At 36.7% G+C, this 62,525-nt stretch overlaps 1 protein-coding gene and 1 long non-coding RNA gene across 2 annotated transcripts in view; one reads left to right on the plus strand and one right to left on the minus strand.

Annotated features, from left to right (window-relative positions):
- Window positions 1–12,104: 12,104 nt before the first annotated feature.
- On the plus strand, window positions 12,105–34,959 carry HCC2 (Thioredoxin superfamily protein). Its single transcript, XM_082889204.1, has 7 exons — window positions 12,105–12,403; window positions 31,116–31,224; window positions 31,346–31,427; window positions 33,697–33,897; window positions 34,010–34,099; window positions 34,193–34,325; window positions 34,414–34,959. Exons 1-7 carry the CDS (start codon window positions 12,333–12,335, stop codon window positions 34,562–34,564), a joined length of 837 nt encoding a protein of 278 aa, XP_082745330.1. The 5' UTR covers window positions 12,105–12,332; the 3' UTR covers window positions 34,565–34,959.
- A 27,043-nt stretch (window positions 34,960–62,002) lies between these two features.
- LOC145790323 (uncharacterized) overlaps window positions 62,003–62,525 on the minus strand; it is a 722-nt gene continuing 199 nt past the window's right edge. Inside the window, exons 1-3 of the long non-coding RNA XR_014329007.1 lie at window positions 62,512–62,525; window positions 62,281–62,408; window positions 62,003–62,195 (exon numbers count right to left, since the gene is read on the minus strand). The exon at window positions 62,512–62,525 is cut by the window's right edge and continues 199 nt beyond it. This is a non-coding gene — a long non-coding RNA (uncharacterized LOC145790323). The remainder of the gene's footprint in view (window positions 62,196–62,280; window positions 62,409–62,511) is intronic.

The raw sequence follows: 62,525 nt of genomic DNA on the forward strand, positions 1-62,525 counted from the left end.
TAAAATACTACACAAAATAAGGCCAAAAAGAGAGATATAACACAAAGTGTATGAATGGTGCCTCAAACAGTGAAAGACCCTTAATGAAACATGAAGATGGGGTCAAAATAAGGTCATTTTCAGTTCAGACCACAGCCCAAAAACAGAAGAAAAATAGGCTAACAAATCATGCAAAAATATGGCCAAAAGAGAGATATAAAGGCAACTGATAAATGGAGGTCACAAACAGTAATGAGCCCTTCAACAATGTTGAAGAAGGGCTCAAAATAAGCAACTTTTCAGTTTAGGACAGAGCTCAAAACAGTTTATACACAGGCCAAAAATATTACACAAGAAAATGGCATACAAGAGGGATAATGAAGTAAGTGCACCAAGGAGGCCTCAAACAGTGAGAGGCCCTTAATGAAACATGAAAAATGGCTCAAAATAAGCCTAGTTCCAGTTAGGGTCCGAGCCCAAAACAGCAATCAAGAATGACTTATGTATTGAACAAAATATGGACCAAAAATGGGGAAATGGAGCTTACCCTTGAAGACTTGACTTTGGCACTCTTTTGGCTTGAGTTGCAGCACTCCTGGGCCTTGAAGAACAACCTCCAACTGCTGGAATGAAGGATGGAAGGGTGAGGCTATGGGTTGGTGAAGAAAAGGGGGTAGGACTTGAGAGGTTGGAGGGTTAAAGTGTATAGAGGGAGAGAGATACAACAAGAGGCTTAGGGGGGGAATTTTTTAACCCTAATATCAGAGCTGGAGCCTCTGATATATAGGCAAAAAGAGGGGGGGAAAGGGGGAAAAAATGGAGGGAAAACATGCTAAGTTTCCCTCCAAAATGCAGCCCCCCGGATACAGAATCTGGAGGGAAAATGAATGCACTTCTGCACTGTAGATGATGTAAGGATCCTGGCCGGCCAGTTATCCAGGTTGCAGGTGGCCGGCCGGCTACTTCCCATGGCCGGCCGGCTAAGGGTCAAAAGGGTCAATGAGAATTAATGGCCGGCCACCACAGAAAGAGAGCCTCTGATGTGTGCACAGCACAACCCTGTGGTAAAACACTGGAAAAAGTGAACAAGGAGAGAGAACAACCCACTTTTCAAAGGGGTTCAAAAGGGTCAACAACAATTACTGGCCGGCCACCAAATATTGGTGGCCTCCCAGATGTGTACATCACAAATATGTGGTTTAGGGTTCAAGAAAATGGCCCAAGGGTGTTCAACATTGGCTTTGAAGTGAGGAAAAACGGGCGACGGAGGGCGATGAAGGGATAAAGTTGGCTGACAGAACAATTACTGGCCTTCCACCCTTTTACGGCCTTCTTACCAATAAAACAGAGGTCCCTGCCAAAAATGAACCCAAACCGATGCAAAACGAAGGTTCGGGGGCCGAAACGCGCAGTCCGGGGCCCCAAAAACGGGCTGTTAGGCATCGGGAGTGGTGTTCGACCACGAAGTCGGTCTCTCAGACCACAGTGTCCCTCAAAAGGGAGCAAATAAGAAGTATACCAAAAACCGAAGCAAATGGAGGTGGTTAAGCGGTCCCGAACCGAGGCACACGGCCAACGGCTCCGAAAAATCGGAAACCAGACTCCAAATGGACAAAATGGCCTATGACCACAAAACGTAGCCTACGACCACTGAGAGATGATCTACGAGACCTCTCCCTCCCTTTGCGAAGAGAAAACAGAGAAAATCGAGCCTGGTTCACAAACCGAGGCAAAGCACAAAAGAGTCCGGAAGCCCGGAGGCAAGGCTCACGGCCAAGACTCTGAAACTTCTGAACGAGCACATTATGCAATATCACCAAGCGCTCAACTGGTGATGTCTGAGTCTCAAGGTCGGTCAAAAATGGGGTGTCTACAGCATCGTTCCTCAACCCTGCGTCAAAACGGTGTATCTAAGAGGCGAAATCGGACCCCAAAAGATATGGTTAGAAGTATGATGAATCATTCTTCTTTGACAAAGTCTCTTTTGGAGAAAAGCCTTAAAGACTGCAGTTTACATTCTTATACGAGCATATAGTATGGCAGTAGCTAAAACCTATATGGATTATGGACTAGAAAGACATCTAATATTAGGTGTTTAGGTGTCTTTTTGGTCTAGGATTGTCCAACTAAAGTTTGGCTTTATGAGCCAAATGAAAGAAAATTGGACTCAAGAACTATAGTTGCTACTTTATTGGATACTAGAAAAAAGGTTAAGGGTTTTTTAAGTTTTATTGCCTATTCAGTAATACCATTATTGAGATGAATAATGTCTAAATTATAGAGAATGCTAAAAGTAGTGGGAGTTTACAACCCAATAATATTTTGTTTGAAGAGGAAAGTATTGACATTCCTATAGTAAATATTGAAAATAATAAGGCTGTGACACTTGTTATTGTACAGGATGTGGATGCATGTCACCAAAATATTCCTAGGCTACCTTATACTAATACGGAAGAATTTTAATAACTTTAATTGAAAGTGCATATAAGGAAATTAAATAGGGAGAAGAGATCAGCATTTTGGTTGATTATGTCATTTATCTCTAAGAGCATGAGTTTGATAAAGGATTGAAAGATGTTCTAATTTCTTTCAGTCAAGCCAAACAAAGTGCTCACTCCTTAAAAAGATAGATGCTATAGTTGATGAGTTAAAGCATATGAGAGACAATGGCATTTGAAATCTTATTGAATTGCCTAAAAGAGAAAAACCAATTGGTTATAAATGGGTTAAGACCAAATGAGACTCTAAAGGCAGTGTCGAAGGATATAAAGTATGTCTTGTCAATAAAGGCTTCACTTAAAAGGAAGGCATTGATTATAAAGAGACTTTCTCTCTGATTTTATTGAAAGACTCGTTATAATTATTGTGGCACGTGTGGCTCATTATTATTTAGAGTTTCACCAAATAGATGTAAAGATTGTATTTCTGAACAATAACGTTGAAGAAACCATAATGGTGCAATCGTAAGGTTTTGAGACTAACGGATCAGAACATTTGGTTTGCAAACTAAAGAAATGCATCTATTGTTTAAAGCAGGCATATAGTCAATGGTATCTTATGTTTTCCCAAATGATTTCCTCTTTGGAATTTAAGGAAAACACTATGGATCAATATGTCTATCATAAGATCTATGGGAGTAAATTTATTTTTCTAGTGCAATATGTTGATTACATCTTACTGTTTGGCAGTGACATAAGTCTATTGCATGACACTAAGAGATTTCTTTTACAGAATTTTGAGATGAAAGATCTTGGTGATGCATCTTTTGTGATAGGCATTCAGATTTACCATGATAGATCACGTGGTATAATTGGCTTATCACATAAAGCATATGTCAAAAGGGTGCTCAGTAAATTTGGTATGCAAAATTTTGTGCACTAGGTGATAAATTGAGTTTGCTCTAATACCCAAATAACAATGTAAAGGAGAAATAAATAAAGGGCATTCCTTATGCTTCAGCAATATGAAGCCTCATGTATTCTCAAGTTTGTATGCATTAGGATATTGCGTATGCAGTTGGAATATCTTGTAGATATTTATGCATTTCTGGACTTCAAGTTGTAAATTACATTGACAAGTCACTAAGGATCTATTGTGATAATAAAGTTACTGAACTTTATTCCAAGAATGACAAGAGTTCGTTATAATCAAAATATATTGACATAAAATTTCTTGTCGTAAAGAAAATAGTTTGGAATCATCATGTGTCAATTGAGTATATTATGACAGACTTCATGATTGTGGATCCGCTTACTAAGGGATTACTACATAAAGCGTTGAAGGAGCATGTAGCTTATATGAGAGTGGTTAGTTCTAGTGATGTGCCTTGTTATTGGGAGTCTATATTACTCTTTCTTTAGTTAATTGACACTTGTAGTGATCACTTTTAGTTTTGGATGATTCTGAAGTAAAGATGTATTTTTACTACTATGGTTAAACATAAAGATTGAAAAGATAATATAAGAACTCTTTTGAGTTATAAAGTTGGACTAGTTGGAAATAGACATGATAAGGGATCATTTTACATGAAATTTCCATGCTACACATCCATACTTGATCTATGTCCCTGATGACGTTGGTATTTGTGACCATGGATGGGTCTTGCCGCGACAAATGTGACTGTAACAACCCCAACCCATAGTTAACGTTAATCCATGTTTAATTATACCTAAAAAGAATTTAAAGTGGAAGTTTGCATCGTACATTGCATTATATGTGTTTATATCTGTTTAACGTAGAAAGATCTGTTTATGTTTTCGTTTCGGATTACGAATTAAAGGCCTTATTGGCATCCGATTCAGAAATTGACTTGATTTATGTGTTAACTAGAATTTTTAGAATTTTATGGTAGGTTTAATTGAAATTCGGTTTGGAACTATTAAATTAAAATAATTTAATGTCTACTCAATTAACTTGATCAATAAATAATTACACTTTTGCCCAAGCCTATATGAGGCAAATTGTTGATTCAAGACTATGAAGAATACAATTTCAATCCCTTATCTTGTGACTCAAACATGAGAGAGAAGTGAGAGACTAAGGAACGGTTTGGGATCAAGTAAGAAAGGGGAAACTTGCAAGAATTATTGAGAGATTGAAGAGAATTTGAAAGTTACAATTTCAACACTTGTGAACTCAAGTCTCTAGCTAAGAATTTTATCCTTAAACCTTAAAATCTAGACTATAATGCATGATCATAAGAGAATCATTTTGATTAAAGTAAGAATTAAGTTAGAAATGAAGAGTATTGAGCCATACCATGCATGAATGCATATTTTCTCACATTTTGAGTTTAATTTCCAAGAATTCTCTCATGCATGTCTTGAATTCACCTTAATTTTGGGAAATCATCAAGTTTCATGTTGTTTTGTAGCATTTGATCATGTTTTGAGAAGCTTAAGTTCAAAGAAATTCATGCATGTCATATTCATGGAACATTCATAAATTTTAAGTTGAAATTTTGCTCCATTGGCAAGCTAATGAGCTATGATTTCTTGAAATGATCCTTAATTCATGATGTTTTATGAGTTTTTAAGTGGTTCCTTAGGTTTTGGTCTAGAAAAATCGAGTTTTGACACTTTAAGATTGAGTTTTGAACTTTGGGAGCAAATCTGGAAATTTCAGAATTTGCACCCTCCGCTCGAGCTAAGTATTATATACTCGAGCGACCACCTTTGTTTTTGCACATCCGCTCGAGCGACCAGAAGTCCGCTCGAGCGTGAAATGCATGCTCACAAAAGTTCATGTGTTTTTGTAGATCGCTCGAGCGACAAAAGTCACGCTCGAGCGAATGTCTAAGCCTCACGCTTGAGTGAGAATCGAACGACCGTCGAGCGGGAATTTCACGCAACCAGTACTTTTTCAAAAGTTTGCAGACCGCTAGAGTGAAGGAAGTTGCTCTCGAGCAGACCCTCAAATCTTGCATGTCCGCTCGAGCAAGGAAAGCCACGCTTGAGCCTAGACCCTGTTTTCAGCAAGTTTTGAAAAATGTTTTCAAGTACTTTTTTGCATCCTCATTCCATCCTAAGCATTCCTAGGCAAGATCAAGACACTATGATGAGGATAAGGCTAGAAACACATTAAGAACAAATGAAATAAGTTATATACAATCCGAGCTTGTGTTCCAATGTATGTATATGTCATGTTATGTAGGTCACGTACCTCAGGTTAAGCGAATTGCCTACTCTACTTGTCTATTTGGAGCCACCGGTTATCTGTGAAGAATAACTTAGTAAAGCTATGCTCAAGTTAAATTATTTTCTGTATATGAAATAAGATCTGTTTTATGAAATGTTATGTTCTGTACTATGAATGATTGTCTAACTCTGACAAATGTTGTGATCTTTATGCTATAATTCAAGTGTGCTATCTGTACCAGGACCGGAGGTTCCTTAATGGAATGGCAAGTTATCTGTACCCGGCTGGAGGTTCCTTTATGGAACTGACAAGTTATCCGTACCAAATCCGGAGGTTTCTTTATGGAACTGGCAAGTTATCTGTACCCGGCCGGAGGTTCTTCTATGGAACTAACAAGTATGTTCTATGATGTTCTGTATATGATCTGTTAGCGCTAGCGGATGAACTATAAATGATCAAACATGATTCCTGAATTCTGTATACGCATTGAATGAGAACATGAATATGAATTGGTTCTATGTACGGATTCAATTATGGGACATCATTCATTTAACCCTTTACTCTGATGTTATTCACTGGGCTTTCGCTCACTATTTATATTATGTATGTAGGTGATCAAGCACGTGACCAGGCTATGAGTTGAGGACCTGGTGCCTTAGTTGTTTGTCAGCCAGCCCTTGTACCTCCTGAGAAGGTTCCGATTTAAGTCAAGCCTCGTGGCTGTGTTTTGTGGATGTATAAGTTTTTGTTCCTTCTGATTTGCGAACCAGTTTTCTGTTGAATTTACATGTAGTGACATAATTGATGTATTTTGTTTTGATCACCTGTATGATTATGAAAGTTTAAGATTATTTGTTCCATGTATGTCTTCAATGTTCGATGGACTAAGTATATTTCATGTATTTGCTTCCGCAACCCCTATTTATATGTTATTATGTTAAGATGCCTTTGGTAATCCAAGAATTACTAGCCGGTTACGACACTAAACTTATTGGGGCGGGTTTGGATCATGGCAGTGACAAAGGCTGCTATGATCATATATTGATGTTTTTAGTAGACCAGATTGTTTTAGAGATGACGCTCATAAATTTTAACAGTAAAAGTTTGAGCTCAATATCAAATTGACTTATGTGGCCCAAGTGGGAGATTGTAAGAATTTTCTGTAGGTGGGCCCACATAGATCAAATAATTATACATTGTATGCTGTTAAATGAAGTATGAGTGGTGTCAGTTAGACCCATTAAATTATGATCCATACAAAAACATGACCGGGTCATGAACACATCTCTAATAGCACATATTTTTGATCATGCTATATGCACTAAAAGAGTATGGGCTAAACCATATGTGTAGAGAAAAATTTAGGCCCACTCCTAATTCCATTATTTATGATGAGCTAATATGAAATTGGGAATTTATAAGTATGTGGTTAAGGTCCCTACTCCAACCCTAGTCTCCATCTCATATTTTCCTATTTGTGTCTGAGAGAAACAAGAGTAGGGTTTTGGAATGGAAGACAATAATCACCAAGAAGTCTACTGCTTAGATTATCTTCATTAATGTGTTACGTATGATACTATTATTGTTTTCTTCTATTGATTTGACTTGAGATCTTAGGTTTAGATTTTTATTAAGAAATCCTACAATTTCCTCAATCCCACTATACTCCTAATCCCCTCCATCATATGGAATCAAACAAACGAGGCCTAGAAGTGTTTTAAGGGTTGCACACCTTATGGAAGGATATGCAAATTTGCACAAGTTCTCATAAAAATACATAAATTATCTTATAAAACCGCATAACTTAAACACAAATGGGTGTAAATTAATCCATAAAAATTTGAGAAATAATAACTTGGCTTAAGTTTTCACAAACATACTTAAGTCACCTCACAAAATCACATAACCTAACACAAATTCGCGTAAATTAATTTATAAAATGTGTTGTATGTTCTCACAAAAATGTATAACTTAATTTACACAAATATATAAGTAAATGGCATACCATATACCTTGCACACTAAAAAATTATCCAAAAATCAGGTACCTAAAGCATTCTAGTAGTTTTCTTAGTAGTGGTGTTGTGTAAAATCCAATTTTTTTGCCAAACAAAATATACCCTGTTAACCCTCCCACAATATTATTGATTCATAGAGAATCAAAATAGATTTACCAAAGAATCATGCTTGTGAAATGTGATGGATATTTGCATGTTAAACACCAATATGCTTTGTTTGTTGGTTTGTTTTTTTGAAAAGATTAATGTGTTTTTGGTATTGGCTAATAATTTTTGATTCATAGAGAATCAAAATAGATTTACCAAAGAATCATGCTTGTGAAATGTGAAGGATATTTGCATGTTAAACACCAATATGCTTTGTTGCTTTGTTTGTGTGTTTGTTTTTTTTTTTGAAAAGATTGAATGTGTTTTTGTTATTGGCTAATAATATACAAATAAAAAAAATTATATAAAATTTTGTACAAAATAATATAGTTTAATGTAAAATTTTTCACTTTAAGGAAAAATGCTAAAAGATGCTTTTGGGACATTTTTTTAATGTTATCATGTCATTTTTATAGTATTTTTTTTATAATTATTTTGTATGAATAGCTTATTCTTCTTTCTTTTTTTCTTTTTTTTCCATACATACATACATATATATATATATATATATATTTTGTGTGTGTGTGTGTGTGTGACAATTGTTAAAGAGTACACATGAATATTGCGATTGAGGAAAAACGCGTCTTGAAAATAAGTGAAATAATTAAAAACATATTGATTTCAATAAATAAAAAGTAGATTGAATTTTGTAAAAAATTAGTGATAATCCGTGCTATACACGAGATTTTAAAAATTAAAAAAAATCATTATAATTATTTGAAGTAATTTAATATTTTTTCTTTTGATATATATGAAATTCATAAGTTAACTTTTATGGTTATAACTTTTTAAATTATTAGTTTAAAAAAAATAATATATATATATATATATATATAAATCTATTTAGTGCAATTTTAATAATTTGTATTAAAAAAAAAGTTAAACCTGATTAAATGAGATTAAATGAGTTATGACATACCTCTTCTTAATATGAAAATATACAAATTTAAAAGTTGTAATTAAAACAAATATACAATTTTATTATTAAATGTGAAGTGAAGTGATATTTAAGAATAATTAATATGATATTTCTATTATTAATCCAATAATTTAAGCTACATTTCTTTTGATTTCAATTTCGTAACTAAAAATACAATATGAATATAATACACACATGTATTTCTAGTCTTTAAGAATAAGACGATATCAAAATATTTTCAAATTTTCATCATTTTAAAAAATTTTTTTTATCTAATTTGATTTTAAATTTGAATAAATTTTTTGATTTGATAGGAATTATTTTAACTTTTTCATTAAATTTTTATCAATTTTTTAAAAAAATTTCATTCTTATCCCAATTTTTCTTTTCTTTTCACCAATTTTGATGGAAAAAAATAATAATTTTTAACGTTTCATCTTTTAAATTTTTATCAAATTATAATTTGATTAAAAAAAATATATTAAGGATTGAAAATTCTCTTAATTGGAATTCTAGTGAAATAATATTTTGAAATAATCAAAGTTTGAGTATGTGGTTGATTGAAATGTATAATTTAATTAATTCTTTTCTCATATTTGTATAAAAATTGGCACTTATGACTATATCTATAAGTTGGATTATGAAAAAAAAAATAAATTTGGGTGTCAAACATTTTCCATTTGTAAATATCCTACATATTAAAAAAAGAAAAAAAAAATGTGTCGCTTTTGTATATGTGTTTATCAGTTTTGTTTTATGGACATAAACAATTGGTTTTTCAATTTAAAAAATTAAAAAGCAAAAAAAAAATTTTTTGATTTGGTTTTTTAGAGATAAAAGAAACCAGTTAACCCTTCTAAATACTATTTAAGATAAATTATTTTAATCACATAAAAAAATAGAAATTATATGTAGAGATTTTTATTTTATATTAGACTATTATATACAACTATAATTGTAACAAATTAACTATAATATATTTGAAAAGTTATATTAAGCTTTCATTTTTAATTAATTAAATTATAATTAACAAACTAACAAATAGCAGTAATGGTCTAATGGGGGTAGAAAGAAGATACAAATAAAGAACACAATGATATTTCAAAGTTTTAAATTTACCTAGTTATACAAAAATCTAATGTTATAGTAAAATCTTGAATTCTCAATAAATTTTCACATTTTTTATAAAATAAAATGACAATTAAAAATAAAAAAAATTGATACCCATTTTTTTACTTCAATTTTATGGTCTTCATAAGAGACAACAAAATCCGATCAAAATCCTTGGTACAAAACGGACATAGATACTTCGATTGCAACCATATTCTTCTCCACCATACAAACATGTAAACAAACACATAAGCCTCACTAAAACCGAAACCAAAACCAAATCATCAGTAGAGAAAGAGAATTAGAATTACACAGGGAAAAAAATAAAATTAAAAAACAAATAAATTTATGGAGTGGGAAAATGTTACCTCCAATAACTTAGACTTCACCTAACCCAATCCGTTAGCTCCTCTGCTAGTGCTCGAGAAGTCTAAGAGTTGGGATGACTAATCATATTATTCTTTAAATAAGACTTGAAAATTGATTAATTTGTCTTATTAAGTGATTTAAAATTTTGATAGATATACATCAGAAAATAAATAATTATAGTACTAAATCATAATTCAAATTTAGATATTGTCATACCTAAATTCTTATCTTTTTTATTTTTGCGTAGTTTCTATTTGTTTTCCAATTTTTTTAAGATGGAGTTGTAGATTTCTATTTTTTTTTAAATTTAATTATTTGTGGTTTCTATTTGTTTTTAATTATTATTATTATTTAGGTAAGTTATGATGTGAGTTAAATATGTGATAGACATATGAGTTTTATTGATTTAAAGTATGATGGTGTGAGATACTTTCAAATTAGATTTGTTTAGATAAATTTTAAAGATTTTTAAAATTTAAAATTGGATATTGAGATGTAAAAGAAAGATTTTAACTAAATAAATAAAAATTATATTTATTAATTTTATCTGTTTGTATATCTAATTTTTAGTTTTTTTTTTTGTTATGTTATAATATAATATATAAGATATAGATAGATATCTACAACTTTAATGAAAAATATTATCTCATTTTTTAGGAAAGAGAGAAGGAAGACAAGTTTTAATATATATATATTTTTTTGGAAATCGGTGAGAGAGATTCGGATGGAGAGATTATGAAATATTTTTATTATTTTTTCATTTGAAATTCATAAATTAAGGGATACTTATTATTTCTAAAATAAATAAATAAATAAATTAGTCAATAGGTTTTTTTATTTATGTCAGTTATGATGTGAGCTAAATATGTGATAGATATGTGAGTCTTATGAATTTGAAGTATGATAGTGGAAGACATTTTTAAATCGGATTTGTTTAGATAGACTTTATAAATTTTTTAAATGTAAAATTGGATATTGAGAGGCAAAAGAAATATTTTAACTGAATAAATAAAAATCAAAGTTATTAATTTTATCTGTTTATATATTCAATTTTTAATTTTTTTTGTTATATTATAATATAATGTATAAGATATAGATAGATACTCACAACTTTCATGAAAAATATTATCTCATTTTTTGGAGGAGAGAAAAGGAATGCAAATTTTAATATATATATTTTTTGAAAATTGATCAGAGATTATGAAATATTTTTGTTATTTTCCCATTTGAAATTCATAAATTAAGGGATAATTATTATTTCTAAATAATTAAATAAATAAATTAGTCAATAGGTTTTGTTAATCTATTTTATAATGCTTGGTTACCACTTTTCAAAAACACTTTTCAGAAAATTCTATTTTCTTATTTTTCGTATTTTTTTTTTTACTGAATTTTTTTAATATTTTGAGCATTTTTTTTAATTTTTAGACATATCTAACATAAATATATCTAAAAAGTAAAAAAAATTGAAAAAAACCTTTTAAAAATTCACTAAGTACCAAAAATATAAAAAAAATACGAAAATTTAGTATATTTTTTGTATTTTTATGTATTTATTAATTTTTAAAAATATTTTTTCACAAACTTTTGACTTTTTAGATATATTTAAGTAAGGTACATCTAAAAAAGTAAAAAAAATGTTTAAAATTTTAAAAATATTCACTGAAAACAAAAAAATATGAAAATTAAAAAATTTAACTTTTAAAAAACTTAATTCAAAAAACTCAAACTAAACACACATTTAAAATGAGAGTTTTAAACTCTTAAGAGATTTCTTATTAGAGATCTCATTTCTTTTATATAATTTATAGATAGATAAATAGATGTCAGCCATATTTGGTTTAATTTTTTTTGTCGGATTAGTTAATATTTTATATTGTTACCCGGAAAAAAATATATATTGAACCGGAAGACGGCGTCTAAATCAAGGAGGGTTGCCGTCAAACTCTTGTATTGTACAATACGAAACCACAACGACGCCGTCTCATGAAACCTCCATCCATCCACCTCTCCAAAAATGTCAATAAAATAAAACCAAACCCCAGTGAGGTAAAGCCTCTATCTGTGGTTTTAGAAAGAAAGAAAGGCTTAGCTTGGAAAATGGTTGCTGTGATTCCTCTTGTCACCAATTTCTGAGATTTCATTCAAAAATCCATGGCACTCTCGAGGTTACTCTTCTCCTCCTTCAAGAACCGCTCTGCAGAAGCTCTTACTCTATTCAGACGGTGAGTCTTGCATCTATCTATGTATATATATATATATATAAATCTTTGCATCTACTATATTCTATGATTTTTATTCTCAACTTTCATGTTATTGATCTCTGGAGTCTTTTCCTTTTTATCTGATTGATGATAAATTCCATATTCGTTTGCTAATTTCTGCATATGAATTGCTCAACTCTTTTTCCTAAATAAATTTGATGTTTGATTTTGTATATTTTCCCTGCCAATGAATTTGAGTGTTTTGTAATGAGGACTTGATCATTACTAGTTGAAAAGTTAGCCCCTTAGATTTCAAGTGAGAGCAATGAGCATGTCAAAGAGTACAGAGGCTTCTAGACTTGATATCACTTCCAAAACTCTAGTTTCCATTGATTCGCAGATAGTTGATGAGAGCATAATTGATAATTGTTGGTATTTATACTGTGATGATATCTCAATGAGGAAACTCGCAAAATTATTACTACTTCATCATATTCTTCCTCAAACCAAACCAAACCAAACCTTAACTCCCATCAAATGGGTTTGGCTGCATGAATCTGTCTTCTCCACTCGACTCTATCCAAGGCTATTTCGTTAGTCAAATTAAGGAGATTTATATCTCTATTTACTACACTAGTTCACGTCAATCTAGGTCTACTCCTTTCCCTAACACTACCATCTGCAGTTACTGTATCGCATCTCTTCACTACTGCCTCTGTTGGTCTCCGATGTATATGACTAAACCATTTCAATCTATTCTCTTTCAATTTATCTTTTATCAGTATAACTCTTACTCATTCTCGAATATACTTATTCCTAACTCTGTCTTTTCTAGTCTTGCCACACATCTAGCTTAGCATGCTCATCTCAGCAACACTCATCTTCTCTACATGTTGTTTCTTAGTTGCCCAACTTTCCGTCCCATACAACATTGCTGGTCTAATAACCGTTCTATACAACCTTCTTTTTAGTTTAATGGGTGCTAGTTTATTGCATAGTACTACAAACGCACTCCTCCACTTAAGTTATCCTGCCTTAATTCTGTGCACCACATACCCACTCCAATCTTCCAAGTCGTTGTGATAATCAATCCTAAATAACAAAAATGTTCACTCTTAGGTAGTTCTTGATTCTCAATCTTGACCTCTCCCCTGCTCCCATTGTGACTGTTACTAAAATTACACTCTATATACTCTGTCTTAGTTTTGCTTATCCTAAATCTTTTAGATTCAAGTGCTTTTCTCAAAATCTCCAACTTAGTGTTAACTCCTCTAGTCTCATCTACTAACACGATATCATCTGCAAAAAGTATATGGCCCCGTTTGGTAGAGCTGTGAGAAAGTGATTATAGCTTATAACTTAACAACTTATAGCTTATAAATGTGAACATAAGTTGATTTTTGACTTATAAATTAAGCTTCTCCTCCCCCACTCAAAGAATAAGTTGATTTTTGACTTACAAAAAGCTATAAGCTGTATTGTTAAGCTGAACCAAACACATCAAAATAGCTTAAATTAAGCTAAAAGCTGAAATAAGCTGGAAATAAACTCTACCAAACAGGGCCTATATCATGGCATATCATCCTGAATATCGCGCATCAACTCATTTATAACTAAAGCAAAAAGATAAAGACTTAAGGTTGATCCTTGGTGTAATCCTACAGAAATTGAAAATTCACTCCTCTTTCCAACAAGCGATCTAAGAGTAGTCACCACACCTTCATACATATCCCTAATCACATCAATGTAATCTTTTGTCACCCCTTTCTTCTCTAACACCCACCAAATTATATTCTGAGGCATTCTATCATATTCTGAGGCACTCTATCATATTATATTCTGAGGCACTCTATCATAACCTTTTGTATATCCTTTTCTCTTCCTCCTTACTATCTAGTCTAGTGTATAGGTCATCATAGGCTTTCAACTTAGTCTCCCTCACTACTTTTTTGACCTTCTTATTGGCCAATCTGTAGCGGTTAAGGTCTTTCTTAGTTCTATCATTTTGCCACTTTTTAAAGCTCTTTTTTTTCGTCTTTATTACCGCTTAAACCTCCTTCCTCTATCACCAAGTTTCCCTAAAGTTGGGTCCCATTCCTTTCGACTCTCCAAGAACTTCCCTTGAAATTCTCCTCATACAATTTGCCATCGAGTTTCACATAGTGTTAGCATCATCTTCCAAGTCCCAAGTACCTTCTTTATCCATTCTATTCTTAAATGTGTCTAGTTTATCCCCTTTTAGGTCCCACCATCTAGTTTTACGACGCCTACAATCTTTCCAAGTTTGGTATTGCCCTTTAAAGCATAAATCTAGTACCAAAATCCTATGTTGAGACGTCATGCTCTCTCCAGGAATCACCTTACAGTCTCTGCATTTTAGACAGCCTCCTTTTCTTAGTAGAAAGTAATCTATTTAGCTCGTAATTGACCCACTCTTGAAGGTTATCAAATGCTTCTCTCTCTTCTTATACATAGTATTGGCCACTGCTAGGTCAGAAGCCAACGCAAAATCTAAAATACTCTCTCCAGCCTTATTTCTATCACCAAAATCATACTTACCATGCACCCTCTCATATCCTAATTTATCTACTCCTACATGGCTATTGAAATCACCACCTATAACTAGGTTCTCTCCTACGGGTATCTCTTGTAATGCCTCATCCATTTGGTCCCAAAAAACTCTCTTAGTCTGATCATCTAATCCTACTTAGGGGGCCTATGCACTAATAACGTTTACTATAATCTCTCAAATAACTACACTTTTCCTAATGACCGCAACTATATTTTCTACAAGACTCTTGGAAACTATTATTCCTACTCCATTCCTGTGTCTATCCTTTCCACTATAGTATAGTTTAAAACTGGTATCCTCTATCTCCCGAGCTTTCTCACCCGTCCACTTAGTTTCTTGTACGCAAGCAATACTAACTCTTTTCCTAATCATGACATCTACCAATTCCATAGTTTTACCAGTTAAAGTTCCTATATTCCATGTGGCTACCCTAAACTTATAATCTTGGACTAGCTTCTTTATCCGCGCTTGTCTAGAAAAACGCGAAAACCTTTCCCATTTTTCACCGCACCCAGGCGTTGATGCGGCGCCTCTTGCTCACTTTTCAAAACACCCAAAGGCAGGCACAACGCGTCACTTAAGGGGAACGACTTAGTATTTAATCGATTCAAAGTATTAGGTTTCATGTCATAAAAGATCCGAGCGATTTTTTTACGTGTTGGCTACCGGCTACCTAACACGCACCGCTCTTCCTTTAGCCAGACTTGGGACCGGCAGAGTTGTTAAGCAACCCCGGTAGAGTTAAAAAACAATGCTCAATTAGTACACATTATTAGGCCAAGGCTTCCTCATGATAATTCACCAATAAATCTATGGCCACAAAACCAACCAAATGAAACATAGGTGGCACGATCTGAGTGGATTTGTTTGTTTTATGATGAGTCCCACCATCCACGATTGTTGTATGTGGTTGGTTCTGTGTTTGTAGACTTATTGCATCATTCACTCAGGCATGGGGTTTTCATTCAGGGTTCAAGGTTTAGGGTTTAGGCTCCTTTTGGCAATAAGTTCGAGGCTGAATGTAGGTCTTGATTCGTATTTCTTTGGGTTCACATCTTCTGTAAACTCTTTTTGTTGAGTTAGTTCATATAACCTTTTGCAGTTTGTTGTCATTTGTTTTTTAGAATTATCAATGACTTTGAAAAATGGAGTGGGAATATAAAATCTTTGGGGTCAAGCCTACTGTAGTGAGTAGTCCTAAAAGAAGAGAAGCTTTCGGTTTAATAGCATGAACAAGTTTGATAGTTTAAAGTAATATTAGCTATTTAATTGAATTTATTATTATTGTTTTTATCATAATTAATCATTTATCACTGTTGCGACTTCAATGAGATGTTTAAATGGTTACAATCAATGATGTGAATGAATCACTTGTAGATTTTCAGTGTAAAATTTGGTGACATGTAAACAACAAAGAAACACACTAAGATGATTAATTATTCAATAATATAGAAATGACTACACCATTCAACATATGGCCTTGTTGAGATTATAATGATGATGAATCCTCCGCACCATTAATATCTTAATTTTATTGACATGGCTATTCTCATTGTGAATCACTCATAGATATTTGTAATGAAAATTTTCACCTATTTCAAAGAGTGATTGCATTTTGCAAGACTCATGGAAACAAATTTCTTGATCATTGCTTAGGTTTTAATAAATCAAAAAATAAAGTAAAGTTGTATCTAATGCATAAGAATGCCACTATAGAAGACCAAATACAAATTTACTAAAATATCTTTAATGAACTAGATTTATCGTTTAGCTTGTTAGAATTAGTGTCTCAAGCTAGTTGAGGTGGATTTGATATGTTAATGGATCTAGGTTCATCTTTGATAATGATTACCCACCTACTTTGGATCATAGTTATGATTCTGCACCATTTGGCACACTGTTTGAGCTACTGGAGCAGTACATAGTACCAATGCTGGTGTGTTTCGTCATTCCATCTCAAATTTATTGCTATAAATTATTTATATTTGTTATAAATTATTTATATTTGTTAAAATCTCATATATTTTAGTGTTAACTATTATGATAATATTGCCCATAACAAGCATTGCTTCAATGGTAATTCATTATGAAATGATAGGTGCTAACTACACAATGGGCCTAATATAAAACCTAACAGTGAATTTTTGTACTTCTTTAAATTTATTCAAGATGGTGTATTATCTGATTTGCATATCCAAACCAAAAATATTCATAACAAAGCAACGTAGTTGAATTTTTACTTCTACTGTTCAAAGAAAAAAAGTCAAATATAAGATGCTACCAACGGAAAAAAGTCAAATCGTAGTGGTTTTGATTGCTATTAAATATAAGAGGCTACCAACTTGTTTTAATTATCAAAAGGCAGAAGTATCTAATATTTTTCTGGCTGAAACACATCAGAATGACTAGGAGAAAATAGCTAAAATAAAAGGTAAAGGGAGAAGAAAAGATTAGGAGAAAAAAGGCCTAGGGGAATAACACTTAAGTTCTTGGGCACTGACACCTAAGGAGAGATGCATCACACATGCATTTGTAAATTGGCTCAAGAGACTTCTTCATTCTCTACTTCAGAATAAAGCTATGACACTGCAAATACAAAGGGGAGTCATGTATTAAAAAGTTCTTGGTTGGCCATTAAACATTAAGCTTGGACCTCTCTTTGGGTTCAATAAGCCTATTAAATCTAACCCAAATCAAATAACTAATTCTACAAGAAAAAGTCTCATCATGTCAATGCCTAGAGCTTGCAATCAAATTAACAAAGTTCCCTCAACAACATGAGCATATAGAACACATTTTATGCTTGAGGACTCAAAAATATCAATATAGAATTCAAATTAAGTGTTTTTTTAAAAATATATATGTATATATATATTTAATTTTTTATAAAAGGGTTACTATCAAGTTCCTTGCATCTATTTGGGGTCTTAATAACATATAACCTCTGTTGTTAGATTCGTACGATTCGCGATTCGAATCGTACGATTTGGTTTGATACACATACAAATCGATATGAACTAGTAGAGAGAATCGTAAATGACAATGAATCGCACTTGTATCGTTGAATTGATCACTGAATCGTAAGAATCGCAGGATCGCATGATTCTGGAAATTGCAAGTAAAACCTACAACCAGTCGGACCCGAATGGATTTCTTTGATTTATGATGCATTTTTTTTGCTTTATTTTGCTGGAGAATGGATCGACTAGGTCTTTTAAGACCTTTCTAGTTATTATATAATAATCCCATTGTCTTTTGGTTTGCCTATTAACTCTCATACGACGAAACCCTAGAAAAAAAATGTTTTTCTCTTTCTCTAGTTATGAAGAAGTAGCTTTTGATGTTGGGTCCTTGCGCCTTCAACTTTAATTAAATCTTGAAGCTTTAAAAAACTTTTTTGAGGTGTCGTGCTTGGACTTTGAGCTGCTATTGTTCCACAAACTCCAAACGATATTGTTTGCTGTACAAGAACTAAATTGAATAGTTTATAGATTGCCCACTTTGAGCCTTTTTATTACTTTAGTACCTTTGTTATTGCTGTCCCTGTGCTATTGGTGTTGGAATTTGGAGTTTTGAGTTTTTAATTGCTCTCTTTATCAAGATTAAAGAATGGTTAATAATTTATTTATTTATTATATATATATATTTTATATTTTTGTATTTATTAATTTTTTTTTCTTAGAATCTATCACAAATATTTTACCTTTCAAGTATACACCTAAATTAGGTGCATCCAAAAATTAAAAAATAATAATTAAAATATGAAAAAAAAAATCATTAAAAATAACATAACACAAAACAAAAAACCAAACAACATTTTTATAGCGATCCAGGTTTTTCCCCGTCATTTATTGTATTCCGGACTCGGGTTCCGTGGTTGTATGGTGTCGTTCATGTCTGGTTTCATTCCTTTAATTCTTTGTATTTGAGTTTTGGGACGTGTTGGGCGAGTTTGGGACGGGTTGGCTGTGAATTGATACAAGTGGTTGTTGTCCTGTAGAAATTTAATGTATAAAGAGAAATGATTGTATTATTGATTGATCTAATGTTATTGATGATGATTTGTTATATATTTTCTGTCTATTACAAATGGTTCCTTATATAGATGTAGGTGTAGGTGTAGTGGGTTAGGTTTAGTGGAATAGGTGAGGTGGTAGTGGTGTAGTGGGTTAGGTTTAGTGGAGTAGGTGAGGTGGTAGTGGTGGTAGGTGATGGTAAATTGGTGGTAGGTGATGGTAAATTCTAACAGCCCCCCGCAAACTCAAGGAGGATAGAAACTAACCAACTTGAGTTTGAAGAGAGGAACAAAACAAGAAAAATACATAAAAATAAAAGAGGATAGGAGACACTGTATGGTCGTGTCAAACCATTGGTGAAGACACTGGATGGTGGTGTCATAACGTTGTAGAGGACACTGTATGGGGGTGTCATAACGGTGTAGAGGATGGTGGTGTCAGACCGCTGTAGAAAACAGTTTATGGGGTCATGTCGGACCGTTGTAGCAGACAATGTTGTGACAGTTTATGGAGTCTTGCTGGACCCTTGTAGAAACTAACCGAAATCAATGTCGGGACAGTTTACAGAGTCTTGTCGGACCCATGAAGGAGCTAACCGGAATCAATGTCGGGACAGTTTACAGAGTCTTGTCGGACCCATGAAGGAGCTAACCGGAATCAATGTCGGGACAGTTTACAGAGTCTTGTCGGACCCATGAAGGAGCTAACCGGAATCAATGTCGGGACAGTTTACAGAGTCTTGTCGGACTCCTAAAAAGTCGCACCCTCAAAAGGTGTGCCCAATCTTTCAAAAGGCGTGCCATCAAAAGGCGTGCCCAAGTCATAAAAAGATGTGCCATCAAAAGGCGAGCCAAGTTGTCGGCGAGCGCCGAGCGGCGCATGATGCGCGTGTCTGCCTCTTCGTCAAGGTCTTTATAAATCGAAGCGGAGGCTGAGGCTGAGGCAGAAGCTGAGACAGAAAAACTGAGAGAAACCTCTGAAAAATTCTTCCTCTGCTGAGAGAGAAACTCTGTAATACGCTGTATTCTGAGAGAGATTTCTGAGAGAGACACTCTGTAACCAACCCTGCTCTGAAAAACTCAGCAACCCATAACATGGCCTCTTCTTCCCGTCCAGCTAACCAGAACATGGCCTCCTCTTCCCGTGGGCTGCTTACGCTCTTTCCAGAACTGAATGAGTCCACAAGAGAAATAACTGGTGTGGTGGCCAGTGAACCTCAACCAAACACCTCTGGTTTTGCTCCGTTGAACTTTCCGATGCGGTCGGTGGAGCAAAAAATGGCGGTGCAAACTGATATTGAGGCCAATCAGTATACTCTGAAGTCATGCGTGGAAACCATGACTGCGGTCACAAATTTGTCGCACCGGCTGCAGAGCAGGACAAATGAGGTGCAACAGTTAAACTCCCAGCTGGCTCTGCTCCAACGCATGTATAAGGATGCGCGAGCAGAGATAAGTGTGCTAAAGTCAGAAAACAAGGAGCTGAAGCGGAAGGCCACCGTGATGTTCCGATTTGGAGGGCCACCATATGCTGTAGTGGAGGAGCAGGGAGGAGTAAATGTGCTTGGTGGATTAGGAAGCACAGAGGCAGCACCGTCAAGGACCGCTCATGACGGAGGCAAAAAGAAGAGACCGGCTGCAGAGTAGGTCGGTGGGTGGCCGTCTGCAGAAAAGAAAACAAATCTGTTGTTGTTGTGATGGTGATCTTGTTTTTTTTTTTTTTTTTTTGGTGTAAAATTGTGATCGGGGTTGATCCCTAAGATGAATAAAATATGGTTTGGTGTGCAAAGCTATATGGTATGAATGGAATTTGAAAAAGATTAAGAATAATGTGAAAGAAAAATAAAGAAAGAAATAATAAAAATATATTTGAAATCAAAATGAAAGATGGGGAGAAATAAGGAAAGTGGTTTGGAGAAAATAAATAAAAAATAATGGAGTTTGAAATCAAACGGAGGAGAGAGAGGGGACAAGCCCATGTGAGGGAAAGAGGGGTTTAAAGAAAGTGAGGGAGTGGGTTGATTAAAACAAGGATTGTGGGTTTGAAAGTGGAAAGATGAGAGAGAGAGTGGGGTACATGATGGGTATGTGATAAAATAAAATATAAAATCAGTGGGTGGAGCATATGCATTAGCATAATTAAATCCATGCACCCGAAGAGGACTCTCTCATCCACCGCCCAGACCACCATTGAAATCGATTCCCTTTATGAGGGTGTTGACTTTTACTCCCCCATTACCCGTGCCAGATTTGAGGAGCTCAACATGGATCTCTTCAGAAAGTGTATGGAACCAGTTGAGAAGTGTTTGAGAGATGCTAAGATGGACAAGAGCACTGTTCACGATGTTGTTCTTGTTGGTGGATCTACCAGGATTCCCAAGGTCCAGCAGCTATTGCAGGACTTCTTCAATGGGAAGGACTGTTCACGATGTTGTTCTTGTTGGTGGATCTACCAGGATTCCCAAGGTCCAGCAGCTATTGCAGGACTTCTTCAATGGGAAGGACTGTTGCTTATGGTGCTTCTGTCCAAGCTGCTATCTTGAGTGGCGAGGGTAATGAGAAGGTTCAGGACCTCTTGTTGTTGGATGTTACCCCACTTTCCCTTGGTTTGGAAACCGCTGGTGGTGTTATGACTGTGTTGATCTTTGTATGTAGAGAAGTCGCCTCTGGTGGCGGCGAACTGGAAGCTATATGTATTGATAGAGATGACAGCGGAATAGGTTGAGGACCGGCGGATTAGGTTGAGGTCCGGCGAGCGGCCAAGGCGAGGTTGCCGCCCGCCGGTGACGCGAACAAAAAATACTAAACTCTTAACCTTGCTCTGATACCATGTAGAAATTTAATGTATAAAGAGAAATGATTGTATTATTGATTGATCTAATGTTATTGATGATGATTTGTTATATATTTTCTGTCTATTACAAATGGTTCCTTATATAGATGTAGGTGTAGGTGTAGTGGGTTAGGTTTAGTGGAATAGGTGAGGTGGTAGTGGTGTAGTGGGTTAGGTTTAGTGGAGTAGGTGAGGTGGTAGTGGTGGTAGGTGATGGTAAATTGGTGGTAGGTGATGGTAAATTCTAACATGTCCATATTTTGGCCTCTTCACTCGAGTGAGCACTCTTGCGCTCAAGCGTGCATCTACGTCTCTGAAGGACCTGAAGGTTGGTATTCTTACCTCGAGCAAGATTTCTTGCACTCGAGCGAGCCCCGTGTTATTTGTTCCTTCGCTCGAGCGAGAACTCTTGCACTCGAGCATGCGTCTGCGTTGACACAGACCTGAAGCTTTGCATTGTGCGCTCGACCGACGCGTCTTGTGCTCGAGCGACGGTTCTTGTTGTGTTTGGTCGCTCGAGCGACAACTCCTTCGCTTGAGCGAGCCTCGTATATATCAGTTCGCAGCAGCGTGATTTTTCATCGCTTTTTGATTTCCTTCACTCCAAACCCTAATCCGGCTGCCCCTCTCTCTAAAACTCTCTCTCTCTCTACAAGTACCCCTTGATCTAAAGTCTCTCTACCCTACTCCCTTTGTAAAAAATATAGAGTATCGCGTGGGCTTCCTTTGGATCCGAAAAAGTTCAAGTTTGGAGCACCTTCAAGCTTCTCCTTCTTCTCCTTTGAGCTTCTCCATTTAAGGTAGGGATATTCTACACTTTGTTATGAATTTTAACCTAGTTATTTGTTGTTGTGAGAATATGGTGAGATTTGGGATGTTTGGAGAATACCCAGGGTTTGGCTCAAATTTATGAAAGAGGAGTTTTTATGTGTTGTTGTATATTTGACCATGGGGTTGGAATATGAGGTAGTTTTGTGTTAAAATTGATAAATTTGATCTTTGGGTTAGTGTTTGAAATAAGGGGGAAATTTGCCCTAATATGAGCTAAATGATTATTTGGTATAAATAGTGGGATTGGTGTGAGAAATATGAAATTGAGAAGTTGTGTGAATGAATGGTGTAGTTAGATTTGTTGAATCACTCACCTATGGAAATTTGATAAATTATCTGTCTAAAAGATTGTATATCTGTTTAGAAATATCTATTTTGGGCTATCGGTGGAGGATAGCCATGATTGTTGTAGAAACTGCATGTGGATTAGGTGAATTGAAACTTGTTTAAAGTTACCTCATTGAATATGATGGTATGATTGAAATGTTGAATATGTGTCATAGATAGTCATTGTACATGACGATACTTTTAATACATTGCATATGTATCATTGTTTGGGAGAAGATAGGGGATGGACTCCATTTATAATTAAGTTGGACGGAGTGTCCAGGGTGAAAGTCTCGAAATCTTGTGCATATATGGGCCGGTTCCCTTTGATGAAAATTCCGTAAAATGGCAAATCTTGAACCGGTTCCCTCGGATGAAAATTCCGTAAAATGGCAAATCTTGAAATCATGTGCATATATGGGTGCCGGTTTCCTCGGATGAAAATTCCGTAAAATGGAAAAATTGAAGTGTTTGAATAATAGTTGTATTAAATTGTAAATCACTGAGTTGTAGCCTCATTTTAGATTGTTTAGATAACAATGTACTTGTCTCATGAATTGGCTTGGAATTTACTGGATTAATATGAATTGAATAGAGGGAAATGAAATTGAGATATGGGTATTAGTATAAAATGAATATGGACAGAATGTGAGTTGGTTATGAATGTGGAACATTTACTTGGCACTTATATCTTAGTTAAGCTTCATATATTGTGTTAGGCTATTTCTACTGGGTTTTGGCTCTCCCTACTTGGGAAACCATTTTCAGGTACAGTTGACATGCTCCCTCCAAGAACGTAGCATAGGAGGACTTAAGAACTGGAGGCTATATTTTGTTATTTTCGTGTTTAAATGTTCATTCAAGCTGAGGACTTTGTATGTATAGAGTTTATGACACTCTCTTTTGTTGTAACCAAGTATGTCTTGGAAAGATGTAAGTCCGTAGGGCATTTGCTTATGTTAAACCCTTTTGTATTATTACTTCATGAAATGAAAGGATTATTTACACTCTGATTTATCTAACTATTATTTTTGCTGTTGTGGATCATGTCTATGATGTTATATTTTGGGGGCATTACAACTTGGTATCAGAGCGTACTGGGTTTGAATACTTTGGGTACGTGGGAAGTGGTTGGTACCACAATGGGTTTGTCTCACTTGTTAGAGACTTAAGTGTAATGTTATGTGCTTATATGATAACATGTTTATCTGACTATATGGGTATAGGATTTAGTTTCCAAGATGTTGATTGGGTCCATGGGTTTCTGGGAGTCCTGTTGGAAAGGCACTTGATCAGTACCGTTTCTAATCGTAACTCTAGCAACGCCGCGGGACGGTCATTATCTGGAAATGAAATCCGTGTGTTTACGTGATTACGTGCTTATGTGGAATGAGTTAGTGTTGCCCATTGTACCAAGATTTGAGTGAATTGATTTCGGTACATTTGTCCTTGTGCTAATCTTTGAGTTACCCTTACTAGGATGTCTAGATGAGGAAGTAACAATTTCCCTCCTTCCAAACAGGAAGAGTTGCAGAAACAGTTTGTGAAGTTGCGCCAAGGTACTACACCTTTGGTACAGTTTGAAGCATGGTTTGCTAACCTGTCGAGATTTGCTCCAGAGTTGGTGGAGACTGAGGAACTACGTTGTTTGGAGTTCGAGAGTAGGCTGTGTGACGACATCCGCGAAAGGATTGTCGGGTCTTGGCATAGAAGTTATAGTGTGCCTGTAGAAGCTGTGGCTCATGTAGAGGCAGCGGTATTAGCCATGGGTCGGAGTAGGGAGGAGGCCATTTCGGCGACTCCTGTAACTCGGGGTGTTGGTAGGCCTTTTAATAGGTAGAGGAGTTTTAACCCACAACAGTTTCAGAGAGCACAGTCTAGCTCTACATTTCCAGTACCGAGTTTGGGCTCGGGAAAGGGTAAGCAAAGGGATCTCATTTGTTTCAAATGTGGTCAGCTGGGCCACAAGTCTCCGGTTTGCCCACAGAGGAAGAGAGCAGGGTTGGTAGTTCAACCAGTAGTTGCATCACCAGGATCATCTAGTCAGCTAAGGGTGGGAACAATTGAGTGCTCGATGGGGAAGCAGTCATTGGGATCCTCACCAGTCCAGACTTTGGACCAGTCATGTATTCGGAAACCACTTACATGCTAGGGGTGTAACCAGTCGGGTCATCTTAAACGTTTCTGCACCCAGCCGGGGGCTTCTTTAGGAGTTTTGCAACCTAGTCGGGTTCGACCTTATTCGCCTAGGCAAGGGCAATACCGTTATGAGAAACAAGTAGGCCAGATTTGGAGGGCCTTGGGAGAGTCGAGTTCTTAGACCCCTAGTGGAGAGTTATGCAGTTGTTCTAGGTGTAGCCAGTTTGGACACAGCAATAGTTCCTGTCTGTGGCTTGTGAGCTCTTAGGGTACTTTGGGCTCGAGAATAACCAAATTTAGCAGTCCAGTGAGGGACGGCGGCGGTGGTGGTAGTACTACTGGGATAGTGTTGTTTTGACTATTCTGTTTTGTAACCGGTGAATTATCGTTTTGTGATCATTGGGTTCTGTTGTGTAACCAATGTGTTTTGGGAATGTTGAAACATCATAACTACGTATATATATGTATGTACCTTTGTTTGCTTATTTCCCTGGATTGGATGGATTGGAGCATGAAATGACTCTAAAGTCTTATTAATATGACAAGTTATTGTAGAATCGGAAAATTTTCGTATTAATGCATATTTATTTGTGCGATGTGGTTTGGAAAGGGGATGACTGATGAGCCATAGTTTGAAATTAAAAAGAGTTATTGGGGGATGTATGTTTTGGTCTGAATTACCATGGGGCGGGAACAGTTATACTTGCCGGGTGTACGCAATTTCATGAGCATTTCTTATTTGTTCTTATGTGCGTGGTAGAGGTTTTGGTCTACTGTCATGGGAATTTCCCGGGAGGATGGGAAGTGTGCAATTGGCACTAGGTTCCATACGTCTAACGCATTGTCTTCAAAGGGTGAATTGTGTATAGTTTCATTGGGTATAGATTTGTACCCAAATGGCAGGTTATGGTAGCGGATCTCAGTATCATCTGGTTGGTTGTTCCTTGTAAAGGGATGTTGTTGGAATGATTGGTTGGGTGTATAACCCATAGTTAGTGTGTGACCAATGTGTAGGGTTACAGTGGTTTGGTGTTTTGAGTTGGGGTTTAGAAGGACAGTGAGTGTGTTAAGGACTTCTTTCGTTATTCTATAAGAGTCGGGATGGTAAGACTTTGAAAACCTTGTAGGTGTCATGTGTGTGTGCTCGGAGCTCGATTCAGGGTAATTGTTTAATAAGTATCAATAGATGGCGGGTTGACCAAGAGACTTAGTGTTTTGGTTGTACTAGTGCATTGAGTGATGGGTTGAATGTGGATTAAAAGGGGATGACTATATTGGTTACTGAGGGATGAAGGTGTTGCATTTATTTGTTGTTCGGTTTGGGTGGTTACGTAGTAGCGATGGTGTTGTAGAATGGCAAGTCTATGGGAGTTGACTTGGTGCGAGAGAATTAGTATATAAATTTCGTTATTATGAGTTCAGTCGAGGTTGTGAGTACATTCTCAGAATGAGGAGGTTTTGCTAATTTGGGGTGTGGTGGTGTGTGGTTCATTTGTTAATTGATGGGTAGAAGGTGATCAGTCACAGGGCAATCCCAGGAGAATGCCGTGGTAAGGCAATAGCGTGGTTAATGATTGGGTTGAGTAGTTGATATTAGATAGTGCTGGGTCACTTTGATATGGATATTTGTCTTCCAGTTTCGACAATAGAACTCCGAGTGAGGCAGTCAGATTGTGTAGGGTGAGTGATGCACTCTGTCAAAGTTGTTTTGACCTATTCGGTCCTTGTGTGCATGATGTAAGGTACCGGTGTGAGCATTGACTTGAGATGGTGTATCTTGTTTAATTAGAAAAGAGTTTGGTTAGGACTCAAATGTGAAGCGAGGATATGCGTGCCACACAAGCATACGTGTGAGGGGTGAATGGAAAATCAAAGTACCGTGAGTTAACTTCGAAGAATCCGGAGTGATATATTAGACCTGAGAGGTTGTGTATGGAACTCCATTTCGGAGTTGGTGAGGTTAGACAAAAGTTGGTGTTGTCACAAAGTGGGGTGTAGTTAAGTGGTATGTTGGTGTTCAGGAACTGGTACGAGTGTATAATGTTGGATAGTTGATGGGTTAATACTTGGGATTGGTTGACATTTAGTCACCTCGGAGATAATTCGAAATTGTGGGTCGTGTGTTTAAATGGTGTCTTGATGTGGGACGTAACTTCCACCTGATTAGTTGGAAGGTTATTTTGAGTTTTAGTAACAGGTTTGAATTTCGGTTGGGAACTTCGGCCTTAGGAACACTTTGCGCCTTTATGTGATTAGTGAGTGTAAAATTTCTCCCCTTGTTTGGTTGCGTTGTTGGCATTTCAAAATTTGTAGGGGTCCTCATCATGAAAATTTTGTTTTGGATATTGCGTCATCACCGTGAGTGTGATGGGTTTTGTTGGATGACTATGTGGTGATCCACTGGGGGGAATGTTGATGAATAATTTAGAGGAAGACCAAAAAGTGGGTACTCTTCATAAACTAAAACGGTTTTGGGTCGGAATGTGAAAATGCGATTTTTATCTTCGAAAAAGCTTTGCGGTGACCAGTTGTTAATATGGTGTTTAAATGGTAACGGTGTAAATCTAAACACCATTTGGGGGAAAATTGAGTATTTTGAAACAAATGGGATGAATAAAGCACTTTTTTTAACCTGGACAAAATATCTTATGAGAAGTCAAATTTTTGATCTAACCTGAGTTGCGGGTTACATATTGTGTTTCTTTTGGCAAGGACTTGAAATTGTCAGGCATTTATGTGCCATAACTTTATGGATTATTCGTGCTTTATTTTGCGTTCTAGTTCTATGAAAGCTGACCGAAAGCCTTGTGTACGAGTGGTTCCGTGTTTCCTATGTTGGAGTGTTAAGCACTCAATATTGATTTGGGTATTGTTGGTAGTCGAGACGTGGTGGATGTCTCAGAACGCTGTAGTGATTGAAGTTGTTGTACTGTTATTAATGTTATCGAGTCTTGCGAGGTAGGACTTTTCCATTAATTAAGGTGTTGTGGAAAGCATGAATTGAAGTCCGTGAGAAATATCCGGACTTATTTGTTGATGTTTGAACATATATCGAGAATTTAGTTTGGTTAATGAAATGTAAAAACATTGTATATGTTTTAAAGTACGGAAACATTGTATATGTTAAATATGTTTTGGAAACACGGACTAATATGAACATTGTATATGATATGGATGTCTCGTGGACTTGGCTTCAGATAAGCATTACATATGTCTTGAAAATATGGAATATTATGTATGTTGTATCATTTTGATAACATAGTATGTGTTGTACAAATTTTGGGAACTTGAGTTGAGTATAAGCTTTGTAATTGTTTTCGAAATATATGAATTGTGATTCACTGTTGAAACTTGTGTATCGAGTTAATGAGAAGAGGTGACCGGAGAATGAGTCATGTTAATTGAAATTGATAAGATTATCACAGTGGGAATAATTTGATTTATTTGGCATTTGTCTTAAAATTTTGGGGACGAAATTCTTTAAGGGGGGAAAGGTTATAGCAATCCAGGTTTTTTCCCGTCATTTATTGTATTCCGGACTCGGATTCCGTGGTTGTATGGTGTCGTTCATGTCTTGTTTCCTTCCTTTAATTCTTTGTATTTGAGTTTTGGGACGTGTTGGGTGAGTTTGGGATGGGTTGGTTGTGAATTGATACAAGTGGTTGTTGTCCAGATTTTGACCTCTTCACTCGAGCGAGCACTCTTGCGCTTGAGCATGCATCTGCGTCTCTGAAGGACCTAAAGGTTGGTATTCTTCGCTCGAACGAGATTTTTTGCACTCGAGCGAGCCTCGTGTTATTTGTTCCTTTACTCGAGCGAGAACTCTTGCGCTCGAGCGTGCATCTGCGTTGGTACAGACCTGAAGCTTTGCATTGTGCGCTCGAGCGATGGTTCTTGTTGTGTCTAGTCGCTCGAGCAACAACTCCTTTGCTCGAGCGAGCCCCGTATATATCAGTTCGCAGCAGCGTGATTTTTCATCACTTTTTGATTTCCTTTTCACTCCAAACCCTAATCCGGCTGCCCCTCTCTCTAAAACTCTCTCTCTCTCTCTACAAATACCCCTTGATCTAGAGTCTCTCTACCCTACTCCCTTTGTAAAAAAGATAGAGTATCGCGTGGGCTTCCTTTGGATCTGAAAAAGTTCAAGTTTGGAGCATCTTCAAGTTTCTCCTTCTTCTCCTTTGAGCTCCTCCATTTGAGGTAGGGATATTCTACACTTTGTTATGAATTTTAACCTAGTTATTTGTTGTTGTGAGAATATGGTGAGATTTGGGATGTTTGGAGAAAACTTAGGGTTTGGCTCAAATTTATGAAAGAGGGGTTTTTATGTGTTGTTGTATATTTGACTATGGGGTTGGAATATGAGGTGGTTTTGTGTTAAAATTGATGAATTTGATCTTTGGGTTAGTATTTGGAATAAAGGGGAAATTTGTCCTAATATGAGCTAAATGATTATTTGGTATAAATAGTGGGATTGGTGTGAGAAATATGAAACTGGGAAGTTGTGTGAATGAATGGTGTAATTAGATTTGTTAAATCACTAACCTATGGAAATTTGATAAATTATCTGTCTAAAAGATTATATATCTGCGTAGAAATACCTGTTTTGGGCTATCGGTGGAGAATATCCATGATTGTTGTAGAAACTGCATGTGGATTAGGTGAATTGAAACTTGTCGTTTAAATTTACCTCATTGAATTTGATGGTATGATTGAGATGTTGAATATGTGTCATAGATAGTCATTGTACATGACGATACTTTTAATACATTGCATATGTATCATTGTTTGGGAGAAGATAGGGGATGGACTCCATTTATAATTAAGTTGGCCGAAGTGTACAGGTGAAAGTCCCGAAATCTTGTGCATATATGGGTGCCGGTTCCCTCGGATGAAAATTTCGTAAAATGGCAAATCTTGAAATCATGTGCATATATGGGTGCTGGTTCTCTCGGATGAAAATTTCATAAAATGGCAAAATTGAAGTGTTTGAATAATAGTTGTATTAAATTGTAAATCACTGAGTTGTAGCCTCATTTTAGATTGTTTAGATAACAATGTACTTGTCTCATGAATTGGTTTGGAATTTACTGGATTAATATGAATTGAATAGAGGGAAATGAAATTGAGATATGGGTATTAGTATAAAATGAACATGGACAGAATGTGAGTTGGTTGTGAATGTGGAACATTTACTTGGCACTTATATCTTAGTTAAGCTTCATATATTGTGTTAGGCTATTTCTACTGGGTTTTGGCTCATCCTACTTGAGAAACCATTTTCAGGTACAGTTGACATGCTCCCTCCAAGAACGTAGCATAGGAGGACTTAAGAGCTGGAAGCTATATTTTGTTATTTTCGTGTTTAAATGTTCATTCAAGCCGAGGGCTTTATATGTATAGAGTTTATGACACTCTCTTTTGTTGTAACCAAGTATGTCTTGGAAAGATGTAAGCCCATAGGGCATTTGCTTATGTTAAACTCTTTTGTATTATTACTTCATGAAATGAAAGGATTATTTACACTCTGATTTATGTAACTGTTATTTATGCTGTTGTGGATCATGTCTATGATGTTATATTTGGGGGCGTTACAATTTTCATTAAATATTTCATAGATAAATGTACTATTTAAGTGTGTAGATATGTTTTTTATTTAATTTTTTAAAATGACCGAATCTTTTACGATTCACGATTCGATTCATGATTCAGTACAAGGACATTTTGATTCACGATTCGAATCCCGATTTGACAACTATGCATATAACATATAAATTTTAGTTTGAACTTACCATGTATCGTCATACTTCAAAGTAACTAGAATAATTAAATGCAATGATAAATTATGCTATAAATTGATATCATATTACTAGTTCATAAGAGGAAATGCAAGCATCTCTCTCTCTCTCTCTCTCTCTTCATAGTTCTCCCATTTTACTGCAATATCTAATGTGTTAATTGATGAATCTTTTGGATTTGGATAATTCAGCTTGTTAATTGTTGAATCTTTGTGTAGGTTTGTTCCGTCTAAGAGAATTCATTGTTCAAGTTACATGAGATCAGCAAGACGGATAGAAGGTCCTCCTGTACTGGCTGAGAGAACACCAAGCTCTCATTTATGGATGGTTGTATCCTACCCCAACTCAATTATTGTCTTCCATTCGTTTGTGCCAATTCTTATATTTGGAGAGGTTCTGATGTGACATCTAGTTTTTGATAGATGTACCTCAAATTCTATGCTTGCAGCCAACTGCTGCTTTACTAGGAGGGTTTGGAGGAGTGGCACTTTTTCTTTACTATAACGATGAGAAGAGGGCAATTTTGAAAGGTGTGCCTTAATGTTATGCTATGTTATTTTCTTTTTGTTTTTTGATTACAGTGTTGTTAGTTAATTGGCTCATATGGACTGGAAATGGGAACCTATGAAGTTTGCGGTTGAATATTTTGTTTTAGACTTATTATTATTATTTTCATTCTTTTTGTTTTTTAAAGTTCATTAAAGAAGTTTTATGATGTGATTCTTTTTATCATATATCTCAATCAGAGAAAGTCTCTTAGCAGATTATTTATGATGTAGTTTATTAATAAATCAGGATAGGGTGTTGGATTGCAGCAGAGGTCTTCATTTAATAGGTAGCTTAGAGCATCTCTAGTGGTCTGCCATTACCAAAATTTGGCAAAAGCTCAATTTTTAACCTCTCCAATGTTCTGTAATTTCTCTTGCCAAATTATAGCATTGTTAAACTTTGTGCAAAATTTGGCTGAAAGTTTGGCAATTGCCAAAAATTGGCAAGAGCTATATCTCTCTTATGATGGGGCTCACAAATAGTGCTTCTATTTGGCATTGTGAGAGAAAAATAGAAGAAATGACATTTCACCATTGGCACATCTATGTTACGTGGACTTTTCAAAATAGATTAGGTACTCTTTTCAGACACTTGACACTTGAATAAGTATGGAATGTCTTATTCTTCCCATCCGACATGCTCTTAGCAAGCATATCCATCATCAATTTCGTTCTAGAATTGTTTCGTAATTGCTATAAAATGAGTAAACGGCATTTTTTTGACACGTTCTGTTACATAAGACCAAGTTAGGAAGGTATGTGGTATTACTATTGTGCATAGATGCTTTTGATATAGCAATGGACACATAATATTCATTATGGAATTGTTCAATAGGGTACACTGTATATACTACATTGTGATACTGTATTTTATCGCATTCAAATTTGTGTGTTCTTTTGCTAATATATTAAATCTATTGGGTTATCTGAGTTCTTATTTATTTCTTTATTTTTGGTATCACCTTGTTGGTTAGTCTGCAACCTAGAAATTGCTCTAAGATTGATGCTTTTGTGGGTTGGAAAGGGATATCTAAAACAGCTTTCTTTTTAAGAACTCTAAGCAGCAGCCGCCTGCTCCGAACTTCTACCTTTTGCACTTTGAGAGTGGTGGGACCCTCATTAAGACTGCGAGTGCAATTTTGTATTTCTATTAGAAGCTGTATACCTCAGCATTAACAAACCTGATATGATGGTGATGTCAACAGCTTTGCTAATGCAGGACTGAACTTGCTTTGTCCTGTCACTCTTTTTGATATGCCTCTCAGGGTGCTCAGAACTCTGCTTTGAGCTGATTGGGAATAGTTTTCTTGCTTGCTTAGTTCCATGCCTGACCTTGTTTTCTCACCTTTTTCTGTTTGTGGCACACATTTTAATCTCAATATCAGAGCTATGTTACAGGGCTCGGGTATTGGATGTGTGAGTGTTTGTCAAAGTGTCAGATCTTCGCAAAACTAAATATTCAAATATTAGGACATGTATTTAACAGTTGGGTATGAGTATGTCGACACATTTAGAATATTTAGATATATTGCATACTTCATGCTAATTTGGCATATGATGTAAACTATTCAGAATGTACTAGAAATTATGTGGGATTGAAGGAAAAAATGGGATTTCTCTTTGTCATCCATGTCAGATGTTGAAAAGTTTTCTTTGCTACTAAATTTTAGTTTCTTCTTCTTCAAAAGGTTAATTACACTTTACCTCCTTCAACTATAACTAAATATCATCTTATTTCTCTTGGCTTTAAAACTGTATATTTAGACCCTTTAATTTATTTTTATTTTTTTTAAAAAGAAAAAGAAAAAAAAAATGGAAAAAAGAAAAAACAGAGAACCCCCCCCCCCCCCCCCCCCCCTTTTGAGGGGATGAAAGTGAAGCAATTTTGACAGTTGAGAGCTCTAAATATTATGGTTTTAAAGTTAATGGGGTAAGATGATATTTAGTGATAGTAAGGGGGGAAAAGTGTAATTGACCCTTTTTCAAACATTGTAAACTTTAGAAGATCCAAGCATCTACTTTGGGTATAAGTGTCAGACACATATCCCATGTCCTTACACTTGTTATCTGGTGGAGGACACAGGTACACTAAGAGAAACGGAAGAGTCCATGTAACACTGCATCAAAGTGAAGTTAAATATCCAAAGAGAAATATTTACTTGTTTGCAATATGCACTAATGTTTTTTTTTAATTAACGTTTGAACTAACGCGTAGGTAATTTCTGAACTTCTTTGTGTTGGATTGTATCAGGCCAAGGTCAGAACATCGACAGATGTACCATCAAGGGGCCTATAATTGGTGGCCCTTTCACTCTGATAGATACAGAGGGACGGTTAGTTACTGAACGCAACCTTCTGGGAAACTCCATTCTTCTCTACTTTGGTTACACTTCGTCTCCAGATGTTGGCCCAGCAGAAGTCCAAAAAATGGCCAAGGCTATTGATATATTAGGTTTAACCCTCTTTCTTTTACTTTCTTTTCTTTTTTCTTTTTACTTGATTTTATATCAAACTATTATTCTCCTAGTATGACTGTTGATTTCTAGTATTTTAATTGGAGCAAGAATCAAAACAAAACCTTAAGGTTCTACCTGTATTCGTTACGATTGATCCTCAGCGTGATACTCCTTCGCAACTCCGTGCTTATCTTAGAGGTCAGTTTTCATTAACCTCATATTCTGTGTACTAATGTGTTTGTCCCTATTTCAATTATTGTTTTGCTAAATTTTCACGTTCATGGGATGCAGAGTTCGACTCGAGAATAATGGGACTAACTGGATCAGTTCCTGCGATAAGACAGATGGCACAGGAATACCGTGTGTACTTCAAGAAAGTTGAAGAGGATGGGGATGATTACCTTGTTGAGTCTTCCCATAACATGTATGATCCAAGCCTTTTTTATTTTTCATTTATGTTGTTGTTTGAGATCAATTGCAATAAACTTTAATTAAAATATCAAAATAAACAGGTATTTGACGAACCCAAACATGGAAGTAGTGAGATGCTTTGGGGTAGAATACAGTGCCGAGGAACTGTCTGAAGCAATACTCAAGGAGTTGACAAAGCCAGAACACAATAGGTTGACACCCGTATTATGTTCATCTTCTTCGACTGGGTAAGAGATATGCATCATATTTGAGATGTCGATCTGAAAATTTTCCCTCATTACATTTTTTATTATTATTAAATCCCTCATTAGATTGTTGAAATGCTAATTAATGGTTATTAAGAGGAACTTGCACATGTTACACAATCAGAGAGTGGTTTTACTACTTGTGTTTGGATGTATGAGGCCTGCAGAGCTAGCAAATCAATATTTTATTGATCTTTTTTGTTCTTTTGTTTCAAACTACTGTACAGTCAGTTTGAGGAGGAGAGAGAGAGAGAGAGAGAGAGATCTGTGTCGCACTTGAGTACTTTGAAGTAGGTTATGTTTCCAGACATGTTACGAATACAAAAACTAAATACAGAAATGAAAAGCATATTATATATATCATTGGAAAAAAATTGTTAAGATTTATGAGTGGATTTACTTTCGAAAATTCTTGTTAGTTTTAAGATTGATCGTGTTCTTAGATTTATTGTTATGCAATAGGTTTGTCATGAGTTGGATTTAAGTTAAACTCTTGTGTATGGACTCAATATCAAAGTGGAATACCCTTGAACTTACCTGCATTGTTTTTTAGTGGTGCAAAACAAATGGGCACCAGTTGTGTAGAACACCTTTAATGTAGAACGTGTGTGATTGTATGATGAAGGGGCTATTTAATTTGCAGTGACCTCCTTCCCACGTCTTTTGTTTTTTTTTGACAACTGGTTTTTAATGTTGGAAAAGAAAATTGTAGAGCATGACAACATCATACAACAGGTCGGGTTTTTTGAGGTCTCGTGGATGAATTCTTGATTTTAAGCTTAATTATTTTAGTAATACAACTTCATACTTTATCCTAACCCTCTACTTATCTCTATACTCGACCCTGCTTTTTCATTAGATTTGGGTTGAGTCAAATACAAGCGAGTGGGCGTAATTTTCCCATCATTCAACATCAAGACCATCCCTTGTTCTTACACCATATGCTATATATCATATAAATATTTCATCAAATTTTGTTTTTACTTCTCATATGGCATGATAGGTTTCACTATTTCTAATTATGAGGCAATGGGACAGGGAGGGTTTGTAGTGTTTTGCCTCTGCCCTATATTATATTGGAGATATGGTAATTTTGTAACTTTAGGGATGTCTATTAATAAAATTGAGAGGGTGATTCTATTTACACCATAGATACAACTCGTGACCTTTCTAATTGCACCAAACTAAAAAAAAAAAATGATTTATTTCATTTTATTTTATTTACACCCTTCAATATCCAATTCTTATTTATAACTTTTAACATTTGGAAATTGACTATTTTAGTAATTTTTTAATTATTTACGAAAAGACATGTAAAAAAATAAAATGATGTAACATGTATTGACTTTTTAACTTTTTAGCTAAAATTGTTAGTTGCCAAACGAGGCATACTCGCTTCTTCCTCTTTCATTTTCTTCTCTTTTTATCTCTCTTCGTAGTGAAGGTTCAGTGACGGTTTTGATGGCAATTGGAGTGACTTACCTTTCTCCATCTTTTCTTACTTTTCCAAATCTATGATATCAAAGGATGTAAGCTAGGGTTTGTAGAGGTGAGGAGAGGAGTAGAGGGAAGGAGAGGCAATTGGGGCGTTGGAAATGAAAGCTAGGGTTGAGGGAAGGAATGTAAAGGGAAGGGGGATTTGAGAAGGGGGTTAAGGTTTTGAGGGTGATAAATGTGATTGCAAGTGAGGAAGGAGGTGAGAGAGGCGAGACAGAGGTGGTTAGTGGGTAGTGAGAGAATGGAGTGGGAGAGGTCATGGGCAGGAATGGTGGGGTTGGTAGGCGGGAAAATGGAAGAGGGACTGAGGTGGGTGAGTGGAAAGTGGAGAAAGGAATTGAGGGTGACATGGGGAGACAACAACAATAATAAGGAAGTGGTAGGTAGTGAGTGGAGTATGTGCTTTCCCAAGAGTTGCTGTTGGGTTGCAGTAGGTAGGAGATGACAAAGGAGACGAAACAAAGATGGGTAGCGATTAGTGAGAGGAGAGAGTGGAAAAGGAAAGGTTGGTCGTGGGAAGGAAGGGCAGGATGGGTGGTCATGAAGGGAAATGATGGGTTGAGGTGGGTAGGGAAAGGGATTGAGAGTGACATGGAGAGACAACTAGGTGGTGGATGGTGGTGAGTAAGGTAGGCGCTTCGCAAGAGCTGGTTCTAGGTTATACTAGGTGGTGGGAGTACATGGAAAAATTATTTGGTGCTCCTGGAGGGTTATGTGGTGGTATTTTTCACTAATCACAAATCCCCATACCTTCTCATAATCTTCAATCACTTAACATAAAATCACGAGTCTTACATTTTTCACCAATCACAACATCCTTAGGGTACCACCTAGCGGTGCCTTAGTACCAACCAATAACTTATTGAGTAAATGAGTTACTAGAAAAATTAGGGTATCAAAATTTTAAGGTTTGAGTTCTTTAGGTAAGTGTATGTAATAATAAAATTGTAATAAAAGTAAAGGGTGTAATAAGGTAATTTTGTGGTGTAATAAAAGCACCTAATGAGAAATGTTATAATATATTAATGATAATGTTTCACAAGGGAGGACAGTTAAAACATGTAGAGTGACAAATAAAGAAGTTGAATGTATCTCTAGTAATGGGAGAAACAATGGTAAAATGGAGTAAGGGGAAATTGGGTTTGTTTGGTTTGAACTCAATGTATAATTTTTGGGAAATTTTTTTAAAATTTTATTTGGCTCAAATTTTTTGATTTTTTTTTTCAAAATCATTTTTTATCTCCTACATATCAATCAATCATTTTTTTCCTCTTTTCTCTCTCCTCAATAACTTTCTTTTTTCATACACATTTACTCAACTACGACAAAATATCAAATTATCCAAAACTCTCAAACTCCAAAATTATTTTCAAAATATAAAACCAAACAAACTAAAAAAATTTCTAAACTCTCTCCCTAATTTTTTTTTTAAAAAATTTATCTCAAAACACAAGCCAAATACATTGATGAATCACATGTACATATAATATTTATATGAGTAATGTTAGAGACCCCAAATATTCTACCAAAAGTTGTCCCACACCCATGTGAGACATTTGGTAAAACTTTTGGTAGAATATTTGGGGTCTCTAGCATTTTTGTATTTGTATATGAATTCATATACGATGTAAAGTAAATAAGTGAACAACAATGTTAGGTGGCTCGAAAAATCATGGCTCGAATAGCTCGAAACACCCGAACGACATCGTTTTGACACATTTGAGCCATTCGAATCACAAAAATTTGGGCCACCAATCATTTTCCATAAGTGAAATAAGTTGGGTGATGAAACACTATTCTTCTGAAATTATAAAATATGGGAACATTTACCTAGAAGTCCCATTCCATAAAAGTATATATTGGAAAGTTTCATAATTTTTTTTTATCATAAATTATTAAGTTTCATTGAATTTAAAAAGATACATCGTAAGACTCTTTCACTATATTTTTTAGAGATTTTAAATGTGAATAGATTTTATTTGCGCACTATTATCTTATTAAATTTTTGTTAAATGTACCATTCTTAAAATGTAACAGTGTGACATCATTCTAATGTGTGTACTATTCTTTTATTAAATTTTTGTCAAATGCGTCATTATTTTTAAAATGTAACAATGAGATATTTTTACGTTTGTCTTATTAAACTTTTGTCAAATATATGATTTTTAAAATGTGACAATGTGACATCATTCTAATGTGTGCACTATTGTCTTATTAAATTTTTGTTAATTGTGTTATTATTTTTAAAATGTAACAATGAGACATTTGTGTAATATTGTCTTATTAAAATTTTGTCAAATATAATATATGCATTATTGTTTTATCACATTTTCTAATGTGAGTATATTTTATTCGAGAGATTTTAATTTGATATACGAATAATAAGTTTATAAGAATATTTATGAGACTATATGGTTTATTGGATATGAATTTAGGATTTAGTAGTAAATGTCCCAAAAATATAAAGGAAGAAGAGATACATTACAATAATTTGTTAGTTAATTATTTTTTATTCATATTATTGTGTGGAATTTATTGTTTGTTTGGTTAACAAATAATTCTTTTTATTATGATAATGTTAGCTTTTTTGGCTTTTGAAGGTTATTTTTGTAATTGTGAGCGTGCCAGCAAGGATCAATCAGTCCTTACAGAATGTTAATTGCCAACCAATTATCAGACGATTGTGTTTTAGTTCTTTCAGCCTCAATGAGGAGGACTTTTACTGGTGGCTTTGTTTAGGAGAATTAAGCAAACAATGATTAAATGAAGAACAGATGTAGCATTTCATTAAGTAAAAATGAAAGACTTACAAGGATCCAATTCAGCCTCGTAGAGGTTTACAGCAACAATCTACTTCAAACTACTCCTATGAACGAAGTGCAGTGCAGGAACTTTAAGGTACAGAAATGTAAAGAACAGGAAATGTAAAAACTGGAAAGGAAATAAAGTTGATAAAACTAGTTTTCTGGATCTGAGTCAGGAGTTTTTTCTGGGGCCTTCTCTGCTATTTATACTTCTCAAGGATGACCATCGAACTACACTTCTAACCGTCGAATTGCTCTTTCATGATTGCTAATCATGTTGCCTTATAGTTAGCTCCACTGTGTCATTACCTGCAGTTAGGCTTCCCTCCTAATTTTGAATTTAAATGTGAGTAACCGTTGAAGCCACATCACTTTGCATCTCTTTGCTGATCCAGTGCTGCGCAGATCTTGTAAGAACCAATACTAACTGCTACGTGTACGATCACGATCGAAGACTTGAATAGTTTTCCCGTATTGCCCTTATTCTATAACACATTGAATTGTAATTGGTTTATACAAAATATGTAGCCAACATTACCCCCCGCACTAATATACCAAATATTTGGTGATATTAGTAGATCAAGGTCTTTTATCCACGTCTTAGAACGTGCATGGGCTTTGCATTCTTCCAGAAATGCAACCGTCATTCATCATTTGCATTAAATTCTCTTTTAATTTTTTGAATATCCCCACCACTTTAGTATGCAAACAGACTGATACATCTTTTATGGCCAAACCAATTCTCTCTTCTATTGATCGAGTATACGAAGAGTCATCTGATGATGTTGTTCTTCCTCGAAAGAACCTTCATGCATTGATTAGCCACCTTTACCCACCTCCCTATATTCAAGTCATGGAAGCTTTTGCAAACTATCAACCTTTGGATTACGCACCTGCTACTCATAATTCTCTAATCCAAAATTTTGCAAAAATGGACATTGGAAGCTCTTCTTCTAATTCACAATCTTCTGCATGGGATGAGGCTGTGGCTTCTTCTTCCTCTGGCACTTCTGGTTGGAGAAGCTGGTCAGAACCTGAGGCATGGGAGTTAAGGGAGCGAGTTAATCATCACTTTGTTGAGTTCACTGATCCTCTAGAATTCCCTTCTGATGCTCGGAGTTTGGTGGTTTATCCTTACGTGTCCATCGACCGCCGACGCAGTTTAGAGGACAATTTGCTTGTAGCATGGTACACATCCTCCATGCCTACAAAGATAGTACAAGCTACCCGATGCCCAGAAGATGCACAACGGTATAACCCATCGTTCTTAGCCCAGAAGGCAAGGCTTTGCTTTTCTAACTGGCTTGATTGTGTTAATGCCCCTCAGTTTCCTCCTTCTTTCGAAATGGAAGCTTCTATACCTCCTCCTTCGCAAAATCCCCGCTGGATAGAGAGACTGAGGCTTACCCTTTCTGCGGACAAGGTTTTTCTCCCCTATAAGCCTCCACCTCCCCTTACTCTAACTCAGCGAAAGCAAGCCCAACTTCTGCTTGCGGCTTTTTCTCACTTGCCTTTCAATGTTCTTGAAGACGATGTTCCTCTCAAAAACTTTCGATGGGCTTGTGATGTTATGACTCGGGGTCACGTCCTCAACCTCATCGCACTCCAAATGTTTTTGGACCAACTCCCATTGCTTCTTCATTGGAACCGGACTTCAGTGGTCACCACCCAATCTTTGAACCAACTTTTATCCCTTCGAGTTCATACCCAGTACGAAGCAGAGAACCTCATCGAAGAATATGATGACTTCAAGAATAAAGACTCTGCGTACTGGGATGACTAGGATATAGATGAGCTGGAACAAAGGTTAAAAGAAATAGCGTTTGAAATAAAGGCTAAAGAACTCTTTTATCAAGTAAGAGCCTATCAACTTCAGCAGCCAAGCTTAGAGAAAATAGAAGATGGAATAAAAAAAGAACAAAAATTTATTGACCATAGCTGGACCAAATTCCATGATCTTGTTTTTTATTCTATTCCTTATTTTTATGAACTCGAATTTGTACCCAAAGAGGGCCTTTTGATGTAATTGCTTTTGTTTCAATACAGTTAAGACTTTTCTCTTTGTTTGGCATAGTTTGACTTTATCTTCGTTTGTCTTTACAAGTAAATTTAGGGCTTCGAACTCAACAATCTTATCCTTTGAATCTAGATTCAATCATCTTAAATGAAACACTGAAAAACCAACATGAATTTTTCCAATTCATGGAATACAGTTGACAACTTTTGCTGGTTTCCATTTAGAATTAGTGCTTCGAATTTAACAACCTTGCCCCCTTAAAGCTTGTTTTAATCATATCCAACATATGGTCATGGTTAGTATGATCAATCAATTTTAAATTGATCATTTTTGCTTCGAACAACAGTCCATACTTTCAAAAATATGGAAGTCCCCCTCGAGGGCTGCACTGTTTTAATCCGAAAAAACAATCTTTTCTGTATATTATCAAACCAACTATTGGTTTTGATACTTTGAACAACAATTCACATCCTTAAGGGATCTCAAGTTTTGCTTCGAAGGATTTACTCTTACTAAGAAACCCTAAAACAGGCTTTCAATCCTGTTGAGGTAAATAAATACTTGAGCATCCTTGCATCCTTAGGCGTGGAATGTTCTTTGAAGCTGGCCTCCCAGTTTCGAAGCCGTTGTTATTTGACTTTGGCGCCAAAATCTGGTTTCAAAGCCAAATATTTTATTTCGAAGCTGATATCAGCATCTGAGATGTGTTTCCCTCTAAAAGTATCAATATTGAAGGAAACTCTTCATATCTGTACTTTTAGTACTTCCTTACGAATTACACGATATATTTTCCAGACACAAAGGTTTTAGAACCCTTTTATTTCGCGCTCTGAATTCACTCGTTTGCTCAACATGCAAACCCTTCCCCTCTATTAACCCTCTCTTTCTTGCTGCCTGCCACCAATGGATTCTTTCTCTCTGAAAGTACCAACTGGCGATCGTATAAGCCCAACAATGGCTTTGAAGAGATGTATTGAGAAAGAGATCACCAAATTTGCAGCTGATGGGTCAAGTGCCATAGACAGACGCCTCTTTGTTCCTTGCCATAGCGATAAACAAGAATATGTCCTAGGTCTCATCTTTCAAGAAGCTCCCGCTCAACTTCCAACTTTATACCCTCGTTTGGAGGACCACTTTCTTCTCTATGAAGGGGGGCTCGACTGGGAAAATTAGAGAATGAACCGACCTCACCGTTGCAGGCCGACATTGAGGGTTGAGTGGGAGGAATGGTATGACAGAGTTATGCCTGCAAGAGAATGTGACCTGCAAGAGCTCTGTATTCTCGACGCCCTTCGTCTTTCCAGGTTGATCATTCCTAAAGACCTTTTTTTGATTCCTGCTGCTCTTTGCTTTTGGAACATGGCTTTTAATTTTTTTCAATTTCGGTGTGGCATGATGGCCCCCACCGTTCTTGATATCTGCCATCTCTTAGGGCTTTCACTACTTGGTACTCCTTTTACACCCAGTTACCCAGACCTTTCTGTTAAGTTTTCCCTTCCACCCTTAAATTCCTCCTACAGTGATTTTGTAAAGGCTGAAAATAAAAGGGAAGGCCCCGTGAGAGATTGAGAACTCTTTTCCTTTATTCTATACTGGTTGTGTAAATTTCTCTTTTGTACATCATCTCAGCGGATCATGCCTGAGTTCGCCCCACTTGCAAAGGCCCTTGTTTTGAAGAAACGAATAGCCTTGGCCCCTTACTTTTTAGGCCATGTCTATAGAGCATGTTCCCAATTTTGTGAAAGACCTCTCGACATCAATTAGGGAGGCCCCCTCTAGGTGCTTCAACTTTGGCTCTTTGCATACTTTACTGACCTGCATCCTAAGTGCTTGAAGTTTTTAGTTCAAGACCCTAGTACTTACGAAGAAAAGTATGCTAGAGATGCTCTTTATCCTGCTTCCTTTGCCCACTACCTCACCTTTTTTCATCAACTTCCTATTTCCCCAACTGCCACCTTCTTTTGCCCCTTTGATGCCAACAAAGGACCAACTTGGTTGCAAACATTCTTGGCTAATAAAGAGTGTTCCATCCCATCACACAAAGATATGTGGGCTTCCATTTTGTTGTCGAGGGAACTGTTCATTGGTACTTTAAACCCTCGGCCCTACAAGTGCATAACTGAGGTATATTGCCCTTCTCAGTTTGCCAGACAATTTGGGCTTACTCAAGGAATTCTCATTCCACTCTGCAGTCTCTCGAATGTCCATCTCACAGCCAGAGATCTAAGAGTACCCAAAATCAAACTAGAGGAGGCAACATTTAAGCTGTTGAAAGACTTGAGTGAGTTCAAATTTACACCCTTCATGCCCTCTGGTTTAGCTTTAAAGAGATTTCAAAATTGGTGGACAGCCAATATGGAAGTACATCTAGCCATACATCCTCATGATTTACTGATAGGACTAGGTGTGTCTTCTAAGGCTAAACCAACAGTAGCCGGGAACATTCCCTCTCTTTCCATAGCTGTCAAGACTATTCCTGCAGCCTCACCCCCTCCTACTAGAGTTACCAGAGCTGCTTTGAAAAAAGGTACGTATTTTCAGGTTTTTTTTTCTTTTAGACTTTTCTATCTGTTTCCTTTATATTCATACCTCTTGGTGTAAGGTCTCCACAAGAAGAATCTCCTAAGAGAGCTGAAGCTCTAGCTACTCTCAAAGACAAACATTAGCAGAAAAAGAAAAGGAAGCTGATACTCACTCCTGAAGAATCTGAATCTCAAATTGAAGAGAGAGAGATTGAGAAAGAGCAGGAAATACCATTATAGAGAAAAAAGAGAAAGAAGATGACTGTCTCTCCTTCTGATTTGGTCGAAGACCCCACTCATGAGGCAGTTGCCAAAGCAGTAGAAGAGGAACTCACTCCTGAAGAATCTGAATCCCAGATTAAAGAGAGAGAGATTAAGAAAGAGCAGGAAATACCATCACAGAGAAAAAAGAGAAGGAAGATGACTGTCTCTCCTTCTGATTTGGTCGAAGACCCTACTCATGAGGCAGCTGCCAAAGTAGTAGAGGAGGAACATTCCAAAGAAATAATTATTTTTCAAAGAGCTAAGAAAAGGCGACAACAACAATTACTAAGGGACGAAGCAGCTACCACTAATGCAACCCAAAGGGAAACAATGAGAAGGCAACACACAGCCGAGCATTATTCTCTCCGTAATTTTCCCGTCACTGTCACCACCTCTGAAACTAGTAATTTTCTTTCATGTCTCCACTTTCTTTTCCCAAATTGTTGATATTGAGACTTAACATTGTTTTGTACCTCTTCCTTTGTAGTGACAACTACTGAGCCTATTCTCCAAATAAGGACTCCCTCAGTTTCGGTTGAAGTTGATCAATCGCAAAATGTGAAGTCTATTAAGATAATACTCCCACTTTCTAGGCCTATATTCTCCGTACCCTCATTGCGGCCAAGTATCCCTGCTCCTCTTTCTTTTGATTTAACTCTATACCTCCCTCATTTTTCATTCGATTTTACTCAATTTGATTCACTTTCGAGCTTCACTTCTCCTCCCTCTCCTAAGGAAATTCCAGCTACTACTTCATCTTTGATGGTAGCTTATTCCTGTAAAGAAGGTATTGGTAGCTCTCCAATCCATCATCCATTATCTTTGCCTAGCTCCAGTCTTGTCACGACCCAAACTCGCCCCTATGGGTTTAGCACCGTAACCGGCCAGTAATCCGAGATTACCGAAGGCCTGCTTAACAATAAAACAGTAATACAGAGTACGGGGGGGCTGGTGGAAGCCAAAACAGTAATTAAAAGATGTCTAATGAGCTGTGACAGTCTGTATACAAAAAGACCTTTCATAACATATTCACATTCATAACAAAAACAGTATATACATATGTCATTTATAGCATTCAGGTTAGGGACCAAATCCCTACCATACCAGTACAGTACAAATATCATTCAGGCTATACATAACAGAGACAGATAGGGTGAATCTAAAACACCCCAAAGCAGCCTTAGCTTGGCAGCACTTGGAACCTCGAGGTGAGGCGCGATGGTTGGCTTGACAAAACAAGAGCTAATCCGACGCTCCTAACTCCGGTCCGGTGCCTGAACACGTACATATATATATAAACAGTAAGCTAAAGCCCAGTGAATAACATATGCGTAAAGGGGTTAAGAATGAATGTCCTTTCAGTATTGAAAACAGTCGTTTATCAGTATATCAGTCGTTCAGTTTGTGGCTCATAATTCATGCCATAACAGTCATTCAGAAACTATAATAGTCATATGTGGTACATTCAATAGCAAAACAGTACAGTAGGTCTTAACAGACCGAACAGTCAGTTGATGGCCATTATATCAGTAAACAGTAGTGGTTCCAACATGGGAACCGATCGAGATCTCCGTAACAGTAGCAGTAACAGTTCAGTAACAATAAATTGCTATGGATGCCACGAATACAGTTCACAAATAGGACAAACATTCATTCAGTAAACAGTGTCATTTCATAAAGCAATACAGTCATTTATTCAGAAAATAATCTCAATTGAACATATCTTTACAACATAGTTACTCACAGAGCACTAGGCTATAAGCAGCTAGAGCGTCATCGGATGCCAACCCTACAGTTACAGAATGTACACACACACTAAGCTACACAGTTGGGAGACAATAACTTAATCCCTAATTTGCCTCAGTATGGTTCTACATCAATATCCTCATTAAGATGCCTTAGACTAGGCCTAGGAATGCCTAGGATGGAACGAGGATGCAAGGATGTACCTAAAAACACTTTTCAGAATTTTCAAAAAACAGGGGTCTCGCTCGAGCGTGGCTTTCTACGCTCGAGCGGACATGCAGACAAAGGAGCTCCGCTTGAACGTGACTTTCCTCGCTCGAGCGGACTGCAAAAGTACTGGATGGGTGAAATTCACGCTCGACGGGCCCTCAACCCTCGCTCGAGCGTGAGACACAAGTCCCCGCTCGAACGTGCATTCCCTCACTCGAGTGGACTGTAAACACATGCAAAGTGCTAGATACACACATTTCACGCTCGAGCGTCACTTTCCTCGCTCGAGCGGACTGCATGAACACAAGGCGTACGCTCGAGCGTGGAGTTCATCACTCGAGCATGAGTCCAAAATCTAGAATTTCCAGATTTGAACCTCAAGCTCAAAACTCAACTTTAATGCATCAAATTCGATCCTTTTGGGCTAATTTTCTAGAAAACACTTGTAAACTCATAATATGACATGTTTCAAAGATCAATTTGAGAAATCAAAGCCCAAAGGTAGTTCAATTAAACATCATTTTCAAATAAACATCAAGAACAAGACTCAAATGTAACATGCATGAGCTTATATGAACTTAAAGCTTCAAACACAAGATCAAATGAGCCAAACCTTCCAAAACATGGTGAATTCATGGATTATAACAATAATATGGACATGCATGCAATAATTTCCATGAAAACAACTCTAAACTTCAAGATATGCACATGCATGCATGATTCAAGCTTCAATTCAACAATTTAAGACCAATCTACGACCTTAGGCTCCTATCTATCATGAGCCATGCAAGAACTAACTTGAATTCACAAACAAGAATGTAAATGTCCTACCTTAGGTCTCCAATTTCAAATGTAGAAGCTCAATTATGGAAATTTTCTTCAACTCTCTTAATCTCCAAGCCAAAACAAGATGAAATCAAGCTGTCCCCTATCTTTCTCTCTCTAGTCGGTTTGGTATAAGGAAATGGCTGAGGAAGAGATATGAATTAAGTCTCAAATGTTTTATGAGTTGGCCCACTAACATGGCATTTTGGTAAATAAGTCCAACTAACACAATACAACATTATTTAATCTAATTTAATCGTACCAAATCACATTTCAATTAAATATACCATAAAATCACATAAATTCTAACTAGCATAAAACATTAATCAATTTCGGATTCGGCCGCCGATAAGGCCTTCAATTTGCGGTTTAAAACATAAAACACGAACAGATAATTTAGCAGTCAAACAGATAGACATGCACTTAAACTAATACACTAAATCAATCAGTTCAGAATTTCAACCAATCAGTCAGTTAACATGCTTAATCATAGATTAGCACTAATCAGTGGTGAGGGTTGTCACAAGTCCTTCTTCTCTTGACCAACTGGTAACCAAAATAATAGAAACTGCTAAGGATACTCCACATTCTTCTCCTATTCCTATGCAGTCATTTCTTCCTTCTACCAGGGCTCTTTCTGCACCTTCCATGTCAATAGATGAGGTGGATATCTTTGAGGCTAGACTTGCTAGTCTTTTTGACATACCTTCCACCTCTCCAATGACTAGCAATGAGACTAAGCCATTAGTTCTAGCTGATTCTCTGCTAGAAATTTTTGAGAGCTCTTCCTCCAGTGGTAAGACTTCCTTGCCTTCGATAGACTTGGACAGTTGTCTGGAACTGCTGGCATCTTTTTCGAGGATTCCTTTCGAAGCCTTACAGAGGCCTATAATAAAAAATGGCTTCCTCCAATGTTGCAAGATTGCTGAGCAATCCAGCATAGCTGTCTCCAGTCATTTATCTCAGGCAGCAGCCACCATAGATTTTTACATCAATATCTGTCATGCTGCTAAGGCTGCAGAGGAGAAATTGCTGAGAGATCAGAGTTTTGTTTCTAAAGTTCATGCTAAAGTGTCAGAACTGAAAGAACAACATTCCTCTGTCTCCCAGTTTCAAGCTCAACTGTTGGAAAAGAAGGCTCAGCTTGAGGAAGAATTATTAGCAGTTAACCAAGCTTTGAATCGAACTACTACCAAGCTGCAAATCACTAATCAAGAGCTGGCTGATCGAAAGCAAGAAATGACTACAGCCATTCAATTGTTTCCATCCCTCAAGAATAGAGCATCTATTGTAAAAGAACAATTTAAACACTGTACTGACTTTTGGGCCAATCTACGGCTACATGTATTTGACTCTTCATGAAATAAATTCATATTTATCATTGAAGTGTTCTCATGTTCTTTTATTTAGCACTTATTCTATTCCTTGTGTTTCCCACACGGTTAGATAATAAGGCTTCAAATATCTGCCATTAATCCTTTTGAGATGTACATATCCATTCAAATTTCTCAAATGGTATGCTCTAAAAGGCAGGACTCTATGAACTTGATATGGTCCTTCCCAGTTAGGTGACCATTTGCCAAACTTATAGCTTTTAATCCCTCTTAGGAGTATTGTCTTCCATACCAAATCACCTTCATCAAAGCCAATGTGTTTGACTTTCTTATTATAGTTTTTGGCTGCCTTCTTCTTTTGAAAAAAAATGCTATTTAATGCCAGAATTCTAGTTTCATTTATACTTTTTAACTCCAAGCACATACTCTGATGGTATTGCTCAAGATCTAACTAGTCTTGGCATCTCACCCTCAAGGACTTAACATTAATTTCCACAAGTAGCACTGCATCATGCCCATATACTAAGGCATAAGGAGTGATTCCTGTGCTTGACCTTGGAGAAGTTTTATAAGCTCACAATACATCCAACAATAAGTTATGCCAATCCCTAGGATTGTCTTCCACAACTTTCCGTATTCCTTTTTTCAAAGACTTATTGGATGATTCAACTTGACCATTGGCTTGTGCATAACAGGGAGTGGACTTAACAAGGCTAATTCCAAACTCTGCCACAAAAGACTTTACCATTTTCCCATCAAATACAGTCTCATTATCAACAGTTATAGTCTGTGGGATACCAAATCTATGGATTAATTCTTTAATGAATCCAATGACTTCAGTCTGGTCTACAGCCTTGTATGGCTTAGCTTCGACCCACTTAGTGAAGTAATCAGTGGCCACTAAGATGAAACAATGATGCTTCGAAGATGGTGGGTGTATTTTCCCCATCATATCTATGGCCCATCCTCTAAATGGCCAAGGCTTCACAACTACATGCAGGTCAGTTATGTGCATATGCCTTATTGTGCCATGTTTTTGGCATGCCTGGCAACCTCTTGCATATTCTATGCAGTCTTTAAGGATAGTTGGCCAATAGTAGGAATGCCTTCAAAGCAACCATCTCATCTTCACATCAGGTTGATGAGCACCACATATGCCTTCATGAACCTCAGCCATAGTTGTCAATACTTCCTTTGGGGCTAAACATTCCAACAATAACCCATCTCTCCTCCTTTTGTAGAGAGCATTACCATACATTATGTATTGCATAGATTGCAATTTAATTTTTCTGCTAGCCTTCGAAGATGGGCCAACCAGATACTGCATTATTGGATGCCTCCAATCTTGTTCTTGTAAGTCATTATGATTGACTTCCAAGACCACATTCCTTTTATTTAAGGGTGATATTAATTTCTGATATGTTGTTTGGCTTATGTCCCTTTGAGTATTATCCCTTCTCTTGAAATTCAAAACTTTCTGAGCCACATCATTAGCTTTATTATTCAAGAATCTTGGGACATGAGTTACATTTGCAATCTGAAATTGAGAAAGCAGATGTAATGCAACAACATAGTATGACAACATGCTTATACTTTGACATTTGAAAATCTCTTTCACTTGGTTAACTACCAATTAAGAATCTCCAAATATGTCAACTGCATGAGCTTGTAATCCAATAAGTATTTTCAGTCCCATTATTAAGGCTTCATATTCAGCTTAATTATTGGAACAAGATATTTCATCCACTCTGAAACCATGCGTTGTTTCTACTCCTTGTGGTGACTTAATTACTACACCAATTCCAATTAGACCATTGACTTTTGATCCATCGAACCACATTTGTCATGGTTCAACACTAGCCATCCTAAGTTCCATTATCTCTTGGCTTTCTGTTTGACATTGATGGTTTGCCAAAAAATTAGCTAAAACTTGTCATTTTACCGCCTTTTGGGGGACATATTCTAGATGAAATTCTGATAAACCTAGCATCCATTTGTCAATTCTTCCCCTCAACATGGGTCTAGATAACATATATTTAACCAAATCTGTGGTTGCAATTACCAAGATAGTTGTAGGCAAAAGATAGTATCTTAATTTCATTGCAGCAAAATATAATGCAAGGCACATCTTTTCAACAGTTGAGTATTTACATTCACAAGAATTTAAAAACCTGCTAAGGTAATAAACAGCTTGCTCCTTGCCTTCTTCATTGTCTTAGGCTAAGAAAGCTCCCAATGAATCTTCTACTACAACTATGTACAATTTCAAGGGCTTATCACCCTTTGGCGGCATCAGCACCGGAGGGTTGGCCAAGTAGGCTTTGATTCCTTCGAAAGCAGTTTGATACTCTGTTATCCACACAAACTCCTCTTCATCTTTTAGCCTTAACAAGGAAGAAAATACTTTAGTTTTTCCTGCAGTATTAGAAATGAATCTTCGAAGAAAATTAACCTGTCTAAGGAACTTTTGTAATTCTTTCTTACTTGATGGAGGTCTAGCTTCAATGATGGCTTTGACTTTATTCTGGTCAATCTATATTCATTTCTTGTGTACTACATAGCCCAAGAAGTTTCCAGATGATATGCCAAAAGCACATTTAAGAGAATTGGGTTTCAGTTTAAACTTTCTCATTCTTTCGAAAGCTGCTTCTAAGTGAAACAAATGTTCCTCTATGGATTGAGATTTCACTACAATGTCATCAATATAACACTCTAAATACCCTCCAATGAGGTCATGAAAGATAGTGTTCATAACTCTCTTATATGTAGCCCCAGCATTCTTCAGACCAAATGGCATTTTAACCCATTCGAAGGTGTCAATATTCCCAGGACATCTGAATGCCGTCTTACGAACATCCTCCTCTGCAATGCAGATTTGGTTATAACTAGAGTGCCCATCCATCATTGATAAAATTTGATGCCCTGCTGAACTATCTACCAACAAATCTACTATAGGCATAGGATATTCATCTTTTGGAGTTGCTAGATTCAAGTTTTTGAAATCGATATATACCCTCATTTTACCATTCTTCTTAACCATAGGCACAATATTAGATAACCATTCAACGTACCTGGCTGTCCTAATAAAGCCTGCCTTGAGGAGTCTAAAAATTTCCTTCTTAACTCTCTGAATCACTTCTGGACTCATTCTTCTTGGTTTTTGCTTGTATGGCTTGAAATTAGGCCTCATATGGGGCCTATGTTCCACTAATGATCTATCAAATCCTGGTAGTTCATTATAAGACCATGCAAAACAATCCTTGTATCTCTTTAAGACCACCAACAACTGGTCCTTGTCAAGAGCATTCAAACAAGCACTTACATAGGTGGGTTGCTGTATGGAACCTTCCCCTAAGTCCACTTCTTCCAAGGGGTCTTGTATCTGAGAACTTACTGACGCTCCTTCTTTGATTCCTTCTGACTTTGAAGCAATCTCCTTACTTTGTTTTGCTCCCAGCTTCTTTGATTCAACATCTTTACCCTCATCCTCATAGACAAAGTCTGTCCACAAGGCTTCTTCCTTCTGTATCTTCTGGACTTTTGTTTCAATGTCTAAAGCACAATATTTATTTGAGGCCAAAAATTTGACCTGTTGTTGTTCCTTCTTACAACCAATCATCATGGCTTCTTTCTCTTGCTCTTGCATTTTCTAGGCTATTGATTTCACATCCAATACTGAGAACTTAATTAGAACCAAAGACCTGGCTTCTTGAGTTTCATCTCTTTGCCTATAACCAGGCATCATTGTCATCCTTAATGACAAACTCTTCATCAGCACTCTCCTGGACCAAATGCTTTAGATGTGCAAATTTCTCATCAGCCGTCACTTCGGCTGATCCATTAGGTTTTCTCAGTATACTGAGTGGTGCCACTCCTTCAGTATATAATTTGGCCTCTGCGAAATCTACACAAGCTATGAAGGGTTGAGGATCTGCATTGATTTCCTCCGTCTCTCCATTGCCCAATGCCATCATGATTTTCTGATGTAAAGAGGAAGGCACACATTTGTTAGTGTGAATCCAATCTCTTCCAAATAAAGCATTATACTTAGCATTGCTGTCGATAATGAAGAATGTTGTCATGCAGTCCTTGGTTCCCACACTCAAGTTAATGGGTAAAATACCTTGGGCCATCTGTTTGTCTCCAGCGAAACCAGTAATGGCTGTACTGGTTAGGATTAGTCTGGGGTTCTTCTTTTCTAGTTTCTTCAATGAAGATTTTGGAAGCAGGTTTACTGCTACCCCGCTATCCACCAGCACCCGATTTATTTGTATTCCATCGAAGAAGGCCTTGATATACAAGAGTTTGACATGCTGTGTCATGGACGTCGTGGGATACTCAAAAGGGTATGAGAGGTTAATACTTACCTCTTCCTCACTCTCGTCTTCAGTTTCCATTGGTGTGGCTACTTCGGATTCGTCTTGCACCATACTTACTTGTAAGTCTTCACTGGAGATTGGAATTGGGTCAATCTCCTGACCTTGGTTTTCATCTTCAGCTTGAAACTCCTGTGGTAATATAAGCACCATATTCACTGACACCGGAGGAAACGAGCCAAATTGGACGACTGGTTGTACCTGCTTTCCCTCTTAGTCAATTTGTTCAATTACTTCAGAAGCGTCATCCATGCTGCATTCTGGCACTTCTGTATTAGTAACTTCCTTTGAATGGTCTGTTTCTGTTGGTTTTCTGACCAAAAATGTCTGTTCAACCATGAAGGCTTCAAACATTTCTTTCTCAACCATCCCCTTCCTTCGGCCTGGGACGACTTCATCTTCTATCTCACTATCACTTTCCATCAAAGCTTTTTCCAATCCTACCAAGCTGGATCTTTCCTTAGCCTTTAGTTCGGAATGAACTTTGGCCAACTGCTTCCTACTACAACCCCTTTTGTCTGAAAGAGTCGATTTTAGATTATGGTCTAACTTTGAATCTTCTTCTCCTTCTACCTGGCTCTATAGCTGAACTAATGAAGAACTTTCTCCACCTTCTTTCAAATCCTTCTGGTACTGAGTGCACCTCTGTTGGATCTTCCTTCTTTGGGACCTAGAAATCACTGGGACCATATTTGGTTCTTTTGTTTTCAAGTGCTTAAGCAATACCCAATTGTTTGGAGCCACCAAAGAAGGTTTGACCATCCTATTTTGGTTCCCAACAGCATTTCTTTGGGTAGACATCTCCCTAGGTTTGTTCTGCATGACAAACCAATCTGGAATTCCAGGTACCCATGAACTTACTGACCCAGCTGTTGAACTGTTTCTTTCTTCCTTCGAAGCCATCTTCGAAGCTGGTTGTGAAGGCCACTGCTTGGCCCTGACTCCTTGCTTTGGGCCTACCTTAGGCCTTTGATGAAGGTGGCCACTTTTCGTTCTGCGTGAGGCTGGTCTAGGAGGCCAATCTCTGGCTTTGATCCCATAAACTAAACCCTTCTCCAGTCTCCTTTCAGGATGACTTCTCTCCATTATGTAATAATTAGATGGTCTAGACTCATATAAAGGCCTCTTGCCTTTAGAATGCATTCTAGCGGCTGTTGGCTCAGCCATTAATGGCTGCTGCCTAATACTAGTTAGATATGTCCTTTTGTTATAAGCACCGGTTGGTTTAGGACGCCTCTGCACATCCTTGTAATATTACTTCCCATCAACTGAAAGCCCTTTCAACCACTTGTAGCTCAGCCTGCATCTGGGACACATTCTTTACACGACAGCTGCTTTTAAAGAATCGTCATCCAATGCTTCTTCATCAGAGTCTTCCCTCTGGTCTGAGAAACCTTGTCCAATAGCTGGTAGATTTTCAGTGTCTTTCTTGACAGTTGTCTGGCTAGCAACATGCATTTGCACATTGACTTCTTCCAATCTTTCAAGGACAAGTTCTGGAAGTCTGGCATAATAACATTGGCTGCCACCTCTCCAATTTTTAGGAATGGATTTGTATCAATCCTCATGGCCTTTTCTGCTTTAGTTGGAAATTTTAAACTTCCCTTTCGAATCTGCTCTTGGATCCTGTCTCGAAAAACAATGCAGTTTTTAATTGAGTGAGACCAAGAATTATGCCATTTATAATACACTTTTCCTTTAAGTTCCTCTGGAGATAGAATTTTGACTCCTTTTGGTAACTTTACGAAATTTGCAGCAAGCAAACGATCAAAAATATCATCTGCCTTTGTTAAGTCAAAAGAGTATTTCCTATGAAGGTCTTTCTTTTTAAACTGTTGATCAATTATTATATCTTTATGAATTATTGCCTCACAGATCACAGGTTCTTTCCCTACAATCTCTGCTGCATCATTCTCATAATTAGGATCTCTATAATACATCTTGTACGATGCATTACTTCGATCTTGTTCTTCTTCTGGTAATGCTTCATACCTAGACACCTTATAGGTTAATTCCACTAAGTCTCTAAACTCAATTGAGTCAAACTTCTTTCGAAGCCTAAACTCTAGACCATTTTGAGCTAATCTCACGAATTCAGGCTCTGGTAAGATGATCCTACATTTATTTTGTGCTCTTTTAAATCTAGCAATAAATTGAGTAGCCTTCTCATCAGGCCTTTGACTCAATCTTGCCAAGTCTGCCATGGAAACCTCTGGCTCTATTTGGAAGAATTGGGCATGAAATGGCTCTTCCATTTGTTGTCAAGTTTGGATAGAGCCAGGTGTAAGGTTAATATACCATGCAAATGCTCTCCTAGTTAGAGAATTTGGAAATAATCTTAACTTCATATAGTTATTATTGGTAAATTCACCGCACTGAGCCGCAAACCTAGCAATATGCTCAACCATTGACTGGTTTCCATTCCCATAAAAAAGGGCAAAATCTGGTATCCTAAAATCTCTTGAGTATTCATGTACCCTATCTACCCATTCTTGGTACGATTTCCTGTACACAAGAGTCTGAACCCCCCGAGCCATTGGTCCACACATCTCTCTAACAATGTTAACAATTTGGTCCCTAGGAACCATATTTTGTGCCTGTTGAACCACTACTGGAGGAACAAACACAGGATTTAGTGGACAACCTTGTGACTGGGGTCTTCTTGGTCCATAGGGTGGTATGTTTAGGACTGGTTGTCCTTGTGGTGCCGGCTGCTGTTGAGGGTATGAATGACCTCTTTGAGTCTATCCTGCAAAAGGACTTGCGAAAGGTGCTGGAACAGGTGCTGTGTCTCTTCCAGTTATAGGAAAACCTTCCAACCCCCCGGTATAAATTCGAATAAAGGGTTAGTGAACCCCCTCATGCTAGGTATGGCTTTGAACATGGGATTTGGAACCACCTTATACCATTTTCTTGTACTGGGCCAGATCCACCAATTTGCATAGCTTCACTGTTAAGCAATGAGGCATTTTGACTTGCTATAGGCCTCGAAATAGGCTCATACCAAGACTGAGGTGATAGTCTTTCATAGTTTTGATTACTAGTTTGACCATTAGAATGTCCATTAGTTTGCATAGGCTGTTTATCTCTAGCCAATCTTTGCTGAGGGACATTTGAAATTTCCTCCATGTGTCTTGTGTTTGTTGGTTAGTGGGTATTCATTCGATCCAAAAAGGATGTTGCCCACTTTTCCATTGTGTTCATTAACCGCTATCTCATGGCATCTACTAGGCCACCCTATGGATTCATTGGTTGAGTAGATGGAACAGTGGATGATCCAATTCCTTGGCCTCGTCCAATATTATGAACATGCAGTACTTGTTCCGAAGTGATGGTCTGTTCGACCATAGGTTCTTATAAAATGGGTGCTTCCACAGGATGTGTTATCACATTATCCTCTAGATTAGGCATTTCAACCTCTCATTCCACGCCTTCTTCTAAGCGTTCATTTTCTCCTTGTTTTCTACGCCTAGCCATTTCAATTAGTCCCACTAGGCGTGCCAAAAATATATGTTGGCTTTTTGACTTTTGAAGGTTATTTTTGTAATTGTGAGCGTGCCAGCAAGGATCAATCAGTCCTTACAGAATGTTAATTGCAAACCAATTATCAGACGATTGTGTTTTAGTTCTTTCAGCCTCAATGAAGAGGACTTTTACTGGTGGCTTTGTTTAGGAGAATTAAGCAAACAATGATTAAATGAAGAACAGTTGTAGCATTTCATTAAGTAAAAATGAAAGACTTACAATGATCCAATTCAGCCTCGTAAAGGTTTACAGCGACAATCTACTTGAAACTACTCCTATGAACGAAGTGCAGTGTAGGAATTTTAAAGTATAGAAATATAAAGAACATGAAATGTAAAAACTGGAAAGGAAATAAATTTGATAAAACTGGTTTTCTGGATCTGAGTCTAGGGCTTTTCTAGGGCCTTCTTTGCTATTTATACTTCTCAAGGATGACCATCGAACTGCACTTCTAACCGTCGAATCGTTCCTCCATGATCGCTGATCATGTTGCTTTATAGTTAGCTCCACTATGCCATTACATGCAGTTAGGCTTCCCTCCTGATTTTGAATTTGAATGTGAGTAACTGTTGAAGCCACATCACTTTGCATCTCTTTGCTGATCCAGTGCTACGCAGATCTTGTAAGAACCAATACTAACTGCCACGTGTACGATCACGATCGAAGACTTGAATAGTCTTCCCGTATTGCCCTTATTCTGCCACGCGTTGAATTGTAATTGGCTTATACAAAATATGTAGCCAACAGATAGTTTTTTAGAATTGTAAAATTATAAATTTAATATTTTTTGCTAATTATACTTTCAATTGTAAAATTTTCTATTTTTAAAATTACTAATATTTTAACTTGGTAATAAATTAAAAATCATGAAAAATGTCTATTTTCATAATAAAATTGCTAATGGTTCGGCCCAACTAATTTTATCGTCACAGCCTAACCCGTGAAACCGACAGAATCCGACTATCAATCTTATTCCTATGAACGGACAGCTTCAAACCATCACCCGGTTGAAATCAGATATTAATTTTCTCAATCTAAATCTGTTCGGTTGGCCACCGATTGATATGTCAACCCAATCTAAACCAACTCGTGTGCAACCCTACCATAAATAAAGAATAAAGTTATACGCACCAATTGGTATATCAATTAGTAAGCTAACGGATGATATGACATAATTTTATTGCTTTAAGTAAACATAGTTTGTATAATGAGTGTGGTCTATAATTTTGAAATTACAATGCTATAGCATGTGTTGATACACTAATTAATATAGTAATTAGTATGTGTAACACCATTGATAAATAAATTACAAAATGAATTACAGAACAATCTTAATCAGGCGAGATGTGGCCTATTTTGGCAATTAGAAAAAAAGTCAATTTATTCGCTTATTTAAATTGGGATTTTTATTGATAAATCCATCTTAGAGTTGTTATAACCCATTAAGTCCCCAAAGGAATATTATAACCTGATTAGTCCCATATACTTTTCTTTTTATTCCATAAAGTCCATTTTTCTAATTTTATATTTTTACATGGACTATTATGGCCTTATATATATATACACTGTCTTAATACATAATACGTTCCTGTGATTTCGTGATTCAGTTTTGGCAGTTTTTATCATTCTAATTCAAATGAATACGTGTCTATCTTGCATGCTATCATTTTATCGTTCTGAGGCTTTGATGTGCTAGGGTTTCATTGTTGCTCTGGTTCGGTGATTTTCAAGTGAAGATAACGAATTTTATATTGTTCGGTTCTCACATTTTCTGGAGTATAACTACTTCAAAGCGGTTGTTTTCGAGTTTCTGGACAATTGTAGGATTGCATGATTAAGGTTAGTATCATTTTGGTTATGAATACATGTTCACTTTATGTTTTGATTTCTAGGATGGATCAGATGCTCTGTTTTTTGATTGCTATGGATCGGATGCTCTAGTTTTTCAATTACATGCATCGTACGTGGTACTGTGGAGGGGAGGTCATTCAGATTATGTGAAGAATGCTATAATATTCCTTTACTTTGATGTATCCATAATTAGGCTCTGTGTGAGTGATATAATTCAGAGTTTATGGATCAATGTGAATGTTTACATCGTGGTCATGTGGAGGGGAGGTCATCAGATTAGTGTTGAATGTGGATCTGCTATAATTCAGAGTTTGTGGAACAATGTGAATGTTTACATCATGTTAGTGTTACGTGAAGAATGTGAATGTTTGCATTTTACTTTGATGTTTGCTTAATGAGACTCTGTGTGGGTGATATAATTCAGAGTATATGTGGCAATGTAAATGTTTACATCGTGGTAATATTATGTGAATAATGTGGATGTTCTCACTTTACTTTGACGTTTGCTTAATGAGGCTTTGTATGGATGATATAATTCAGAGTATATATATCAATGTGAATATTCGCATCTTGTTAATGTGAATTATGGATGTAACACTTGAACTATACACGTATTCATCTAATTTTTGCACAATGTGAATTTTCATATCGGTTTGGATTATTGTTGATTGTTGTGTTGTTGTGTTTTTACAGGAGATAGATACCTTTATGATGTTGGTGTGTACTTATGGTTGCAGTACCACTGTAATAAATGCTGCTCGTGCATTGTGTTATTCGCGTTTGGTAGACTGTTTGTGTGAAAAATGGGGACAGTTGTCTATTGGTTCTATTGCATTGTTCTATCGGTTACCTGGGATTAGTAGATGTGATTTGGACAATGAGGAAGAATTTCAGAACATGTTACTGCTTGCTAAATCAATGGGAGTACAACATGTAGAAGTTATGGTTGAGTTGAAAAGTGATATTGGTCAGTCAAGTAGCTCGAGATCGCTGTGTGTGGGGGTTGAGGAAGATATTGATGCGCTACGGAGATTTTGCCACCATAAGGAGAAGGTGTTGTTGTTAGCCCCTCGGGCAAATGGTATTACGCATGTGGGACAATGATTTGTTGGAGGTGCACAAGAATTTCGTGAGGTTTTATGTAAGTATGCCATCCAATGTGGGTTTCAGTTTACTTATGTCAAGAATGAGACAACAAGAGTTACTGTTGTGTGTGCGATGCGTGAGGAGAGAGGCTGCTTGTGGGCTATACATTGTAGAGCACAACAAGCAAATGGTTTTTTCTACATCAAGAGGTTTATTGATGTGCATAGTTGTGGTACGGATGTCTGAACATCGAAGAATCTGCGAGTTAGTTCGGATTTGGTATCGAGTACCATATCTGAAATTGTGAGGGACAAGCCGTTGACTCGGCCGTGTGAGGTTGTGACTATTTTGAAGAGAGATTATGGGCTAGATATGAGTTACCATGTCGTATGGTTGGGTGTGGAGAAAGCAAAGGCTGATATTCATGGAGATCACTCATTATGGTTTGACCAGCTGCGGTGGTATTTGGATGCTATGATGCGGTACAATCCGGAGAGTTACGTCAATATTGACTATGATGCGAGTAGTCAACAGTTTTGTCGTTTCTTTGTGTCATTCGTTGCGTGTATTTCTGGCTTCAATTCTTGTCGGCCTTTATTATTCCTGGATAGAACATTCCTCAAAGGAAAGTACAAAGGTCAACTACTTGCGGCAACGGCGAAAGACGGAAACAATGGTTAGTATTTTTTTTAGCTGTCTATTCATGTCGATATTCATTCTCTGCAGCATAGTCTGGACAAATGAGTGATTGAGAAATTATAAGTAATGTGAACATTGACATTAGTATGCACTGATGTGAATGTTCACATCTGTGTCTTCTAATGACAGTAATGTGAACATTCACATTAGTATACGCTTCACATCAGTGTACACTAATGTCAGTTGATCCATTAATGAACATTATTGTGAATGTTCACATTATCAATGACTCAACAATCAACAATGAATTGTTAATAGTCGTTATGTGCATGTTCACATCGTTGATGTTTGCGAACCTGAATCCAAAAATAACAATAGTAATAGGGCAATGTAGATATAAACATTCACATGACCTGTTTCGTTTATACTATTTTCTATTCACTTTGGAATATTGTGAAGAGTTGTGTATTGGTGTTGTGTTGTAGGTCTGTTTCCTGTTGCATTTGTGATTGTTGATTCGAGACCACGGCCAATTGGTCGTGGTTCTTGCATGAACTTGGGAAGGTTGTTGATGCTAAGCACCAGATTACTTTCATTTCGGATCGTAATCTTGGTCTGTTAGAAGCTATGCCAAAGGTGTTCCCATCGGTTCATTACGGTTATTGCTTACAACACTTGAAGAGTAATTTAAGAGACCGGATGAAAGGAATTGATAATGGATTCAGGGATCACCTAGTAAATAGTTTGGGTGACTGTGCTTACGAGCCAACTGTGGTAGGGTTCCATGAAAAGCTTGCAAAATTAAAAGAGGAGGGTAAACAACGAGCTCATAATTTTTCAAGGACTTGGCACCTGAGCACTGGGCAAATTCGTACTTCAAGTAATAATAGTTTCCTAAGGTGTTCTGTTTGTGAAGTTTAGAATGGTAGCGATGTGAATTTTCAATTTAGAATGGTAATAATCTTCTAATTGTGTTTCATGTTCAATGTAAATGATGTGAATGTTCACATTTGCTAAAGATGATTGGTGTGAATGATGTGAATGTTCACATCTGTTAATTTGTCAAACAGTCATGCAATATATTACAAATTTCAATGTTGACACCTGTCATATTTTGTTGTTGTTAACATTCACATCTGTCGATCATTTAAGTTGACAACATAATAACCATATAATGTTCACTGGGAATGATGTTAATGTTCACATCTGTCAACGTGAATGTTCAGACCTGTTAAATTCCGTATTGTACAATGTTTGTGATGTTGTGCAGGGGCATGCGTTATGGGGAGATGACATCCAATGCGGCGGAGTCATTTAATAACTGGATTAAAGAAGCGCGTAATCTTCCTATCACTCAAATGGTGGACACAATTTGTACTCAGTTGATGCGGCAAATGTCTGCATGGCATGACCAAGCAAACAAATGGAATGAGCTTATTTGTCCTACATTCGAAACGAGGCTTATGGATTCGTTCAATGACAGCAGGTCTTGGCAAGTTAGCAAAGCCAATGAGGATGTGTTTGAAGTTCATTCGATACCATCTGTTACTGTTGATGTGGCGAGACATACATGTTCTTGCTTCAAATGGAAAATCAACAGATTCCCATGTGACCATGCTGTTATTGCCATTCAGAAGAGCCGCTACAATCTCAATGATTGTGTGGAACATTACTTTCATGTAGAGACATATCGTGCAGCCTATTCGGGTGCCATATTCCTTATACCATCGGTGGAAAGCCGCCTTTTGATCCCACGGACTTCACTATATACCCGCCAACTGTGAAAAGACCACCCGGAAGGCCGAAAAAGAATAGGATCCCATCAAGGGGCGAGAAACTGAAGCAAATAAGGTGCGGGAGATGTGATAAGTTGGGGAGCCATAATCGGAAATCATACACGAAACCGATATAGGATGTACATTTTTCATTTCAACATTGTGTTTTACATTGGATTCTTATATTCATTTTTGAAATAAGATTGTGGCGGTTGGCAAAGATTGTGTTGCAATAAGATTACGTTGCATTGGCAAACATAATAATGCATTAGTATTTGATTTGTGTTTTGTTTTTAATTTTTTAAGGTACCAATCTGACATTTATGTTGTTGTGTTTTGGATGAATGCATGATGTTAAACTTTCACAATTGTGTTATATAATCACATTATGTGAATAATTGCACATGGGTTGAAATTTTAAACATTTCTGTGGTGTGAATGTTCACTTTCTTGTTACTGTTAACAGCATCAAAGTAGAAGACATGAACGTTTACATCAATATAACCATTCACATCATCAACTCATAAGATGTGAATATTCATGACATCGTTGCTGCCATTCAAATAATCAGAAGCTGTGATGTGAATATTCACATCATCAAATTAATAGATGTGAATATTGACTTGTGTTAAGAAATATCATATTCACACCTGTCATATTGTGTTACACGAACACTTTAAGCAATATTCATATCCATGTAGTATGGTTTAAAACATAAGAAAGTGTACGATCATTCTGTGATGTGAACATTCACATCATATCATGTGTCAGGAAAAAAAAAATACAATCTCAATGTGCATGACCAACGCAAAATAGCCCTGAAAATGCATATACATATATTGACTGAAAAATATCTGTACAAGCAGTTATATGGACTTGATTTACAATTAAGCTAGTCTGTTCCAATATGTAAAACCTATTGACACTAAATTGTCTCCAATGTGGATAACAGATTTGGGTAACATTGATAGGTGGACACCCCCCACCTATAGGTTTTCACATTGCACTATCTTTCTGTGGTTCAGAAAAATGTGTACTAATGAGTCTCTTATTTGACACCATACAAAGCGATCTAGGCTGGCAACAATGTCTTCACGGTATACATGTGCCCTCATGATGTAACAAACTGCAGGTCCGCAATCCACCCTAAAAATGCAAAATTCTTGTTAGATTTTGAAAATTAGGTGGGTAATGGTTGTGGAACATGTGTACAAATCGATTTTAGGCTTACGAATTTGATGCTTGCTGAGGACAAATGTCTACTGATATGATTGTTTGCGAAGTATTTTGGCTTGATAATTTGGTCCATAATGGTGATGATGGTCCAATGTTGCGCACCAAAGCCTCTATGTAGTCCCTCTGCCAACAATGAAATTTCATATTAGGCACCAACCAACACAGTGCATACGTCCAAGTTCCAATATTACACATCATACAAGTATTATATGTGTCAGCCACTTACCACTATTTGTGCTT

This window comes from Camellia sinensis, chromosome 1, assembly GCF_055761805.1.
Source record: "Camellia sinensis isolate YWXY chromosome 1, ASM5576180v1, whole genome shotgun sequence".
In the NCBI taxonomy this organism is placed as follows: domain Eukaryota; kingdom Viridiplantae; phylum Streptophyta; class Magnoliopsida; order Ericales; family Theaceae; genus Camellia; species Camellia sinensis.

Coding starts and splice junctions, on each gene's coding strand:
- HCC2 (XM_082889204.1), top strand. CDS start 12,333: ATGGCACTCTCGAGGTTACTCTTCTCCTCCTTCAAGAACCGCTCTGCA. Junction 31,225..31,345: donor CAAGCTCTCATTTATGGATG/GTTGTATCCTAC, acceptor CTATGCTTGCAG/CCAACTGCTGCTTTACTAGG. Junction 31,428..33,696: donor GAAGAGGGCAATTTTGAAAG/GTGTGCCTTAAT, acceptor GGATTGTATCAG/GCCAAGGTCAGAACATCGAC.